The 72,089-nt window shown below is 37.7% G+C and overlaps 1 protein-coding gene across 1 annotated transcript; it reads left to right on the top strand.

Annotated features, from left to right (window-relative positions):
• Positions 1–10,132: 10,132 nt before the first annotated feature.
• On the top strand, positions 10,133–39,795 carry LOC308642429 (steroid transmembrane transporter SLC22A24-like; the record flags this gene model as incomplete). The annotated part of the gene is made up of 10 exons (XM_081281338.1): positions 10,133–10,534; positions 11,356–11,459; positions 17,837–17,991; positions 18,091–18,259; positions 20,477–20,600; positions 27,939–28,054; positions 36,266–36,480; positions 38,086–38,194; positions 38,636–38,839; positions 39,735–39,795. 10 exons carry the CDS (start codon positions 10,133–10,135, stop codon positions 39,793–39,795), a joined length of 1,659 nt encoding a protein of 552 aa, XP_081137464.1.
• Between the last annotated feature and the right edge of the window lie 32,294 nt (positions 39,796–72,089).

Consider the following 72,089-nt stretch of genomic DNA (forward strand, 5'->3'; position numbering starts at 1 on the left):
GGCCAGCTATTTGGGAGGCTGAGGCAGGAGAATTATAAACTTGAGCTCAGCTTGAGCAATTGAGTGATAATACAGTTGAGGAGATACTGGGGATGTAGATTAGTGACAGAGCAACCCTGGGTTCAATCCCTGACATCAGAAAAAACATAATTGCAATGATATATTTACCTTTCCCCATTTAGAATGGCTGTTATTAAAAAAAAAAGGATTACAAGTGTGAATGAGAAGGTGAACAACAGGAAGCCTTGCATGCTGTGGAAATAGAAATTAGTAAAATCATTATGGGAAATAGCATAGAGTTTCTTAAAAAATAGAATTGCTATATTCAGGGTATATGTCCAAAGGAAATGAAATCAGTGTGTCAAGGAGACATCTGCATCTTGTTTTTTCTACCTATATGTACTGATGCCTGGAACATAAATATTTACTATTGATATATATTTATACTGGCTTGTTCCCTTATTTGTCTCTTCTGATTGATTTTATCATTTTTTTACTTTTTATTTACTTATTTATTTTAATTGCTTTTATTTTAAAAATACATGACAGCAGAATGCATCACTATTCTTACAATACATATAGAACACAAGTTTTCATATCGCTGTTTGTATATAAAGTATGTTCACACCAATTCATGTCTTCATACATGTACTTTGGATAATGATGTCCATCACATTCCACTATCATTGCTAACCCCCTGCCCCCTCCTTCCCTCCAACTCCTCTGCCCTATTTAGAATTCATCTATTCCTCTCATGCTCCCTCTTCCTACCCCACTATGAGTCATTCACCTTATATCAGAAAAAATATTTGCCATTTGTTTTTTGGGGATTGACTAAATTCACTTAGTATTATCTTCTCCAACTGCATCCATTTACCTGAAAATGCCATGATTTTATTCTCTTTTATTGCTAAGCAATATTACATTGTGTATGTATGCTACATTTTTCTATCCATTTATCTACTGAAGGGCATTTAGGTTGGTTCCACAGTTTAGCTATTGTGAATTGTGCTGCTATAAACATTCATGTGGCTGTGTCCCTGAAGTATGCTGTTTTAAGTCCTTTGGGTATAGATCAAGGAGAGTTATAGCTGGGTCAAATGGTGATTTCATTCCAAGTTTTCCAAGGAATTTCCATACTGTTTTCCATATTGGCTGCACCAATTTGCAGTCCCACCAGCAATGTATGAGTGTGCCTTTCCCCCCACATCCCCACCAAAATTAATATTATCAAAATGGCCATATTATCCAAAGCACTAAACAGAGTCAGTGTGATTCCAATTAAAATCCCAATGTCATTTCTTATATAAACAGAAAAAAATATGAAACTTATTTGGAAAAACAAGAGACCCACAATAGCCAAAGCAATTCTTAGCAAGAAGTGTGAAGAAGGAGGTGTCACAATACTAGACCTTAAACTATACTGCACAGAAATTCTTTTCATTTGTGTGTTTGTGTGTTTCCTCTTTAATTTCTCCTCCTCCTCCTCCTCCTCCTCCTTTTTCTCTCTCTCTTTACTTTTTCCCACATAAGCATAGGGGATTGATTTACTGTGCATGCTAGACAAGTACTATATAAGTGATATACATTCCCAACCCTTTTATATTTTAAACAGGGTCTTGCTCAAGTGCTGAGACTGGCCTTGAGCTTGAATCTGCCTGCCTTAGACTTCTGAATAGCTGAGAAAGCCAGGTGTGTACCACCACATTTGGCTCATTTCATTTATTCTTTTTTGAATAGTTTTCACTATTCAACTGGTTTATCTCCAGCAACTTGAGAGGCTGAGTCAGGAGGATTACAAGTTCAAAGCCAGCCTTAGCAATTTAGAAATGCCCCAATCAACTTAGTGAAACACTGTCTCATAATAAAAATCTTTAAAACACCAGGCGGTGTATGTAACTTAGTGGTTAAGTGCCCCTGGGTTCCATGACCTGTACCAAAAACTAAACAACCAACCAACCAAACAAAAAACATAACACACAGGTTTTGTTTTTCAGTTCTAAGAATTTTTTTGGTGTAGACTCTTGGTTTTGCTGTATAATTGTTTTATGTCTTCACAAAAAGGCACATTTTGAGTATTAACTTCCCAACATATCCTCATAATTTCTATGAAGATGAATTTGAATACTAGTTAAATAAAAGTGTGGAATTGAAACTTTTTTTTTTTTACTTCAGGTCTTAGAGGAAAAGCTTGCAACATATTCTGATTCAGTGTGATCTGAGTGGTGACTTTTACACCTGGACCTTATAGTATTGGGGTAAGTTCAATCTATACCTAATTTGCTCTGATTGTAATCATAGAGGAATATTTCCATAAAAAATACCAGACATGAAGACCAATTTTTATGGTCTAGATATTATGTGTCCCCCATAAGCTCATTTATGACACTGCAAGAATGTTCTGAGTAGGAATGACTGTGTTATGAGAGTCTTAATCCAATAGGTGAATTCTGCCAAGCAACCAGCGTGGGCTTCATTAAAGAATGTGTGATTCGTGAGTAAAATGCTAGTTTTAAATTAAAGAGACAAGACTCTAATTACCTTTAAAACCAGCTCCAGGATTGCTTCTACTAGCTCTCACCTCCAGCCACCTAATGCAGTATCGACATTTACTGAAGAGGCTAGCAAGAGAGAGAGAACATGCCAAGTCATGGGGTTTTATTGGGTTACAAAAAATTCCAGGAAAAATCCCATCCAATGAAGGTTAAGGGGGGCAGCATACAAGATCAGGGGTGGTGACTGGGTCTTTGGGCCAGTGGCCAGACACGCCTCTGCATGGACAAGCCCTCTGACCTGGAAAAGGGTGGGGAAAACTCTGACACAGCTGTGTCTAAGCGCCTCTCACCCAGCCAGGGACGTAACTCAAATCACATTTGAGGATGGCCTCCCTCATATTCATCCTTTTTTCTTTTAAAAAGCAGGTGATGATTTACTCTCTCGACTCTCTGAACTCTAGCTCTGAAGACTCGCCATCCTATAATTACAACACACACAAAAAATTAACAGCAAAAAGAACAATCCAATAATGTACCAGGCTGAGTGTTTAAGAATATTTTCAGGTTAAATCCATTTAATCCCTTCAATATTTGATTAGCTAAAGAAGAGGGATCTGAAAGAACAGCTCTATTATTTTGAATATCTTGGATATGATGATGGAGTTCCAAAAGATCCAAGATATTATTATTATTTTGCCAAATACCCAACAAATGGTTCTTAACCTTCTCCCAATCCCAGGCAGAAGCTTTGTACTTGGCAGCTGTAACACACACATATTTATAACTTGCATGGCATTTAAGCCTTTCTTTAAACTTTAAAGCTGAAAGTTCATTACCTATGGTTATAACAGTCGCCTCTAAGATGTTTAACTTAGTCTAAACCCTTTCATCAATATTTACTTCATTGCACAGAGCCTTGGAAGTATTTTGGGCTAAATTATTAAGAAATTTTTCATGTTGAATATTTTGAGATAAAGTTATCGAAGCTGTGATTTGTGAATGCAATGAAAGAAACCAAGGCAATAACTCCCACAATTATAATTCCAATGGCACATCTAGGTCTCACTAGCTGGGTATAAATTTGCTGTAAGACTTGAAAACCAGCATCAGCATACCATGGCTTTGAAATATTAGCAGGCAATAAAACAAAATAGGACTGATGAAGTACCAGCACTCCTTTTCCTTTATTACATCTAGTAACACATTTGGTTAGGTTACATTTGCTACATGTTACAACATATCTGTCATCTATCCACTTAACTTTTATATTTCCAATGATTAAAATAAGGAGATTGGACACAGGCTCATAAGCCGTAGCAAGATCCTTCCTTACAGCTCTTGCCAACAAATTTTGGTAAAGGCTTGTCTGTAAAATGTAAGAATTCTGAGGCAACAATTAAGCACCAAACATCTTTTTGAATACCACCCTCACTGTAAGTCAAAATATTGCTAACAAATCCTGCAGGTGTCATAGCAGAACTTTTTTGTAATTGTCTTTTATCAATTTCTGGAGACCAGTCTAAATTATACCCACTATCTTTAAACACCTTATGTTGTACTGGAAAAGTATTTACACAATCTATCCATCTAGGAAAGGTGCCAATCTCAATTGTAGAACTATTAGGACAATGAGGTATTCATGGAGGTTTTGCAGAAATGACTGGTTTGATATGGGAAAGTCCCATTTTGAGCACTGATCTAGTATAAGATATTAAGTCTCCATAAATAATATGATTAATCAGTCTAGGTCTCCCAATCACTGTCTTTTCCTCAAATGATACTCTCAGACAGCCAGCATGTTTATTGTGGGACAAACACAAAGGTAATTGGGCACTGTAGCCAGAATAATTAAATCTAGTCTCATGATTGGGAGTAATATGAGTATCTGTAAATCCTCCCATCATGAATGAGTCATTAGTAAACACTGGAATAGATTCTCCAGTCCACACAGCTGGATGTACCAGGGGTGGATCTGGGAAATATGTCCGGTGTCTTCTCAAATCCCTTTTACCTGACAGCCCAGCAGGGCAATCACTGTAGCTACCATCATCAGTTGGGTCTTATTCCTTCCTAGGAGTTGAATTATTCATGAAGCGTGTGTTGTCAGCTTCTTCACATCTTCCCATGAGATCAGGTTTACAGCTAGGTCATGTTGGTTTCTCTTCATTCTTCTTCAATATCTCTTCCTTTTGAGTGGAGGCTTCTCCGGGTTGATTTTCAGTCACTTGAATCTCGGCTCTATCTCTTCCATGTCTGATTAAGCATTCAGGCACCCAGATAGGATGGAAAGCACCTTCTGGAAAAATACAAGCATGACCTCTGCCCCATATAATCACTGTATCTGGGCCTTTCCATTGTCCATTCTGCCTAAAGAGCCTGTTGTTGTGGAAGATATATGTCTCTCAGCTGCAGTGTGACCTTCTGTGTCACAATTTAAAAATTTTAAAACAATCAAGGCATGGTTGAGGCTATTTTAGGGAGTCATAAACCTATTCCCCCTCTTTAATTTTGTAATTTCAGCTTAATGGATAAATGAGCTCATTCCACAATGGCTTGATCTTGGGGGTTATAAGGAATTCCTGTTTTATTGTCAATTTGAAACTCTTGGCAAAATTGTTGAAAAGAAGAGCTTGCATTTTCTGTTTTAATCTGGAAAGGGCATCCTAACACAACAAAGGCATCTAGGCAATGAGAAATTACGTGTTGAGTATTTTCCTTAGTACATGCTGTGGCAAAAATAAATCTGGAATATGTATTAACTATTACATGTACATAACATTGCTTACCAAATTGAGGAATATGAGTTACATCCATTTGCCATACTTGATTGGGTTTTAATCCATGGGAATTTACTCCTGATGGCAGAGATGGAATGTGAATAACACACTTAGGGCAGTGACTTACAATTTGATGAGTTTGTTCTCTGGTAATATTAAATTTTTTACATAAACTAGAAGCATTTTGATGATGTATAGAATGTGAAGCTTGCGCACCTCATATGGAGACATCTATTGACAAACAGCTACCAATTTATAAATTGTGTCATTACCTGATGTTAAAGATCCTGGAAGATTAGTGTGAGCTCATATGTGTCCTATGAAACATGGGTATTTTCACATTTGCACCACCTTTTGTAGATTATGAAATAATTTAAATACCTCTTGTGATGAGGTATATCCAATAACAGAAGTTTAATTATTTTTGGTAGCTCCAAGTGTATATAAGCTGTCAGAATAAATATTAATAGGTTCACTTGTAAAGTAATTTAAGGCACAAATGAGATACCTCTGTGTGAACATGGCTATAAAAAACTGCTTTACCTGAACTTGAACCATCGGTGAACACTGATAGGAGTCCATCTATGAGCTGGCCATGTATAATCATTGGAAAAATAAGTGGTGTTATTGACGCAAATTAAATAATTTCATCATGAGGGTAATGACTTTTTATCTGAGCAGGAAAATCATCAAAGGCTATTTGCCATAAACTAGAAGCTTGAAAAAGCCAATTATTTTGTTGAATAGAAAATGGAATAATTATAATATCAGGTTCAGATCCAATTAATTGTAAAACTCTCATTCTACCTTTAATTACTAATTGAGCAATAGAGTCATAAAAAGGAATTAATGTCTTTGGGGGAGAGTGGGCTAAATGAATCCACTCAATGACTCCCAAACTTTTCCATATGGCTCTTGAAGGGGCATGAGCAGTTGGAAATATTAATAAATATACCAGCTCCTGAGGATTAATTCTGGTAAGCTGTGCATTTTTAATTACACTTTCAACCTTTTTTAAAGCTGCTCTAGCCTCTATTTTCAGCTGATGAGGAGAGGTTGGAGAAGGATCTCCTTATAATATCTGGAATAAAGGACCTAAATCAGAAGTAGTTAGTTTTAAAGATGGCCTCAGCCAATTGATATCTCCTAATAGTTTTTGAAAATCATTAATGGTATGTAACTTCTTAACTTTTATGTGTAGATTTTGTGGACAGATTGTACATCCTTGAATTATTTGACCCAAATATTGAAAGGGAGGCATCTTTTGTATCTTTTGAGGAGCAATGCACAAACCCATTGCTGTAAGTGAAGCCTCTAACTGAGTAAAATTTTCTGAAAGTACTTCTGGATTAACATGAGCCAATAATATATCATCCACAAAATGAATAATATATGCATCAGGAAAGTTATTTCTTGTAGAGCTATCACTTGACCCACTTTTTTTTACATAAAGTAGGACTATTACGCATCCCTTGAGGCAAAACCTTCCAGCAATATCTTTTAACAGGTTCTTTAAAATTAATTGCTGGGACACTGAAAGCAAATTTTTCACAATCCTCATGATGTAACCTTATTGTGAAAAAAATAATCTTTTAGATGTATTACCATTAACCTATAATTTAAAGGAATTGCTCTGGAGGAAGGAAGTCCAGGCTGCAATGATCCTATAGGCTGAATTGCATGGTTTATTGCTCTTAAATCCTGTAGTAATCTCCAATTACCTGACTTTTTCTTAATAACAAAAATGGGGGTGTTCCACGGATTGATTCTATATGACCAGCCTGAAGTTGTTCCTCATCTAACATGGAATTATCTTAAGTTTTTCCCCTGAGATGGGCCACTGAGAAATCCATATAGGCTGGTAATAAAGATCCAGGTGATCTTTTCTGATGTTTTTTGGATGGGGGAGACACCCAGTGCCCCTAATAAAAATTTTGGTTTGGAGTATTTACTAATCTCTGTCAAGGAGACTGGTTTATAAGCAGGTACTCTCCCTTATAATTTCCCTCATTATCTCCAGGAAGAAGCCCTTGATTAATTTCCTCAAATGATCTCATGGAATTTAGAGTTACTAATAATAATCCTATTTTGCTTAATATGTCTCTTCCCCATAGGTTTACTGTTAAGGACTCTAACACATAAGATTTAAAAACTCCTCTGTTCCTATTAGGATCCACCCAACAGAGATAATTAGCACTTTGAGCAGGCTGTGAGATTTGTCCAGTTCCCTCTAAGTTAGCTGGTGCTATATGTAAGGGCCAATTTTTAGGCCAGAAGTGACTGGACAGGACTGATTTATCTGCTCCAGTGTCCACATGCCTTTGAACTTTTTATGATTAATTTTAATTTCCAGTAGGGGGCACTCATGCTGAACTTATTAGACCAGTACACTCTGTCTAGTAGTTTGGAAACTGAATTTACTTTTGGATGTCCATCCGAATTACAGGGTAATAAAATTAATTGAGCAATAGTATTTTTTGGAGTAAGCCGAAGGGAATAATTTGACTTTACAGTAACATTTAATTCTCCCACAAAACAAGAATCTACCACTCCAGGTATCACCCCGATAGCGTCTTTTAAATTGTTATGTCCCCAAATTAACACTATCCTTTCTCTAGGGAGTGGCCTGAAAATCCCAGTAAGGATTTGTTGTGGCCCTAATTCAGGATTTAATTCAATTATCATTGAGGGTCGTAAAAAAAACTGTGAGATCTGCTCTGGTAGAAATGGTAGCTCCCCATGGTCAGCTCTGATGATGTTAAATTGTGCAACCTTTTTTCTTGTTCCCCTGTTTTTCTGGCCCAGGGATGGGCCAATCAGAAGTTTTTTGACTCCATACTAGGCGGAAGTGAAGGCCAGAATGCGGGTTGATGAGCGCCATCTTGGCCTACCATGTGGTCTTCAACTCTGTAAATCTATTACCAGCAGCAGAGGGAGCCCTGGGCTTAAATTTGTGGGCATTACAATTTCGCACATAATGGCCATTCCTCCCACAATGAAAGCACCTCCCATGGGGTCTACGTACTAATTCTTGGGGCTGGAGAGTTTGGTTTAATGCCACTGCGAGTGTAATTGTTTGTAAATGGGGTGGGTCGATATCAGAACACAAACGAATAAACTCTGAAACCATACCCTTCTTTCTATGGGGGTCTAAGAACATCTTGACAATATTTATTTGCATTTTCAAATGCCAACTGTTTAATAGTAAACTCACAAGCACCTAGATCTCCAGTGGAGCAGTTTGCCATCTGGTAGAGCCACCTACAAAATCAGAATAAAGTTCATTGGCACCTTGCTTAACTTTAGTCAGAACTAAGCTAGATTGGACCCTGGAGGCTATTTGTCTCCAGGCACATTTAGCACATGCTGTAATCTTATGATACACCACAAATTCATAATTTAGTTGCCTTTCCAAATCAATAAATTCACCCATTCCTAAAAACATGTCCATGGGTGTTTGAAGAGCCAGCATCCAATTATTTCTGCCTGCTTGGAACAAAAGTCTGTCCAATATGACCACCAGGGTACAAAATCCCCCCACTCAAGCAAGCTCTAGCGATAGAAATCCAATCACTAGGTGAGAGTGGCTGAGAGCAAATTGTCTCAAGCAAGCTTTGCATGAATGGCGAATTTGGACCGCAGGTGTTGTTTAACTCTTTAAACATTTCATTTAAAATCTCAAAAAGTCTTTTCCTGAAAAAAATTGTGCATCCTGGACAGAAATCTGCATTTTAAGATGTTGCACAGGTGATGGATTTAAAGTTAAAGAACAAAAACCTCTAGTTTGCAGAATTAATTCCAGATATTCTGTTTGGTTGCTTGTTTTGGTTTTGTTCAACCAGTCCAACTTCTTTCATTATTACCCTGCATGTTCTTTAGAATATCCTGCAAATATAGGTATGTCAAACCTTTTTATATAATTAGTTACTTATAATTATGTACTTTCTTGTTCAGAAACTGTCCTTTTAATCATTTATTGACTCAGGAATTCTTCTTCACAAGTTCAAAGTTCTACTTCTAGAGGGATGACTCTCCTGTCCCGTTCTACCAAGGAATAATTAAACATTTTCTGTGAAATAGTTTATGTGTCTATCTCTCACTAACCAGAACATAAGACAATATAACAGCAAACTCATATACTATTTCCAAATTTGTAATTAAGTACACAAATATATTGATATAAAAGGCCAAAATGCTATTTGAATAAATTAATAAATCTGATAAAATAAACTATGGCATAAAAGTTCTGTTTCGTTTCTCCCTGTTCCTAATACTTATTTCCATATTTCAAAAACTTTAAAATCACTGTCACTATTTAAACTGAAACAGAATTTCAGTTACCAACAGTCAGCATTTACATTCAATATCTCATTTTCCTTTATTTTAACCAAGAATATTTATCAGTAACTTCCAGTGAAAATTCAGACCTAACTAAGAAAAGCCATGCTCAGTTCTTTACACAGTAATATCAGAAAGCTTTTTACTTTTGAGGTTCCAACATTCCTTTTCTAAAAAGGACAGATCATTGAAAGGTATATTTCAGGTCATGTGGAGATTACACCCGCTGAAAGTCCACTGTTGACTTCTCATAAAGCTCAGAGGTCAGAATCATTCACAGAGTAATCTTTTAAGCAGTCTCAGTTGTCAGCAAGTAGAAGTCTTTTTGACAAATATTTCTGTAACTTTATTGAAATTATCTGCCTGTCTAAACCCATTATTCTGCAGCAGTGAGTCACAGCCCATCAAGGAGAAAGTTGAATGAGGATCAACACATTACAGGTCTTGGAAAAGAAAGCATTTTCTCTTTCTGAATTTGCCTTCATAAAGTGATTCCTTCAGGTGATCCCCTGTTCAGCCTCAATGTCCTTTGAAGAGATCCTGGATCAAGCTGGAGGCCTGGGGAGATTCCAAATATTTCAGCTAGTTCTCTTTTGTGTCATCAACATTGTAACATACCCACATATTGTACTGGAGAACTTCACTGCTGCAATTCCTGATCATCGCTGCTGGGTCCAGATTCTGGACAATGACACTGTCTCTGGTAATGTCACCAGTACTCTCAGCCAAGATGCCCTCCTGAGGATCTCCATTCCCCTGGACTCAAACCTGAAACCAGAGAAGTGTCGTCGCTTCATCCATCCCCAGTGGCAGCTCCTTCACCTGAATGAAACTGTCACCAACACAGCTGAGGCAGACACAGAGCCCTGTGTGGATGGCTGGGTGTATGACAGAAGCTACTTCCCCTCCACCATCATAACTGAGGTAAGGTGCCTCATCCCAATATACTGTTTGTATGGTCAAAGAGTTTGGAGGTAATACCAAGAAGCTTGCTTTATACATTTAGTCCTTCTGCAGGTAGCAATTGCTTATCTACTTACTCTATGATGCTGTTGAGAATTACAGTATTGGAGTTAATGAACTGAACAAACAAAACATATACCTATAATTATCATTTAATCTAGTGAGAAAGATCTATAATTTTAAAAGTGATCAAATGTTATACTAAGTCAGTGGTTCTCAGTGCTGAAAAACTGACCCTGAGAGCAAATAAATCAGAATCTCTGGGCATAGAATCCAAACACTAGTGTTTTTGATGTCCTTTAAGTGATTCAATGTGTGGCCAAGGATGAGAGATATTGTAGTAGTTGAAGTATGGACTGCTAAGAAAAGTCAAAGGCAGGGTCCTTATACCACTTACATGATGAGAAAAAAAGTTATATAAAAACACAGTTACCAAAAATTTTAAAACTATGTTTTAATTATAGTAGCTAAAGAATCTGTATAAGTTAATGGAATAAAGAGAGTTGGTGACCTGAAGGTAAAAATGAATAAAGTCATGCAGAAAAAAGTGCAGAATATTGGAAGGTTATGAGGCAAGAGAGAGGCAAGTGCACTTGAAGGGCTAAAATAAGTGGAGAAAGGACGACCAGAGGAGAGTGACTATAGGTGAAGCTGGAGATTGGGGCAGGATCCACAAAGCAGAGATCATATGTGGGAGTTTGCACTCTGTTTTCACTTACTGAAAAGATTTTAAAGGCTCAAAACCTTCTAAAACTCCACTGTGCTTTTTTATTTTCCTCCAGTGGGACCTGGTTTGTGAATCCCAGTCATTAAAATCAGTGGTTCAAACTCTGTTTATGACTGGGTCACTGTTGGGAAGTCTGATATATAGCCTTCTTTCAGACAGGTGAGTGTCACCTCACTTTCTTTTGGACTGTTGGTAAAATTAAGTATTCAGCACATACTTATTTCTTTATTTAAGAAATCTTGAAAAAGTCTCTGTGCTTTGGAATGAACTGTGTACTGGACTCACTTTCTGACTCCAGGAAACTAAGTATTAGCACTTAATACATACACTGGAAGTTAAAACTTGTGAAAAATTCATTGTTCTGCATTAAGGAGGACAGAAAAGGGTATGTCGATCATTAGTTTCAGGGAGCAATTTGCAGAGCATATCCAGAATGTGAGGTGTATGAGTAACAGTTAGTTCAACAAAGGGAAAGAAAGGAGAGTTCAGGGAGAAGGCACTTCCATGATTAAAAGTATGTTCCTGGTCTTGGCAATATTCTTAACCACCTAGACCCTGTAAGATAAATGAGCATAGATATTTTATACTGGCCATCATTTCACACATGCAGTGTAGGCACACATGCAGAGGTAATCATCATTATAAAATCCGAATCTGAGGATTGAGTAGCACTGTGGGCCTGATGGGATGGTAAGTCACTGAACCTGTAACCTGGAACCTGGTCCTTGTGAAATGACTTTAATAGGTAACACTTGTAACCAGAAAAGGTAATTATTAAGAAGCTAGAAGGATGAAACTTGGAGGTGAGAAGTTTGTGGCTTCTAGCACCCTGCCAGAGCTACAGAAGGCAGTCAACCATGGCTCTCATCCACGCATTTCTTCCACAAGAACACTGATGGGAGTGCTGATTCTGAAAGCCACCTAGTATTCTCAGTTCAAAATTGTGACTTTGAGCATACAACAGATAATTGGTGCCTGTATGGATTTCTAGATCAGAGAGTTCATTTCCCTCTAGTTTTCAGGTCTCTATACTACCAATTTGTACTGGAGAATGAATTATCAAAACAGTTAAATGAAAAATATGAATAAGTAAGTTTTCTTTGAGCATAGATTCAGGTTACTATCCATAAACAGTAGAATAAAAATGTATTATATTAATATGAATTTCTATTGAGCCACAAGAAAGAACAAACTACTGCCACATGCAATAACAGGGGCAATATTACATTACCCAGGACTATATAACACATGATTTCAAGTTCCATGAAGATCAAAGCATACAGAATAATATATGGTGTTAAAGTTCATGATCCTAGATATCTTTGGTGAGAATGGTGTCCAGGAGAATGTCCGAGAACAACTTCTTCATGAGACTGATGTTCTATTGATTTAGAACTGGTTAAATAGAGTGGTCTTGTGAAAATAATTAAACTTGTAAATGAAATGCTTAATAAGGGATGTAACAATGGAAGGGATGTGACTATTGGATTAGGAGTATAATTTGATAGAAGGCAATAGTAGCAGCTAGGAGATCAGTCGTAAAAAGATTAACTACAATGCTCATGACAGAGATTTGTAAGATGGCCCTATCAGATCTAAAGTAGTAAATGATGGAAAGCAGTAAAGAAACTTACTTTAGTAATTATTTTATTTCACATATTTATGGAGTACATTAATTTGGTGTATTTATATACATTAAATACATACAAACAGTGTGTAATTACCAAGACAATGTGGTTAATATTTCCATCACCTTAAACATTTAAAAATGTCTATAAACACATAATAATTGTATTATGAAATACTATGTGATATTTCATTTTATGTATACCTTTATACCAATAAAATCTGGGTAATAAGCATTTCTGTCTCCTTATGATTATTTTGGTTTGCAGCTTTGAAGCTCCTCTCTTCTAGTGATTCATAAAATATACTATAGGTTATGTGAACTATAGTCACCCAGCTTTGCTGTAGAACTTAGAATTTATTACTGCCATCCACTTGTGCTTTGGTGCCAATAATTCAACTTCCTTCTACTCCCCCTCACCTCCCCCTGCTTCTAGTACCAGAAGTTATGGAGTTCAACCCCCCTATCAAATGAAGGGACCTCTGCATTCCTGACAAATATCCACCCAGTTTCTTAGAACACTTTAGAGTATGTGTAGCTCACATTTGCAGCTAGCATTTGACATGCATTAATAATCCATATTTCATCCACACACTATGTTGACCTGTGTCTTCTCAAGCTTGAAAATTTTCTGCCTTTCTTACCCAGGTAATAGCCAGCGATTTTCTGTCATACATAGAATAAAACTCTGAGTTTCTTATCAAGTCTTGCCATTCTGTCATATGGCCCCAGCCTCCCTTCCTCACCTCGTCTACCCACTTCTCCATTCTCTGCTAGTCTTCAGAACATCTAGCTGGATTCTACCACATGGCATTTGCATTTTCTATTTATTCTGCCTATAATGCTTTTCCCTGTACACAGTTCAGCCCAACTTCTAGGTTCTCAGATTCAAACCTTACCTTCTGAAATGTCTCTTCCCTGATTCCCTATTTAGTGGTACCTCTATCCCAGTTATTCTTGTGGCAATTCCCAGCCTTTAAATTTAATGGGTGTGTGGGCTTTCTCTTGTCCAGCAAAGAGGTCCACAAAACAGGGTAGAGGAGTGTGTGGCTGTGGAGTCCCTAAACAAAATCTCCAGAGACCAAGCAGGAAGCAGGTCTGATTTTATTGCACAGTTACCATGTATTTATACTCGGGCAATAGCTAAGCAGATCAGAGGTAGCCATCAATGCAATTTCTGATAACTTTCCTTACAGCAACCAATTGAGGAGTGGGCCGTGGAGCAAGCACAGGCCTCACAACCATGGCCTCACACCCAGAGCTGTGCTTACAGGGTAAGCAGTCTGCCACTCACATGCCTAGCATGAGGGGAGTGGACTGCCACTCAGATGCCCTTAATTTATGCCATATATTGCAGTACTCCATGCACTTGTCCCCACAAATGGGAATTTTATAACTTTGCCTTTTAAATGCCTTATTTCTGCACTGAGTGGTAACAAAGACCATCTGTCAGCCTATTGAAGTAGCCCAGAGTAAAGATGATAGGAGTCTAAAGGAAGTAGATATCATGGAGATGGAAATATGGAGCTAGATTTGGGGAATGTTTTAGAAGTAGAGACATCAAGACCTTCTGGAGATTAAGATTATTTTCCACTATTGTAGAGCTTCTAGTAAGAGAAATGGAAGTATCAAAGAGGATATAAGCTTCTGGCCTGAAAAAATGACTAGACTCTAGACTTAATGCCACTATAGAAGATGGAAGAGAATTAGAGAAGTGGAGAAATGTTGGTGGAGAAAATCAAGACATCTGTTTTGGACTTGCTGAGTGGGAGCTATTTGGCATTGTTTCAGTCCACTTTTTTGGTACTGTGACTAAAAGAGCCAACAAAAGCAAGTTTAGAGGATAAATGTTTATCTTGGGTCTCACAATTTCAGAAGTCTCAGTGCATAGGTGGCTGACTCTATTCCTTGAAGTATCATGGTCAAAAAATATGGTGGAGGAAAGTATTAGCCAGGAACATGGCACAAAAGTGTTAGAGAGAGAAAGACACACACACACACACACACACACACACACACACATACACACACACACACACACACACACACACACACAGAGAGAGAGAGAGAGAGAGAGAGAGAGAGAGAGAGAGAGAGAGAGATCTCCTTATCAAGACAAAATATAAAAAGGCATACCACCAGTGACCTACCTCTTCTAGCTACATGCTACTCAACTATAGTTACCACTCAGTTAATCCATTCAACTGGATTTATGCACCAATTGGTTAGTACTCTCATAATCCAATCACTTCACCTCTGAACTTTCTTGAATTGTCTCACACAAATCAACTTTTTGGGAACAGCTCACATCTGTTCACATCTAAACCATAATGGACATATATATGGAGATTCAGGTATCTAGTTGGACACGTACATTTGGGCCATAGAAAAGTTCAAGGCTGTGAATATCTTGAAATTTGCTATCATACAAATATTTGTATAGTTAGAGGAGTGAGGATAGGAAAAAAACACCAGTAAGCACAGTGATACAAAGTAGTTTAAACCTGCCTAAAGCAATAACTCACCATGTGCACCATTCTACTTCACTGTAACTGAACAGGTCTCACGTGATCAGGAGAGTTTTCCAGTCATGACACCTTTCTTCTTCAGATTTCAAATGCACACAAATTTATTTATTATGTACAATTCAGTATCCATTTATACCTTTCTTCCTTGTACTTAAGGATAATGTCATTATTCTCATCTACAATGTTCTTATTGGTTTCGGCAAAGATCCCTTTCCTTGTGTATTCCCATTCATGTCCATGAATTCCCATTAATCTCCATTCCCATCTGTCATGGCAGAGAAATGTCCCATGTGTTTACTATTTCTCTTTCTACATGCTATGAAATATGTGATGTTTTTTAATATGATAGATTTCAAATCTATATAAGATGTATCTTTTTGTCTAATCTCTTTATTACATTTATCATTCAACACTAAGTTCTTTTAGGTCTACTTATATTTTCATGTATGTAGTCTTTTGTTTCAAAGTAACCCAGAGCTCTCATGATAAGCCCCCAACACTTTCCCTATTATATTTTCCAGTGTTGGTTTCTTTGATTCCCACAGCATCCCTAAAACCACACCTATCTATTGAAACAGGGTTTTCCTCAGGTGAGGCTGACCTTAAACTTGTGATTCTACCTCAGCCTCCTGAGTCACCTCCATGCCTGGCAATAAGTTTTAAAATTTTGCATCAGTTTTAGGTTTACAGAAATATTGTGTCCAAAGTACAGAGAGTTCCCAATACCCCCTTCCACAAACAACCTCACATATTCTTAGCAACCTACTTTAGTGTAATGAGTTTATTATATGTGATAGACCAATATTTATATGGTATTGACTAAAGCCCATGGTTTACAACAGGACACAATCTTGGTGTTGCATAGTTTTAGGGGTTTTGGCAAAAGTATAAAGCCATGTAGCCACCAACAGAGTATCTCTTTTAAAATATCCTGTCCTCTACCCATTCATCCCTTCCACTCAAACTCTGTATCCATTATCACAAGAATTTATTTGTTGTACTGATTTTATTTTCATTTCTCAATTTTCCAGGGATTGTTTAATCCTCAATCGTGGCTCATAAAAAGACAGTTCTATCTTGAATTCTCTCATTCAAGTTTAGTAACACAATGTATGTGGCAAGAACCTACATTTTGTTACAGAAGGTAGCATAATTCATAACACTTTCAATGACTTAGTCTGCTAAAGTAACAAAAGTTACAGGGAAAATGTTCAAAACTAAAATTTTGTCCAGACAGTAATGTCCTAGTCAGCTTTTTCACTGCTGGGAGTAAAGGACCCAATCAGAACAACTGTAGAGGAAGAAAAGTTTATTTGAGAGCTCACCATTTTAGAGGTCCTTAGACCATAGAAAGACAGCTCCATTCCTTGAAGCTGGAGACAAGGCAGAATATGATGGTGGAAGAGTGTGGCAGAGGGAAGCATCTCTCATGGTAACCAGGAAGCAGAGAGAGACGGCTGTCACCAGATGCAAATATATTCATCATAACTGTGACTCCAATAAACCACTTCCTCCAGCCACACTCCACCTGCCTCCATTTACCACTCAGTTAATCCCACCATGGATTAACTCACTGATTAGTTTAATTAGGTCATTTCTTCTCCAAACCTTCTTGCATTGTCTCCCATATGAGCTTTTGGAAGACACCACATCTAAACCATAAAAATTAACATTTCTGAAAACTTTGTATCAGCTCATGGAACTTTGTCCAAGTTAACTCCAGAATGAGACCCTTCCCTGGAGCTCCATGACACAAATATTTCCCTGTTCTTTTTGTGTGATATGCCCTTCTGTTTCTTATTCTCTGTCTCTCCTCTGTGGACCTCCTATCGGTTCCTGTGCTAAAGGGAACAGTTGCCAGGTCGTCTTCTGAAACACATTTCCCGAGGCCTTTGAACACTGACATGGCCCAGAGTAGTGGTTATGCCATCTATCTGCAACTTTGATGTATTGTCTTCCCACACTTCCTTTCGAATCCTTCAGCATTTACCTAAAGATTACACAGATCCAAGTATGGATCTCTTGATTTCACTCCTCAGCACTCTGAACATGACACACAAATCCACTTTCCTAAATGAACATTTTTAAAACAAACATTTGTTATGACCTCCCCTATTTCCTCCTCTTGATATGGCTCCACATGGCATCAAGGTCCTCTTATGCCATGTGCTTTGCTGTGCATTCTGGCATCACTCTCAGATTAGCAGGGATGCTTACATCTGTGATTTTCATTGTTGACTAGTATAATGATTCCACTAGACCACAGTACAATGTCCTACTTGTTAAACATTTTACCCTAAATCTCAAGTTATTTTATCTTTTCTTGTTTTCCACATATTATTTTTTTCTGAAATAAGCTTACCTGTTCCAATCTTTCTTAGGTTTGGGCGGAAGGTGGTCTACCTGTGGTGCTTACTCCAGCTGGGCATCGTTGACACAGCAGCAGCCTTTGCCCCCACCTTCCTCATTTACTGCATATTACGCTTCTGGGCTGGATTGAGTGTCATGACTATTATGATAAATGCTTTTTGTCTCAGTAAGTCAATCATTTGAGACTTTCATTTTCTCCATGCCTGAATTGACTGTGAAATTACCCTTTGCCTGGAATGACAATTATATACATATTTTATTCCAGTGTCAGAATGGACAACAACCAAAAGGAAGTCTGTAGGAATAGTCCTGATGATGTCTTCCTACAGTATTGGGCAGATGTTCCTTGGAGGACTGGCTTTTGCCATTAGAAGCTGGCACACACTGCATCTGGCTATGTCTGTACCCTTGCTTGTCCTCCTCTTGCCTTCCAGGTATGAAAAATCTCCATGTTATTTACAAGAGAGGACTAGGTGATAACAGAAGAGCTATGTCACTGGGTATGTTTTTGGTTCCAATATTGGTCCCAATTAACACTCTTTGTGCCATCCAAGGTGCAAGAGAGGAAATAGGATGGAATTTGAATGGTGGTTGGCATTATGCATCACCATTTTTGTATAATAGGCAGAAAATTGTCATTAAATAATTGTAATACAAAAAAATAAAACATTTTATTATACTTTTATGAGTGCAGTATAATAATACATAATAGTGGAGTTCATTGTGACATACTCATAAATGCACATAATATAATTTCCTATATCTCATTTTTCCTTACCTCCCTTTTCATTGCCCTCTCACTCCCTCTGATTGTCTTCCTTATGGTCTCTCTTCTACATGTTTATTTTTTTAATTGGTTCATTATGATCATATATAAACATGGAGCTCATTGTGATTTGTTTATACATGAACATAGCACACTTTGATTGATTTCAATGTCCAGCATCTCTCCTTGGCATCCCTCATCCTTGCCTGTCTTACTCTGCTATACTGTTCTCCCTTCCATTCTCATGAGCTCCTTTTATTTTTCCCTTTTTTTCTCTTTACCTTTCACCTATGAAAGAAAACATTCAATCTTTGGCTTTCTGAGTCTGGCTTATTTCACTTAGCATTATTCTTTTCAGTTCCATTTATTTACCAGCAAATAACATAATTTCATTCTTCTTTATGGCTGAATAAAACTCTATGTGTGTATATACCATATTTTCTTTATCTGTTCATCTGTTGATTGCCGCAGTCTTGGCTGGGCACAGAATCACGAGCCACCACACAGCTTTGTAGATTCAAACAGCAATTCTTTATTCCCGAACTCACACCGGCCTCCACACACGTTCTGGGGCAATCCCAGTTCTGCTGCCACCCAATTCACCTACTCCACGAGGCTTTCTTCCCAAAATGCTCTCTGAATCTCACGAGAGTTCAACAGGAGCTTAGGCAGCAGGAACGCCCTAATTCCAGCAGCAATAATCCTCAACATCGAACTTCCCTAAAATCCAAGGTCTTAAACTGGGAACGCCTTAAACTTGTCTTAAACCGGGAACGCCCTAAACCCAAGGATTGGGATACTTCCTCAAACTGCAGGATACACCCTAATCCTGGATCCACCCTCGTCCTTGGGCAGGGTCACCTAACATGCAATGTCAACAGCGAAATTAACATGGGGTACGCTGGCAAGGAAATTTCCTACTTGGTAATGGCCCTCAGCAGTTGATGGACATTAACAATGGTTTTATAACTTGGCTATTGTGAATTGCACTCCTACAAACATTGAAATTCATGTATCACTAGAGTATAGTGACTTAGGGGTTTTGGCATAAATTTCCTAAGTCTGGAACCGGTGAGTCATGTGGTGGTCCCATTCCTAGTCTTTTGAGAAATCTCCAAACTGGTTTCTAAAGTAATTTTACCAATTTGCAGTCCTACCAATGATAAATGTTATTTTATTCAGTTTTTTTTTTGCCACTATGATTTCAAGACCAACCAACAATTGTAATTATCTTTTCACATTGTTCATTATTAGTGTATATGAATACAACTGACCTTCTATGTTGAATTTGTATTATGCTATTTGGCTGCATTTTCTATTCATTAGCTAAAATATCTTTTTTTCTGGAATCTTCAGGAGTTTTTACATGGAAGACCATATCATCTGCAAATAGATAATTTTAATTTCTCCTTTTTCATATAGATGCCTTTTATTTCTTTTTCTTGCCTAATTAATCCATCTATAATTTTTAGTTATGTTGAAAATAAGTGGTGAAAGTGGGCATGCTTGCCTTATTTCTGATCTCTGAGAAAAATATTTTACTCTTTCACCATTGAGTATGATGTTCACTGACTTGGGTCCTACAAAAACATTATGATATGTGAATTATAGATAAAAATTATATATCAAAAATTGGAATGCAAATGGATGATGTATACCATTTGATCCTTGTTTACTGATCTCTATAATTATTTTCACACATTAATGGACAGATATGTTCCTCATCTTAGTGAAAGACAAGTCCAGTGGAAAAGGAAGATTTGGTTAGAAATTACACAGCCACAATAATAAAGTATGTATAAATGGAAAGGCAAATGAATCTCAAGGTTGTATGGAAATTAAATAGTTGAATATTTACTGTACATTTCTTGTCTTCTTTAATCAGGAAGCTGGTGGAGTCCTTCCGGTGGCTGATTGTCACAAATCAGCTAGAAAAGGGTGTAAAGGAACTTAGAAGAGTTGCACACATAAATGGAAAAAAGAATGCTGAAGAGACCCTGACCATAGAGGTGATCTGGAAGGGGGACTGGGATGAAATGACATGACCTCATAATCACACTAGGCTATGTTCCTGGGTCTCTGGGGGTGACTAAAGGGTCTGAATGAGAATGATGAATGAGCTCTTACATCTCGTCCTGGTTCTCCATGGATTCATTGTAGAGGCGGGACCTTGAAAAAATGTGTCAGGTATTTGGACATAGATGTTGCAATTCATTCATGGAAGTACACAAATTGTACCCTAATTAATTTCTCATTAGTTAAATAAATCATAGTCCCTTATGAAGAAAATCAGAAAGCTAGTAAGACAAAGAGTAATTGACCACGAAAAAGATAGCATTAAAATTATTTTTAAATTCTATCCATTTATTTATCAATTCAACAAATATTTATTGTGCAACAAATGAATCACATACTCTTCTACACAATATAAACATGACAGTAAAATATATAAAAGTCCTTTCCTACTTCTTTTGACATTTAACATTGTTCTCACTAGAGAGTAATAAAATTGCACCTCTGTGAAAAATCTTTGGACAAATCTTTTTTTCTTTTTTTCTCCCTGAAGATCCCTCCTCATGGGAGCCAGATTCTGATGTGGCTTATTCAAAAAATACTCTCATTAACACATTTAAAAATACTTATGCATCTACTGTGTGCCAGCAGGTTAATATATATTAATAAGCAAATAAATCAGATTCTATGCCTTTAAGGAACTTAGATTTTAATTTGGGACAAAAATTAAGAGACAATTACAAAAAGAGTGATATGACAAGTCACGTGAAAAGAATTTTTGAGAGAACACAGCTTTAATGGACCAAAAAGTATTGGGGGTTAAGTGATGAAAAGTAAGCTAAAAAGCACTTCAGGCATCACGCAAAGTGCTTGGTGGAGGGACAAATAATAGACTTCCCCACATTAACCCTGAAAGAGAGCAAATGCCCTAGACTAGAAATTGTTAATAAAGGAAAACACAAAGGATAGATTCTATGGCTACAAAATTATTCTATCCTTCTGACTCATTAAATAAATTGACACATTCTCAATTTCCCCAAAAGCCTTATTTTTATAGCATGTTCTTGAAGTCCAGAATATTTTTTAATTGCCATCATTTGAACTAAAGACTTCACTCTTGATAGGAGAGCACTCTAACATTGAGCTACACCCTGACCCCCAGAACCAAAACACTTCAATGAGATCCAAATGTGGATAAGACTACTTATGTGTTGTTCTCTAATCATAGAACCTGTATTTGTAAATCCACAAAACTAAAGAGACAAAACACATGTCTGAAATATATCCAACATATACTGATGATATAAGTTTAGAATAACTACTGGAGACATTCCCATTCAAAAAGGAGATTTGAGATACAGAGTCTATAGCAATTATGAAATCAAGAAAGGCAAAGTTTAGAAATTTTGCGAGTAGGTTTAAAGGTTTGGAAAATTGAAGCAATTTGGCTCTCACAACCTCTTGTCCCTTGGCTCCAACTTCCGAATTTTTTCCCTCTCATAAAATGCGTAAACATATTTTCATCTAAAAGGTGTTTTAAGTTAGCTTATCATTGTAGCATTTTTGGGAGCCTTTCTCATTTGATACTATTTCTGTTCCCTTCAGTCAAGTTGGAAATGTTTATTGTGACAAATATTTCTCAAAAACATTGTGGAGCTCCTATGAACTTTCTTGGGGTTTACAAAAAATTGTAACACTCTAACAAATATCTTTGATATAAAACCTTCTCAGCTTTGGGTGCCTGAAATGGCTGAAAGAAAACACATCTAATTATCTCAAAAGTTCTATTGTTTGTTTTGAGATCTGATCCCCCTGAGATCTTGAGAAACATTGTACAGGAGGTGATGTATATGCTAATTGCGTATTGATTCGTGAATGTTAAGACGTCCTTGCAAGATTGACATAAAAATCAACTTGGTATTGGTGTGTAATCTTCTCAATATATGATTGAATATGATTAGCTAATATTTTATTTAGAATTTTTTTATCTTAGTTCATCAGGGTAATTGGCCTGTAGTTTTCTTTCCTTGATGTGTCTTTATCTGGTTGTAGTATGAGGATGATAGTGGCTTTATAGAATAAATTTGGAAGTGTTCCATCCCTTTTTATTTTGTGGAATAATTTGAGGACCATTAACATTATTTCTTCTTTGAAATTCTGGTAGAATTCAGATAAGAATCCGTCTGACTCTGGGCTATTCTTTGTTTGAAGACTTTTCATTACTTCTTCTATCTCATTGGTAGTTATTATTCTGTTCAGGCTGTCATTCAAAGCTGTGAACAACAATTATTTCCATATGAAAAACAAACTCCCCCTTTATTCAAGTTTATACTCTGACCATCTTGATCATTTTTCTTTTTCTTTTATTGGTTCTGTTTTAGTTATGCAAGACAGTAGAATTTACTTTGGTATATTTATACAAGCATGGTTTTTTATCTCTTTCTAATTAGGATCTCAGTCTTGCAGATGTACACAATTGTGAGTTTCACTGTGTTCTATACATATGTGAACATATGAAATAATGCCAGATTCATTCCACTGTCTTTTCTATTTCTATCCCCCTCCAATCCCTTCATTCCTCTTTGTCTAATGCACTGAACTTCTATTCTTCTCCTCCTCCCACCTTTTTTTGTGTTAACATTCATGTAACAGATAAAAATCTAACCTTTCATCTTTTGGGATTGGTTTATTTCCCTTATCATGATAGTCTCCATATCCATTCACTTTCTGGAAAATATCATAAATTCATTCGTTTTATAGCTGATTCATATTCCATTGGGTATAGTATATATGCCACAGTTTCTTTATCCATTCATCTGTTGATAGGCATCTAGTTTGGCTCCATAGTTCTGCTATTGTGAATTGTTCTGTTGTAAACATTGATGTGGCTGCATCACTATAGTATGCTGATTTTAAATCCTTTGAATATATACTTAGGAGTGGAATAACTGGTGTTTCCATTCCAATTTTTGAGGAATCTTCATACCACTTTCCAGAGTGGTTGCACTATTTTTCAGTCCCACCAGCAATGTATGAGTGTTTCCTTTTCCCTACATCCTCATTAACAATTATTGTTCCTTGTATCATTGATAATTGCTATTCAGACTGAAATCAGATGAAATCCCATTGTAGTTTTAACATGCATTTCTCTAATTTCTATAGATATTGAACCTTTTTTCATATATTTGTTGGCCATTCCTATTTCTGTTTTTTTTTAATTTGTGTCTTTTTAGTTTCTTGTTCCATTTATTGACTGGTTTTGGGTGAAGGTGATTATGGTAGTGGTGGTGGTTGTGGTATTGTTGTTAAGCTTTTTGAGTTCTTTTTATATCTTGGAAATTAATCACCTATCTGAAGTGTGGGTAGCAAAGATCTTCTCCCATTCTGAAAGCTCTCTCTTCACACTCTTGATTGTTTCCTCTTCTGGAAATAAGCTTTTTAGTTTTATACCAACCAGTCTGTTGTTTTTTTATTTTACTTCTTGTACTTTAGGAATTTTGTTAAAGAAGTCTGTTCCTAAGCCAACATGGAGTGTTGTGCCTACATTTTTTTTTCTATCAGGTGCAGTGTTTCTATCTAATATCTATCTGACCACCTTAATCTTAGAATCTTTTCTTTCATAGGGAGAGTTAATATTGATAAAATCACCATATGACTCAACATGATCTACACATTCAATGCAATACCCATAAACATATCAATGACACTCTTCACAGATCTAAAAAAAAAAAGAAAAGAAAAGAAAAGGAGTCCTAGATTTCAAATGGAAAAACAGAAGACCCATAATAGCCAAAACAATTTTTAACAAAGAAAATATATCACTGGATATATCACAATATCTGATATAGAATTATACAACAGAGTTGTATTAAGAAAACTTACAATAAATGCTGGTGAAAATGCTGGGGGATTGGAACTCTGATATTTGAACACTGTAAGAATGTAAATTACTACAGTCACTATGGAAATCAGAATAGAGATTCCTTAAAACTAGAAATAGAACCACCATATGACCAGGTATAAGAGTGAGTAATTCAGTATTTATCCAAAAGACTTGATATCATCATACTCTAGAGATCCATTCACACAAATGTCTATGGCAGCACAAATCACAAAAGACAACTTATGGAGCAGGTATTCATCAACATATTAAGGGATAAAGACAGTGCTATATTTATACACAACCGTGTTGTATTCAGCCATAAAGAAGAATGAAATTTTGTCATTTGCCAAAAAATAGATGGAATGTGAGATCATTATGTTAAGTAAAATAATCCAGACTCATAAATTCAAGGTCATATGTTTTCTCTCATATGTGGAAGCTGGATAGAAAAAAGGAAAAAATGAGAATCTCATGAAAATTGAATAATACCGTCAGCGTAAAGAAAATTATCAGGGGGACAAAATAGAGTTTAATGGAGTGTTACTTGGAAAAGAAATTAACCAAATTATGTTATGTGCATATAGGAATCAGCCACAATGAAACCCACTATTTTATATAATTGATACTTGCACCAATAAAATTTTGAAATCAAAAAATTATTCCCCATATGTGCTCTCAAGCTGATGGTTTTAGCTTGCTACTTGAGCACTTTGAGCATACAGGCACATCTCCCAAACAGAGTATATTTTTCTTTTCATCGTCTGGTAGGAGGAAAATAGTAATAAATTATGACAGGGAAATTATGCATTTTCTTGCAATCATAAACCTCTGCACTATCTTTAAACAAGACAGTAGCACTAGATTTTAGCAGGGAGGAGGGGTCAATATTTTTTCATGCCATGTAGTAGGAGGGAATGTAAGGATTCAAAAGGATCAAATGCCTCAACTCAGGTATAACCATCCCCAAATAAGTCCTATTTCTCAATTAAGGCCAGGTCCTTTCACAAAGAAACAATAAAAGGTTCATATCCTCAAGTTTTATTGACATTATTTTTAAAATTGAGTCCTGGGACTTGGACTTCAGATTTTTCTGCCCTCTACCTGTGGAAGATGAGGGTATCCTTATACTCTGATCTTTATATACATCTTCTGATTTTCACATTCCACTTTGGATTGGTAGCCAATCACTACTAGTCTTCCATTGTCTTTTAAAAAGCATTTGTAGTACTTTACAAGAGTTATAAATATCAGCATACTCTAGAGATACATTCTAAAGTCCTAACAATTATTCCTTTTTTTAAAACTTTTGAAATTCTGGGATCATAACCAACCCATCCCAGTTTACTATCAGTGAAAATTTTAATACCTGAATTACAACTGTATGCACCAGCTAACACCACTATGGGATATTCATTGGATAATCTAGTTCTCGATTCTTATTATAGCATTAATTTATTTGACTACTACCATACAAGTATTATAGGTCTACTTTCCTAGAAACTGGAAAATCTGAGATTTGTGTGCAGAAGGTTTATTGAAGTGTTCTTTCAAAACATTATCTGTGAGGAAAAAATGGAATTAGGCAGAAATAAGTGTCAGAGTATAATGCAGTTCTAACAGAGGACACAGGAGATCTTGCAAGAAACACTGGACCTAGGATTGCCCACGAGAATTCCTCTGCCTTGAAGCAAGGAAGCATGATTCTAATATGCTTGAATTCTTCAGTTATTGGATAAGGACAAGGGTCTGGCATTGGTTGAGGAGATTTTCTTTATCTAAGTACAATACCCAGTGGGGGAGACAACAACCAGCCATCAACACTCCCAGAAGCTGGAGAAGTGAATAAAACGTGAGTAGGATACAACAGCATCCACTAACCAGAGATTAGCAAACTCTTTCCAGAATAACACCTGTTTTTGTAAATAAAATATTATGGAACATAGCCAAACCCAGTTGATTTTGTATTATGAATGACTGTTTCGTGCTACAGCATCATAATTAAGCAGTTGCAATAAAAATCATTGCCTGTATGGCCTAAAATATTTATTTACTGGAGCTCAGGGAAAAAAAATTGTCTGTGGCGTCCTGTGCTAAGTCACTATAGGTTTTTGTTGTTGTTGTTGTTGTTGGGTGGTGATTGTTTGTTTTGTTTTGTTTGTTTGATTGTTTTTGTTTTGTTTTGTTTTGGTCTGCTTTGGGAGAGTTGATTTGTTTGTTCTGCACCAGGGATTGAAGCCAGGGTGCTTAACCACTGAACCACATTCCAGGCCCTTTATATATTTTATTTTGAGAAAGAGTCTAGATAAGTTGCTTATTGTCTCACTAAGTTGCTGAGGCTGGCATTGAACTTGCAATTCTCCTGCCACACCCTCTTGATCTGCTGGGATTATAGGCATGTGCCACCATGCACAGCTCACTGTATTTTTATTATCAGAAATAACTTATTACTATTTTGAAAATTATTAAGTGCCTTCTCTTGTGCTGAATACATATGATATTTATATCATGATACTGAGTATCTTGAAAGAGTTATCTTTAATAACTCCAGTAAGAATGTGAGGGGCTACGTTCACTTTTTAACTGATGCATGATAAATTTACATACTTGGTGATATTATGTGACATTCTGATGCATGGATACATTGTGTAATGTTCAAATTGGAGTAAGGATATCTATCATCTCGAATATTTATTATTTGTACTGATAACATTCAAAATTCTTTATTCTAGCATTTCTGGAAATGCAGAATATGTTATCATTATCAATAGACACCCTGTTGTACCATAGAACACCAGAACAGAACACTTATGTACCTATTGACCAACCTTCTCCAAAATATAAAGTAACAGTAGTGTCAGGACTAAAAGTTCTAACCCTGAAACCAAATGTTTTTGCAACTATTATGTTTCACTTGGAATTTCACAAAATTTCATCTGCTATAACATCTGGCCTGAGTGCAAATCATACTCTAACAATAGATACCCTAATTTTTACACTCCTTTAACTCTGTACACTCCAATCATGAGTGGAGGCAGCATGCCTACAATACCTAGCAATGGTCTACTTGGAATAAAATAATAAAGTGGTCCTAGATTTTATAAAATCCATTGATTTACAGAGATAAACTCTAATTCTAACAATGAGGGGAAATTCTCATTTCCAGTGAATAGGAAAGAAAGTTCAAATCCTTCAACAAGTACCTTTTCATTGTTTTCAATTTACAGTGCAAATCTTTTGGTTAATCCTTTTTTCCTCTCATAAACTAAGTACTGGCTTTATTCATAGATAGTTTTCATTCTCCCCAATCCCTTTGTACATGAAGTAGATCATTTAGCATCCATATTCCCTAAGAGTCAGAGGTTTCAAAGATAGTGAGCATATCCTCTAGTACTTACCACTATACATGTCCATTACTGACATACTATAAATGCCTGTTGTTTTGTTGTTTAAGTTTGTGAAATCCACCATACAGAAGGAGTTGGATACAATCCAGGTCAAACCATCTATTTTTCAATTGTTCCATGCACCCAAAGTGATTATGAGAACATGCTGCTTGTGCCTTTTCAGGTAAGTTACATCTGATGTTTAGTAACTTCAAAATGTTTAAGATGCAACCACATTCCTCCTTTCAAAAAATATTAGCCATGAGGGTCAAATATGGTAGAGTAGAGAAAGGTTGCACCTCCCAGTTTCTCTATGGCTTTGAATTGAATCAATGGGAATACTGTTTCTCAGTGAGGTAGATGTTTAAGGGAATTCACTAAAATTCAATACTGGACAGTCAGAGATTTGGAGAGGCCCAGAAGTACTGATATTTCAAATGGAGGATATGAAAGAGTATATCAGTGCCAAGACATTTTGGCTACACCACACAGGGGAGGTGTGTGACAAAAAGATTTTTAAAAAGCAGAAAAAATTGGCATGGAGATACCCAGAGGACAGAAAGACAGCCTGAAATTAGCTCACTCTGAGTCTACACTAGGAGTTGGTGATTCAAAATTGCTCGGTATTTCGCAAGTTGGGAGGAGAGAGCCAAAGTGGGAAGCCAACTCATGGAAGTCATACTAGATGTGGGAAACACCTTTGATACAGGAACCAATAGAAAAGATTGGATAATATCTACCATAAGGTCTAGAATACATGCTGTTGAAACAGGCACATAGAAGAATTCAGTTCAGGGATATAGAGAGGAGTGCAACTTACTTTCCCATGGAGTCTGGCGACTCATTTAATCAGCTGAAGATATTTAGGAAGCCAAACAGGCAGGCATGATTACATTCAAGGATTGTAAACCTTGGAAGGTCATAGTCCTGGGTGGTGAAGTGTGACCTGCTATGCCCACTCCACCCAGGAAACTTGGTTACCTACTGAGTGAAATTTATCAAGAAGTGTCTGGGATTGGGACAACCAGAATAGATTGCCATCTACCTGATCTTATTGGTTTCTTTTACTAATATCTCCAGAATATGACAAAGAATATGACAAATAATGGATAGATCCCAACTGTGGGAACTTTCCATTTAGATCTTTGCCTCATCTCTGCCTTAAGCATACATTGACCTAGTCTTTCTAGACAATATTCCAAGAGATGGTATTTCTCATACATACTACCTTGTGCTGATGAACTTAAAACCTAAGAGTCATTTCAATGAGCATTGAGTCCAACCACTCCATATTTGGTTCTAAGCATATCAATTAAAAAAAGGAAAAAGGGCTAATAATCCCCAAATATTTGCTATAAGATGCACATATGCCAGGAAGAAATGGAAGGAAGAGCAGTCTGGCATTTGTAGTAAATATGCATCCTTGGTCAGTTTCAACTACCACAATGAAGACAATTCTTTCATCCATTATTGACAATTTTTTTGTTCTTCCAGTTGTATTTGTAGTTTGGTTTATATGTATACATAAATATGTGTGAATGTATGTATGTATATACATTTTCTTTTTCATATTTTACCAGATTTTTATTTTATTATTTTTTTAGGGTTAGTGAGGTTTTTTCTTATTTTTCTTTTCTCCTCCTCCTCCTCCTCCTCCTCCTCCTCCTCCTCCTCTTCTTCTTCTTCTTCTTCTTTTTCTTTTTGCTATTGTGACTCTCTGTCCTATATTCTCCTTCAAATACTAATTTTTTTTTGTTCTCTCCTCTCTCTCTTTTTCTCTGTCTCTCTCACTCTCCACCTCTCTCTCTCCACTTTATTTCATTTTTTAAAAAAAATTTCTTTCTTTTTGGGCTTTATGCCTCTCTTCTGTTTTATTTCTGTTCTTTATCATATTCCAATCTTTATTTTCACTTTTTCCATATTTTCTCTTAATGAACCAAAAATTTCCCATATTTTAACACTATTTTATGTAATTTATGGCCACACCATTCATATTGTTACAGTTATTATCATTTTGGAAGTCATAGTTGAAACCTGGTATTTCCTTTAGTGAAAAATCTAGTTGCTAGATTGTAATTTTTGCTATTGCTAACTTTTGACCCCACCATTCCTGTTTTGTGGCTATTAGTGCTGAAAATGTCATAGTTGGCATCTGGTATTCATTTTAATGCTATATATTGTTTGCTACTATTGTTGCTGTTATTTATTTTTCTTTTTCTGTGAGATGCTAGAGATCTGGTATAACACTTTAACTTCATTGGGTAGATATTATGCTTCTGAGCCACACACTCTACCCATTTAGGATACAGCACATTTTCCTCCATATATTACCTAACTCACTCAAACTTCAGCAACACAATATCACAAAGAGTAGGAGAGAACCCCCAAACTGACAACCAAGAAAGACTATGGGGACTGGGACTCAGTGCTCACTCATAAACATATTTTCTCATAGAAAAAGCAAAGAGAAATAACACAAAGACTGTGAATACCACATCTATGAAGCGTTTCAAAATAGATTTCTCCTATACCCCTTCAATATATACAGAATTATCAAGTCTAGAAAAGCAATCACAGAGGGTATACTCCTTATGCCCTTGTATATATAACACAATTTCCTGACTTACCAGAAGGACCTCCCTCTTTGGGGATCTCATAGAATGTGGAATTATCCAGCTCCAATGCAATAAACACTATTGGAGTATACTAAGCTTGATATATGTTGTTCCCCAAATCTTCTAGCTTTCAAGGTCTGTGTTGAAAAATCTGCCATTATCCTAATTGGTTTCCCCCTATATGTAATCTAATTCCTTCCTCTTGTGGATTTTAAAATTCTCTTCTTATTCTGTATGTTGGGCATTTTCATTATAATGTGACTTATTGTGGATCTGTTGTGATTTTGTACATTCAGCATCCTGTAGGCTTTTTGAATTTGGACTTCCAATTCATTCTACATGTTTGGAAAGTTTTCTAATATTATTTCACTGAATAGATTGTTCATTCCTTTGGTTTGTACTTGTATGCCTTCCTGTATCCTAATAACTCTTAAATTTGGTCTTTTTATGCTATCCCATATTTCTTGAATTTCTGTTCACGGTTTCTTACCATTATCACTGTGTGGTCTATGTTCTTTTCAACTTTATATATTTTATCCTCATTATCTAATGTCCTATCTTCCAAGTGGTCTACTCTGCTGGTGATGCTTTCATTTGAGCTTTTAATTTGGTTTATTGTTTCTTTCATTTCAAGGATTTCTGTTCTTTTTTTATTTTTCGAACCTCTGTTACCTATTGAGGTAATTTTTGCTTCCTGTATTTGTCAAAGTGATCTTTCACTGCCTGTATTTGATCTCTTATAACTTACTTGAGTTCACAGAACATTTTAATCATGCCAATCCTAAACTCCTTCTCTGTAATTTCTTCTGCTGTGGCTGCCAATGATTCTAATGATATGGTGTGTTCATTTGTTTGGGGGCACTTTCTTTCCTTGTCTTTTCATGTTGCTCATGTGTCTTCCTTTCCAGCTCTGAGGGTCTGATGTATTGTTGTTTTTACCCTATAGGTTTATACTGCTCTTGTAGGGTTCCAAGACCTCTCCTTTGTGGGAAAGAACAATGTTAACAGATCCCAAAATCAACTATATAACACTTTTGAACAATTTGTTGCTATTAAGACATTTAAAGTTTAGTCTTGATGTCTGGAATTGTTGCATTAAATTATTATATAAAATATAATCAGTAGTTTTGTAAAAAGATTTCCAGTTTCTGATGGTGGACAATGAACTGGGGGTGGGGCATAGGACAACATGCTGAGGAGGTAGGATGTGAGGATAAAGAGCTAGTATCTTAGGAAGTGCAAAAGAGAAATCTAAGAAGAGGGTTAGTATCAAGGGAATAGACAGGAAGTAATTTAGGGTAGACAAATACGTGGGAAGACAGTGGAGTACATAAAATGCACACATATGTATTCAGAAAAATACAGATGTTAAAATAATAAAATTTGAAGGGGGAAAGAAGAAAAAGAAAAAGGAAAAAGGGAGCATATTCAACACCTCTATATTATATTATTCAGATGACTCAGTCCTCAAATCCTATTTCATGCAAAGTTCTTGGTTTCACATATGTTGGGGATGTGAGCACCAGAGAATAGAGGGGTAGAAGAAAAAAAAACTTGAAGGAATAAACCAGGTTTGTTGCTAGCTTTAGAGATCTGTATCTTTCCTGCTTCTCTTCTCATCCAATAGATGAGGTTGTCTGTTGTAAGCTGGTGTCTCTGCCCTCAGAATGGTGGAGGTAACCTAGGTGGGAAGACTGGGGAGTGGCATCCACCAGTCCCTGCAGGGAGACTGCACCTCACCTTTTGGGACTCCTTGTATGACCTGAGTGCCCAGTCCTATCTTCCTATCTTGCCTGGAGATTTACCAGTTCCTGGTCTCTCTATTAGGCTCCAAACTTTAGCCCCACATTCCTCTCCCTTATCAGTTCACAATTGAGGAAACTTTCACCCCAGAGCTCCCATATGTGGGCCCTGGTCACACTGCACACCTGTGTTTGGTAGCTACTGTGTTGGGTTACCTCCACTGGGGAAGAGGGGAAGTACTAAAATACATTGCAAAACAAGTACCAGGAAACCTATATATTAAACACACCTGGAAATATATTCAACAATTTACAACACCCTGATATCCAAAAACACTTCACCAAGAAAAGATTGTACCCTACAAAGTTCTTCACATAAAATTGGAAGATAAATCCATCTCAACAGATGCACTAACCTCAAAACTGAAAATATGAAAAATTGTGGTAAAATGAAATCTCCAAAGGTAAAACTCACAAGCAATGACTCCAAAGATATGGCATCATATAAAATTCTGGATAAATAATTCAAAATAATAACTATTTAAAAAGAGGATTGAATACCAAGAAAATTCAGGAAAACTGAATAAACTAAGGAAGGAATTACAAAATATGAATGAGAAATTCAACCAAAAAAGATAGAGATCTTGAAAAAACTGAGAAGAAATCTTGAAAATAAAAGGCAAGTAAATCAAATAAAAAATACAGCTGAAATTAAAGTGTTTTTAATATGTTAGAGCAGGTAGAAAATAAAATCTCAAACCTTAGAGGTAATGTCATCATTCAGACAGTATTTAAGAAAAAATGAAACTACAATAACAATATACAATATCTCTACGACATTATGAGAGTGAATTGAAGGTCAATAGATATTGAGTAATGAGAAAAGATAGGGTCTAATAGCATTAATAACCTACTCAGTGACATAATAAAAGAAAATGTTTGAAACTTTGGGTATGAGATGAATATCCAGATATTGGAGGCATGTAGAGACCAAAATAGACAAGACCAGAAAACAATCTCTCTATGACATATTATAAATTAAATACTAAAAAATAGAGACAAAAGAAAGAATTTAAAAGCTGCCAGAAAATAATGTTGAGTCGCATTTAGAGGTAAACCAATAAGGATAATTATGATTTAGCTCAGACCCTATAATCCAGGAGGGCTTGGCATTAAATTATACAAACTCTGAAATAAAATATTGCCAATTAAGATTGCTATAGCCAACAAAGCAATCAGTCACAATGGAAGGAAAAGTAAAAACTTCCCAAGATAATGATAAAATAAAAGAATTCATTATCTGTAACCCAGCACTATAGGAAATACTTAAAGAAGTACTACACAAGGGATACAAGATGGCAGGCCAGACAGAGGAAGCTTTCTATGTTGTTCCATGACCTGTGATTCAAGAAATGAGCAATATTCCTGCTTTTGCACAGGAATCATGGTACTGTGTCATGCAGGGCTTTCAGGCCTCTACATCAGAGTAGGTTTCCCAAATACTCACCCATGCAGGACTACCAGGTGTCTGAGAGTGACCATAGGCATCAGCACCCACATAAAATTTCATTCACCCACCTGAGCAGAAATCCCAGATGCAGCTCCCACACAGGACACCTGACAGCTACCCAAACACTGTCTCTTGCCTCAGCCTCTCAAGCAGCTGTGATTATAGGCATGTGCCACCACCCCATCTGGGTAATAATTTGAATGGACTAACTAGGTGGTTCTTACAGGCAGATGGGATATGGCTGGAGAAAATAGGTCTCTTGAGGGTGTGACCATGGAAACTATATCTGGCTTTCCTGACCCCTCTTTGTCTCTCTGTTTCCTGACTACCACAATATGAACAATATTCCTCTTTCATAATGTTCTTTCTGCCTTATCTTGGGCCCAGAGCAATGGAGACAGCTGACCATGGACTGAACCTCTGAAACTATGAGACTAAGTAAACTTTTATTCCTCTAAATTTTTCTACTCAAGTATTTTGCTTACAGCAACAAAAACAACAAACACAACACTTCTGATCTAAATAATACCATAAGTCAAATGTACACAACAGAAAATTATAGGCTATTTCATCCAATAACAAGCAAATTCAATTTCTTCTCAATAGCTCATAGAACATTCTCCAAAATAGATCATATTTTAAGTCACAAAACAAGTGTTTGAAAATACAAAATAATCAATATTATTATTTTTACCTTATCCGATCATAATGAAATTAAATTAGAAATAAACACAAAATTATATAAGCACATGGGGAATAAAAATTCTCTTTTGAAAAGAAATAGGTCTTAGATGAAATGATAAGAGAAAGTTTAAAAATTTCTATATGGGGTAGAGAGAGAAGATGGGAGGGGAGGGGTGGGGAGCGGGGATAGTAGAGGATAGGAAAGACAGCAGAGTACATACAACATACACTAGTATGGCAGTATGTAAAAACGTGGATGTGTAACCGATGTGATTCTGCGATCTGTATACGGGGTAAAAATGGGAGTTCATAATCCACTCGAATCAAATGTATGAAATATGATATGTCAAGAGCTTTGTAAAGTTTTGAACAACAAATAATAAAAAAAATTTCTAGAATCAAACAAAAATAGTGATACAACATTAAAAAGTTCTGGGTCGTTATGCAGAGTTATTGCTAAGAGGAATTTTATAGAAGTAGATGATTATATTAAAAAAAGAGAAACAAATCCTAAATAAACAATCTAATGTTATATCTCAATGTGCCATAAAAGCAGGAACAAACTAACCCCAAAATGAGAAAAAGAAGTTCAGAGCCAAAACAAATGAAATAGTGTGGGGTGGGGGGAGTATCAATGTAATAAATAGTTCATTCCTTGAAAAGTTCAAAGATTGATAAAACCTTAGCCAAACTAGCCAAAAGAAAGAGTTTAGAGACCCAAATCAATAAAACTAGTGTTGAGAAAGGCAATATCACTACAAACATTTTTGAAATCAAGAGGATCATTAGGGACTACTTTAAAAATGTATATTCCAATAAACTGGAAAATCTAGAATATAATGACAATTACTAGACATCTATGACTTATCCATACTGAGAAAAGAGCATATAGAAAACCTGAACAGAACATTATCAGGGAATGAGATTGAAAACATAAAAGAAGCTTTCAACAAAGACAACTAATGTCAATCATCATCAAATTATATCATAAAATAGAAAGGGAGGTAACACTTCCAAATTAATTCCTTGAAACCAGTATCAGTATTATCCTGAGGAAAATATATGGACCAACATCTCTGATGAATATAAACACAAAAATCTTTACTAAAAATATTAGGACAACGAATTTGAAAACACATTAAGGGATTATACACTGTGATCAAGTTGAATTAATCCCAGGGATGCAAGTTAGTTTCAGCATATACAAATCAATAAATGTAATTCTCTCACTAAGTTGGCCAAGGTGGCCTTGAACTTACAATGCTCCTGATTTTGTCTCCTGAGTCACTGGGATTGCTAGGTTGACACCACTGCACCTGACTAGGTCATTATACTCTTAAAACCAGGAAATGCATGGAAAATTCTCCCTAGTGCCCTGCACCCTTACTTACTAGGATTAAGGTGAAAAAGGACTCCACACCAGGGATCAAAGAAAAGAGACTCACTGTTGCAAAGAAACAATTTACCTAATTTCCAATATCTAACCCTATCTATGTTCATTCCTTTATCCCCTTAAATTGAACCATGAGCTGAGATTTCAAATTACCTTTTTTGCATAGAATTAAGGAGTTAAAAATTAACTTTTACTGAAATATGTGTATATCTGCTATATATTTTTTGTGGCCTCAGTAAAAATTATAGCAATAAAGAGCTCATGGTAATTTTATGGTAATTTAAGATCACTGCCTTAAAAACAATTGTTCTATTATTCCATTCTATAATTATCATTGACCACACACCATCTTGGGCCAATATAATCATCATGTAGGAGTCTCCTTCAGAATCTTAGGGAATGTTCCTTAGGCTCTAAATGTTATTAGATGTCTCTTCTCCTTTCACTTCAGATTTTCACATGGTGTATCCTTTTATGGCCTCATCCTCAACCTGCAGCACCTGGGGAGCAATATCTTCCTATTCCAGGTTCTCTTTGGAGCCATCACGCTCACAGCCAGATTAGTTTCCCTTTGGACTCTGAATTACATGGGTCGCCGGACAAACCAGATATTGTTCTCATTCTTGGCCGGAGTCTCCATTCTGGTCAACACATTTTTGCCTCAAGGTGAGAGAGACAAAGGTTTGGGGGAAAAAAAAAGTGTTTTCCTCATTCCTTAGGAATTACATCATCTTACCTGTCTGATGCCACAAAAATGTCATTAAAAGCCAAAGGATTTTTTGCAGTTAATATAAAGGGTTGAAACAGATTATGGCAAGCACTTGGCAGGACTTAGGCTCCAACTGTGCCTATGTCCTTAAAGTATGGTTCAGAAACAAAGCTGTCCTGACCACATCCAAGATGAACCTGAATAGCAGTTGCAATGGTTCAAACAGTGTCTTTAGAAGAGGAGCTAACAACATGCCTCTGGCTAATGACACTTTTCATAACAATCCTGGAGGGGGTAGGCCATGCAATTGCATCTCCAAATGGGAATGTGATACTCTCCCTGGGACTCTCCCTGATTTTTAAGTCCTCCCTAACTCAATACATTTTTAGGAAAGGATTCTTGAATTTATTTCACTAAATTCAAGACAGAAAGCAAGAGCACAGCAGGAGTAAGAGAATAATTTAATCTTAATATGTCTTCTAATCGGCTTTGTAATTTGGCCGTAGAGAAGAAAGGAATAATGACTTCTAATATTATGTGTAATTATAATGCACCAATTAAAAACAATAAATAAATGAAAGGAAGATCAGAAGAATAGAGGAAGGAGATCAGGGAGATGGAGGAAGAGAGTGAAAGGGGTTGAAATGGAACAAATTATGTCATATGCACTTATGAATGTATCAAAATGAACCCCACTATTATATATAGCAATAATGCACTAGGAAAAACACTAGAAACAAATTAAGAATATAACCCAACCTATTTTACTAACTTACCCAAATGATCTCATTAATGATTTGGGAATTTCAGTGGTCACTATACTCCACCATGTTCCCAGAGCAGGAAAATATTTTGTAGGATTTCAGATTGGAAGTCTCCATTCTTCTCTCCAACAGAAGTTTCCTGCCTTTCGGGAGAATTGTCTGTATTCTTTTACAGTCCTATTTTTGTTATTTTAGTGAATTTAAAATAATCTGTTTAACCTCTGTAAATTCAGTAATTCAAAAGTATGTGATTAATACCCAGTATGACATTATTCACTTCTGAATAGATTTTCTAATGTCAGGCTTTTAAAATCTTGAATTATTGCCTAGAACTTGCCTCTCTTCAGATTGTTCAATCCCTTTGTCACTATGTGGAGGAGGACTTTCCCCACATCACACATTGTTCCCATACTCTTAGTTCTAAGCTGTTCAAGACACGGGTCATAAAATCCTCAGTTTTTTGTTCACATATAGTTCTAGGCCCTTCAGAAAATGCCCTGAAAAAAATTGACAGAATTAATAAAACAAATATTTCCTGATTTCTCTATTCCCACCATTATAAGCAATACTCAAATGTGCAGAGAAAATTGAAGCAAGAGATTTAGATCCTTTTGTTCAGTGTTTCAGCCCAGCATTCAGCAGCTCATCAACCTCTCCATCATCTCTGAGGGGTTGCATTTTGTCTGTCATTTGTTTCTCACCTGCAAACCCTACAACAGAATCACCTCACAATTAGTTAGGGAAAGACAGATTTCTTCAGCCAAGAATTTTTTATTCTCCCTGGTCTCTTCTCTCCAGAAATGCAGATTCTGCGTGTGTCTTTAGCAACCTTGGGAGTTGGATCTGTTTCTGCTGCCATCACTGTTTGTACTCTCCACCAAATTGAGCTCCTCCCCACTGTATTCAGGTACAAGAGCTAAATGACCTTCTATCTGCTTTCCAAAAAGGACTTTCTGAACTAATTAACACTTACTGCAGGGATAAAATTGAGGTTTTTTTTATGTTTCCAAGACATGAATTGTAATACAAATTTTAAAAGCAACTAATAATCCACAATTATTTAAAACAGACTTTATGCCTCACAATGTGCCAAGTCTTTTACTGCAGTTTTTCACTTAATCTGAAGAGCCACTCTACAGGATTGGTGCTATGAATATTCTTATTTTAATTATGATGAAACTGATTAATTAGAAATCAATAGTGGTCAACATCACAATTAAGAGCTGGTTGTCAAAGCCCATGTGTTCAATAACTCTGCTGTATTGTCTCCCAAAATGAAATGGAGTTGACAAGTGACATATATACAGATTTGTACAAGATTTTCTCTTTTTTAAATTTTCATCCTAAGATCAACACTTGGAGGCATTGTTTCAGGATTCCAGAGAACAGGGGCAATGCTGGCTCCTCTCCTGATGACCTTCCTGGGGTATTCTCTCCATCTGCCCTGGATCATCTATGGAGTCATCACCCTCCTTTCTGGCCTTGTTATCTTGCCCCTTCCAGAAACCACGAATCAGCCTCTTGTTAACACCCTCCAGGATGTGGAAAATAAGTAAGCAGCTGCCCTGGTCTTCATCTAAATAGGAAGTGGCTTTGTTCTATAGCTCAGTGATAAGAAAACAAATGACCATTTGCAGCCATCTGTCCTACACATAGACTCAGATCTGAGCTATTTCTGCTTGACCCATGTCTTTTATTCAGTAGAAGCTCTCCTCTACCCACAAAACTGTATCACTCCTCTTGAGACTAGATCACACAGACCATCTTGCACCAGTCTTTTAGCAGTGAAAATGTCAAAATTAGTCCTACTGTGAATGGCACACACTCTCTGCCCTTAAGGAAAGCACACTGATGATGTTTTCTTATAAGTATGTGAAGACTCGAATACTTAATTCTCATACTTGTGATATTATCAGGCATAAGTCCAAAGAGTGCTCAATATATTATGGGGAGGAAATGAGCATGCCTCAAAGATACAAACTTGATTACTGCATCATTCCGGAAGGATTGTGGGACTAAAACAGAGCAACCTTACTTGTAAAGATAAAACTATATCTAAAGGAAGTGGATTCTATAAGATTTAATCCAATTTAATGCCATATATAGTGAAAATTTTAAGGAGAGAAACTCAAGATATTGGCTGACAGAATTTGAAATGAGGAAAAATGAAAAAGTGCCCTCAGAAATTTTTAATTTCCCTTTGATATTTTTCCCCAAAAGATGTCATTGACCAAATGTCTAAATTTGAAAAGGGTAATAATAGCAATACTCAACTCTGTCTTCCCAGGCATTCCCAGATATCAAGGCCTTTCCCAGCACAATGGTGTCTAGGGAGTTTTGAGATAGAACAATATCATGTAGAACTTGATACAAAGCTCATCATCTAGCATGGAGGATATTTGCACTTATTCTACATCTTTGCTTCTTTTTTTTCTTCTTCTTCACAGCACAAAATATTCAAGAAAAGTAAAGCAGGAAGATACTTCAACAAAAGTAACACAGTTTTAACAACTTTCCAAGAGTTGATCCGGGGAAGAAAAAAATAAGGAATTAAAAAGTCAAGATTCTTCTTTAGGCCAATAAAACTAGTCAAAAATTTAATGGACAAATGGATGATACCTAAAATCACTCAATATATAAATTTTCTCAAAATAATTTATGAGTTTATGTAATTTCACCAAACAATTGTTGGTTTGAAGGAAGACATTGCGAAAATAGTTTGAAGTTCATCTTGAAATTAATAATAGAAAAAGAAGCCTTGTTTCCATGATCCAGCAATCCCATTACTTGGCATACATCCAAAAGAGAGTTTATATGCCAAAGAGATACCTGCACTTCCATGTTAATTGTAGCACACCTCAGTGTCCTTCAAAGGATGAATAGTTTAAGAAAGTGTATTATATTACATGAAATGGAACACTACTCAACCACATATATGAAGAACATTCTGACATTTGCAATAACACAATTGGACTGGGAGGAGATTATGTTAAGGGATGTAGGAAGTACAAACAGAGAATGACAAATACCACATAATTCACTCAAGTGTGAAACCTGAAAATGTTGATCTCAAAATACAGTAGGATTGTGATTTCTAGAGACTGGGGCACTGGGGTAGGGGGAGTGTTCAAAAGATACAAAATTACAATTAGGTAGGAGAAGTAAGTAAAAGAGATCTATTGCGCAAAATATTGACTATAGATAATGACAGCATATTGTATTCTTGAAAAAAGCTGAAAGGATGGCTGAGTGCTATCACCACAAAGAAATGAGGTAATGCATGGTTAATAAGTTACATTTCATCATTACACAATGCACATGTACTGCAAAAATCATGTTGCAAAAATAAATACATATAATTTTGTATGTCATTTTGAATAGATAAAATTTGAAAGCAAGAAAAGGAAAAGGAGTAACAAAGAGACTGGCTCATTTATCATGAAACATGTGCTACATTTTATCAAATTACAGGAATCCAAACAGTAATATAAAATGCCACCACAAATCATAATAATTCCAAAAAACATACTCGTGTATAAATAAACACTTAATATATGAAAGTTTTGGCACAAAAAAACACTTAGCAATTGAAATATTCTGTAGTAAATAATATTAATTAGCTATCTGGGAATAAATTTACAAAAATATTTGCAGTGATTCTATTTTTGACAATATTTTATTGTTTTTCCCCTGGATTCTTTCTGGCTTCACACTTTAAACAAATAATATGAATCACTTTAAAATATTATACATATTATCAGATACTAAATGACTATTGATATAATTGATGACTTCAACATATACATATGTATATTTATTTAATATATAATTAGGAATAATATACTTCAATGCAAAAGTGGCAAAACAAGAGCAAATAATTCTCAGAGGGAAAAAGCCACTTGAAAATAAGTATAAGAAAGATTTCTAAATTTGTGATCAAATAAATACACACTAAAATGAAATACCAACTTTGACTTGCCAAAATAACAAAAAATTCTTATACCTATTCTTTTTTCTGCTAGTAATTTTGGAATAGTAAAATAAAAATTCATAATACACATTATCTCAAAACAAATTGCAAAGCCATAGTGATCAAAAGAATAAGGTACTGGTATAAAAACAGACACACACAGAAGTGGAACAGAAGAGAAAATCCAGAAATTAATTCTCATATTTATAGACATCTGATGTTTTACAAGGGCACCAAGAACATACCTTGAAGAAAAGATCATCACTTTAACAAATCATATAACTATTTCACACACTAATGTGTATGTATTGTGTATACACCTCAAATTCAAGTTAATGGCTTTGATTTATGTTCTAAAGAAAAGTAGATAACAAAAAAATTAATAACTTTCTTAGTTATAACCCTAAAAAGATAGGTACTGGCATTGGTGGGAAGTGCCATTTTGTACTTTTCCTCAGGCTTTCCATAATATACCAATCAAAACCCAATATCACTTAGTGACTCTTAAAATAGAAGAAAACAAAAAGAAAAACTTGAGAAAAAGATGCACATACACACAATGGAATATAATTAAGCCACGAAAAGAATAAACTCCTGTCATTTGAAGCAACTAGAGAAAATGATATTATATGAAATATAATGAGTTGACTTTTGTGCATGGCGAGAGGAGGGGATTCAGTTTCATTTTGTTGCATATGGATTTCCAATTTTACCAGCACCATTTGTTGAAGATGCTATCCTTCCTCCATTGCATGCTTTTATCCCCTTTATCAAATATAAGATAATTATAATTTTGTGGATTGGTCTCTGTGTCCTCTATACTGTACCATTGGTCCACCCACCTGTTTTGGTACCAGTACCATGCTGTTTTTGTTACTATTGCTCTGTAGTATAGTTTGAAGTCTGGTATCGCTATACCGCCTGATTCACACTTCCTGCTTAGAATTGTTTTTGCTATTCTGGGTCTTTTATTTTTCCATATGAATTTCATGATTGCTTTCTCTATTTCTACAAGAAATGCCATTGGGATTTTGATTGGCATTGCATTAAACCTATAGAGAATTTTGGTAATATGGCCATTTTGATGATGTTATTTTTGCCTATCCATGAACAGAGTATATTTTTTCCATCTTCTAAGATCTTCTTCTATTTCTCTCTTTAGGGTTCTGTAGTTTTCATTGTATGAGTCTTTCACCTCTTGTTAGGTTGATTCCCAAGTATTTTATTTTTTTTGAGGATATTGTGAATGGAGTGGTTGTCCTCATTTCCATTTCAGAAGATTTGTAGATGATATACAGGAATGCCTGTAATTTATGCCTGTTGATTTTATATCATGCCACTTCGCTGAATTCATTTATTAGCTCTAATAGTTTCTTTGTAGACCCTGTTGTGTCTGCTAGGTACAGGATCATGTCACCCACAAATAGTGATAATTTAAGTTCTTCTTTTCCTATTTTTATGCCTTTAATTTCTTTTGTCTAATTGCTCTGGCCAGTGTTTTGAGAACTATGTTGAACAGAAGTGGTGAGAGAGAGCATCCCTTTCTTGTTCCAGATTTTAGAGGGAATGCCTTCAGTTTTTCTCCATTCAGAATGATGCTAGCCTGAGGCTTAGCATAAATAGCTTTTACAATATTGAGATATGTTCCTATTATCCTCGTTTTTCTAGAGTTTTGAACATAAAGGGATGCTGTACTTTGTCAAATGCTTTTTCTGCATCTATCGAGATGATCATATGGTTCTTATCTTTAAGTCTTTTGATGTGATGAATAACATTTATTGATTTCCGTATATTCAACCAGCCTTGCATCCCAGGGATGAATCCTACTGGATCATGATGCACAATCTTTTTGATATGTTTCTGCATCCAATTTGCCAGAATTTTATTGAGGATTTTTGCATCTATGCTCATTAGAGATATTGGTCTGTAGTTTTCTTTCTTTGAAGTGTCTTTGGTTTAGGAATCAGGGTGATGTTGGCCTCGTAGAATGAATTTGGAAGTTATCCCTCTTTTTCTATTTCCTGAAATAGCTTGAAAAGTATTGGTATTGATTCTTTTTAAGGTTTTGTAAAACTCAACTGTATACCCATCCAGTCCTTGGCTTTTCTTAGTTGGTAGTCTTTTGATGGCTTCTTCTATTTTGTCAATTGATATTGGTCTGTTTAGGTTGTCTATATCCTCCTGACTCAATCTGGGCAGATCATATGACTTAAGATATTTATCGATGCCTTCACTATCTTCTATTTTATTGGAGTATAAGGATTCAAAATAATTTCTAATTATCTCTACCACGCGGCCTGCGCAGTGGTTTCATTAATGAGGTTCTGGCATTCAGTTAGTTAGAAGAGATCAAAATAAAACACACAGACAGTACCTTATTTTAATGCTAGGTCCAAGACGGCTCGCTTCTCTGTTTCCCTCCTCAAGCCGCCCAGCAGGGCAGCGAGGATTACTCTGGGCTAGCAGGAGAGAGAGAGAGAGAGCGAACACGCCGGGGAGTAGCCTTTTATTTGGGGGGACAAGAGATTCAGGGGAGAATTCCATCCAATGAAGGTTGAGGGGGGGGCTGCACTCCAAGGTCAGGGTCAGTGATTGGGTCTCCAGGGTCAGTGGTTACGCACACCCCCACATGGATGGGCTCTCTCATCAGGAAAGGGTCGGGATAACTCCGACACAGCCAGAGTGCCTCAGGCCCTTAACGGGAGTCACCCAATCACGTGTCAGAATGGCTCCCCACATATTCCCCCTTTCTATTCTTAACAATGAGGCGGCGGTTCACTCTCTGGAGTCCCCGGATTCTTGATTGGAAGACTCGCCATCCTATAGTTACAATACAAAAGAGAATTAACAGCAAAGAGAATAATCCAATAAGGTACCAAGCGGAGTGTTTAAGAATATTTTCAGGGTTGAATCCATTTAACTCCTTCAATATTTGGTTAGCCAAAGAAGAAGGATCTGAAAAATCAGCTCTATTATTCTGAATGTCTTGGATATGGTGATGAAGTTCCAGAATATCCAAGCTATTATTACTATTTTGCCAAATACCTAATAAATGGTTTTTAACTTTCTCCCAATCCCAGAGAGAAGCATTGTACTTGGCAGCTGTAACACATACATACTTATAATTAGCATGGCATTTAAGCCTTTCCTTAAATTTTAAGGCTGAAAGTTCATTACCAATGTTAATAACAGTCGCCTCTAAGGCGTTTAATTTAGTTTCAATCCTTTCATCAATATTTACTTGATTACGCAGAGCCTTGGAAGTATTTTGAGCTAAATTATTAAGAAATTTTGCATGCTGAATATTCTGAGACAATGTCAGAGATGCAGAGACGGCTGAGGCAATAAATGAGACCAGTGCTAAGACACCAACAATTATGACTCCAATAGCACGTTTAGGTCTGGTTAGCTGGGCATGAATTTGCTGCAAAACTTGTAAGCCAGCATCAGTATACCATGGCTCTGAAATATTAGCAGGTAATAAACAAAAGAGGGCTGATGAAGTATCAGCACTCCTTTTCCTCCATTATACCTAGAAATACAATTGGTTAGGTTGCACTTATTACAAGTAACAAAATATCTATCATCTATCCATCTAACTTTTACATTTCCAATAATTAAAACATAAGGAGATTGGACACAGGCTCTTAGGCCATAGCAAGATCCCTCTTTACAGTTCTTGCCGACAAATTTTGGTAAAGGTTTATCTGTAAAATGTAAATATTTTGAGGCAGCAATTAAACGCCAAATATCTCTTTGAATGCCTCCTTCACTATAAGTCAAAATATTACTAACAAATCCTGCAGGTGTCATAGCAGAATTTCTTCGTAATTGTCTCTTATCAATTTTTGGAGACCAGTCTAAAATATACCCACTAGCTTTAGACACCTTATGTTGTACAGGAAAGGTATTTACATAATCCATCCATTTAGGAAAGGTGCCAATTTCAATTATAGAACTATTTGGACAGTGGGGTACCGGTGGAGGTTTTGCAGAAATGACTGGCTTGTTATGGGAAAGTCCCATCTTAATTATTGATCTAGTATTAGGTTTTAAGTCTCCATAAATAGAATTATATGTCAGTCTAGGCTTACCAATCGCTGTCTTTTTTTCAAATGATACTTTCAGACAGCCAGCATGTTTATCATGTGACCAACATAAAGGTAATTGGGCACTGTAGCCAGAATAATTAAATCTAGTCACATGACTGGGAGTAATATGAGTATCTGTAAATCTTCCCATCATGAATGAGTCATTAGTAAATACTGGAATAGATTCTCCAGTCCACACAGCTGGGTGTACCAGGGGTGGATCTGGGAAATATGTCCAATAAGTGTCTATTTGATTCCCTTTTACCTGACAGCCCAGTAGGGCAATTACTGTCGCTACCATCAAGACTGGAGTCCTGTTCTTTCCTAGGCGTCAAAGTATTTGGGAAGCCTGGGTTGTCAGCTTCTTCACATCTTTCCACGAAATTAGCTTCTCGGCTGGTTCAATCTGGTTTTTCTTCATCCTTTTCCGATATCTCTTCCTTCTGGGTTCTATCTCCTCCATGTCTGATAGCACGTTCAGGCACCCAGATAGGACGAAAAGCACCTTCTGGAAAAATACAAGCATGCCCTCGGCCCCATGATATTACCGGATCTGGGCCCTTCCACTGACCAGTCTGTAAATCTTTCCACAGAACTCTGCCTAATGGGCCTGTCACCGAGGGAGACATTTGCCTCTCAGCAGCAGTGTGACCTTCTGTGTCACAGTTTAAAAAATTTAAAACAAATAAGGCATGATTAAGGCTATTTTGGGGAGTCATTATCTTATTCCCCCTTTTTAATTTTTGTAATTGAAGTTTAATAGATAAATGAGCTCGTTCTACAATGGCTTGACCTTGGGGGTTATAAGGAATTCCTGTTTTATGATTAATTTGAAACTCTTGGCAAAATTGTTGAAAAGCAGAGCTTACATAAGCTGGAGCATTATCTGTTTTAATCTGCATAGGACACCCTAAAACGGAAAAAGCTGCTAAGCAATGAGAAATTACATGTTGAGTATTTTCCTTAGTACGTGCTGTTGCAAAAATAAATCTAGAATAAGTGTCCACTATGACATGCACATAACATTGCTTACCAAATTGAGGAATATGAGTTACATCCATTTGCCATATCTGATTTGGTTTTAATCCACGGGGATTTACCCTTGATGGCAGAGATGGAGTGTAAATAACACACTTAGGGCATTGGCTTACAATCTGTCGAGCCTGTTCTCTGGTAATACTGAATTTTTTACGTAAGCTAGAAGCATTTTGATGATGCAAGGAATGGGAGGCTAGGGCACAGTCATATGAAGACATCTGTTGACAAAAAGCTACTAATTTATCAATATTATCATTACCTGCAACCAAAGGTCCAGGGAGGTCAGCATGTGCACGGATGTGTGTAATAAAACATGGGTACTTCCTCATTAGCACTGTCTTTTGTAAATTATGAAATAATTCAAATAACTCCTGTGATGAAGTAAACCCAATAACTGAGGTTTCAATATTTTTGGTAACTCTGACTGCATATAAGCTGTCAGAATAGATATTAATAGGCTCATTTGAAAAATAATCTAAGGCCAAAATCAGGGCTTGAAGTTCTGCCCTTTGAGCTGAAGTATAAGAAGTTTGTATTACCTCTGTGTGAACACGGCTGAAGAAACCTGCCTTACCAGAGCTGGAACCATCTGTGAACACCGATAAAGCTCCCTCTATTGGATGGGAAAGTACAATCTTTGGAAAAATAAGTGATGTTAATGATGCAAATTGTACAATCTTATCACAAGGATAATGGCTATCCATCTGGCCAGGGAAATCTGCAAAAGCTATCTGCCATGAGGTAGAAGTTTGAAAAAGCCAATTAGTCTGTTGAACAGAAAATGGAATAATTATGATATCAGGCTCAGATCCAATTAATTGTAAAATCCTAGTTCTACCCTTAATTACTAATTGAGCTATAGAATCATGAAAAGGAGTTAATGTTTTTTTGAGGGGAATGAGATAAGTAAATCCATTCAATAACTCCTAATTTTTGCCATATGGCTCCTGTTGGGGTATGCTCAGTTGGAAATATTAATAAATACAGTATTTCTTTAGGATCTATTCTAGTAAGCTGTGCATTTTTAATTGCAATTTCCACTTTCCTTAAGGCTGCTTTGGCCTCCAAAGTTAGTTGACGTGGAGAGGTTGGAGAAGGATTTCCTTGTAATATCTGAAATAAAGGACTTAACTCAGAAGTAGTTAACTTTAAGGATGGTCTTAGCCAGTTAATATCTTCTAATAATTTTTGAAAATCATTAAGGGTATGTAACTCCTTAACTCTTATCTGAAGATTTTGAGGACGGATTGTACTCCCTTGAATTATCTGACCTAGATATTGAAAAGGAGATACCTTTTGAATTTTTTGAGGAGCTAGACATAAACCCATAGTTGTAAGTGAAGTCTCTAACTGAGTAAAAATTTCTGAAAGTACTTCTGAATTAATATGAGCCAATAGTATATCATCCATAAAATGAATAATATAGGCATCAGGGAAGCTATTTTTAATGGGATCTATTGACTGGTCAACATATTTTTGGCATAGTGTAGGGCTATTACGCATTCCCTGAGGAAGAACTTTCCAGCAGTATCTTTTAACAGGTTCCTTAAAATTAACTGCTGGGACAGTGAAAGCAAATTTTTTACAATCTTCAGGATGTAACCTTATAGAGAAAAAACAGTCCTTTAAATCTATTACCATCAAGCTATAATCTAAAGGAATGGCTGTGGGGGAGGGAAGTCCTGGCTGTAATGATCCCATAGGCTGAATTATCTCTCTTAAAAGCCTTGAAAATCATTAGGGGTTTGTACGGAAACTGTGGTTCCGCTCCGGTAAAATTAAAGATGGCGGCCCCCATGGTCGGCATGGAAACTGTTTGTTTTGCTCCGGTAAATCTAAAGATGGCGGCCCCCATGGCCGGCGCGATGACGTCACACTGTGCGACCGTTCTTGGAATTCCCGGGCTCTCGCTAGGAGGAAATGCCGGCGGCGGCGGCGGCGGTGAGAAAGCGGGCTGATCCGCGCCATCTGAACTCTCCGCAATGGGTCGGAGTACATCTTGACGGATTTTATTTGCGTTCTCAAAAGCCAATTGCCTAACGATAAATTCACTAGCTCCTGGGTCCCCGATGGACCTGTTCGCAGCCTGATACAGTCGGGCTACGAAATCTGAATAAGTCTCATTGGCACCTTGTCTGATTTTGGTAAGAACTAAATTGGACTGGTCCTTGGGGACAATTTGCCTCCAGGCACGTTTTGCACAATCAGTTATTTGATTGTACACTACAAAATCATAATTTAACTGTCTTTCTAAATCAGCAAAATCTTCAGTCCCTAAAAACATCGTTACTGGCGTTTCTATGCCCTGTCTCCTGTTCCTTTCTGCTTGTTTATTACAAAAATTAGTCCAGTAAGTTTTCCAAAGCAAGTAATCTCCCCCGCTCAGACAAGATCTGGCTAAAAAAATCCAATCACTAGGAGGAAGGGGTTGTGAGCAAATATTTTCTATTAGACTCTGAACAAAAGGCGAATTTGGGCCGTACGTTTCACATGCATTTTTCAATTCCTTGATAGTTTTAAAAGGGATTACAGCATGAACTCTAACTCTCTGATCTTGTTCATTAGTTTGCTCAAAAACTGGAAAGAGGTGAAAACCAGTAGTATCCTCTCCCATTTCTTGAGCCTTCTTAATACCTTGCTGAACTGGGGTAAGAAAAGTCATCTTTAATTCAGCACACCTGTTAAATTTGGTCCTTCTAGCAGGTATCGGCCGAATTTTAAAAGCTTGGGCAGGTGGTGCTAAATGCAATCTATTAAAATTTCTCTCTAAGTCCTGAGTTTTTATGTCTAATTCTTCTTCCTCAGACTGTGAGCTGCTATCAGACTCTGTACTATCGCCATTTGGAATTTGGGTTTCTAACTCACGTGGTTGAGAAGAAACCTGAGCCCCACTAGGAGTTTCCTTTGTATTCTCCTCTCCAGGAAGATTGTTTACCACTTCTGGAGGGCTCTCCAAGATTAGAGATGTTTCTTCTTTATCATGCTGTTCTGTACAATCTGTCTGCGGGCTAGCTTGCACAATTCTAACCTTTGTTTTAGCTCCTAGCGCTTTTGTTTTAAAACGGCTCAAAGGAAAGGAAATTAATTTAGCTTCAGGCTGATTTTCCATTTGAATAGACCTAATGGCTCTTTGAATACCTCTCAGAAGGTCTTCTGGTGGCCACGGACTCTGGTCCATGTATTCAGAGACAAACTTCTAGGGCTGTCCAAGTTTTCTGTATATTCTCTATGCCTCCAGGTATTTCAGTAGAAAGACAAACTCTCTGTAACTTTTTTCCTAATTTCTCCCAAGTAAGTAAATTTGGAGACTCTTGGTCACAAAACCAAGGACAATATTCACCTACAATCTTTAAGAATTGCAATAACTGAGTTTTCTTTATCTGTTTTCCTTTCTGATTAATTATACTGTCTAAAATAGTCAGATATATTTCCTTATCCGAAGAAGTAGAATTTCCCATTTTAAGTAAATTAACGTCTCTTTCCTTCAATATCTCCCGGTACTTTTGTGACCCAAATGTCACTTCTTCCTTTCTCTTATCTTATTTCTTATTTTCTTTATCCTCTTTATTACTTTTGTGACCCAAATGTCACCTCTTCCTTATTTTTCTCTTTATTCTTTATCTTCCTTATTTCCTCTTTATTTCTTTATTTCTATTTCCTTATCTTCCTTTCTCTTTATTTCTTTCCCTTAATCTTTTTAGCGCGCGCTCCCACTCAATCTAACTAATTCAGAATGCCCCCCTCTTGGGCGCCAATTCTACCACGCGGCCTGCGCAGTGGTTTCATTAATGAGGTTCTGGCATTCAGTTAGTTAGAAGAGATCAAAATAAAACACACAGACAGTACCTTATTTTAATGCTAGGTCCAAGACGGCTCGCTTCTCTGTTTCCCTCCTCAAGCCGCCCAGCAGGGCAGCGAGGATTACTCTGGGCTAGCAGGAGAGAGAGAGAGAGAGCGAACACGCCGGGGAGTAGCCTTTTATTTGGGGGGACAAGAGATTCAGGGGAGAATTCCATCCAATGAAGGTTGAGGGGGGGGCTGCACTCCAAGGTCAGGGTCAGTGATTGGGTCTCCAGGGTCAGTGGTTACGCACACCCCCACATGGATGGGCTCTCTCATCAGGAAAGGGTCGGGATAACTCCGACACAGCCAGAGTGCCTCAGGCCCTTAACGGGTGTCACCCAATCACGTGTCAGAATGGCTCCCCACAATTATCTTCTGTATTTCTGAAGTGTCTATTGTGATATTGCCTTTTTCATCCCGTATGCTAGTAATTTGAGTTCTCTCTCTTCTTCTCTTCATTAGCATGGCTAAGGGTCTGTCAATCTTATTTATTTTTTCAAAGAACCAACTTTTAGTTTTGTCAATTTTTTTCAATTGTTTCTTTTGTTTTAATTTCACTGATTTCAGCTCTGATTTTAATTATTTCTTGCCTTCTACTACTTTTGCTGTTGTTTTGCTCTTCTTTTTCTAGGGTTTTGAGATGAAGTGTGAGATCATTTATTTGTTGATTTTTTTCTTTTTTTAAGGAATCAACTCCATGCAATGAATTTTCCTCTTAGAACTGCTTTCAATGTGTCCCATAGATTCCGATATGTTGTGTCTGTTTTCATTTATCTCTAAGAATTTTTAAATTTCCTCCTTGATGTCTTCTATAACCCTTTGATCATTCAGTAACCTATTGTTCATTCTCCAAGTGATGCATGATTTTTCCTTCCTTCTTTTATTGTTGATTTCCAGTTTCATTCCATTATGATCAGATAGGAAGCATGGTATTATCTCTACTCCTTTACAATTTCTAAGTGTTGCCCTGTGACATAATATATGATCTATTTTTGAGAAGGATCCATGTGTTGCTGAGAAAAAAGTATAACTGCTTGATGTTGGGTGGTATATTCTATATATGTCAATTAAGTCTAGGTTATTAATTGTATTATTGAGTTCTATAGTTTCTTTATTCAACTTTTGTTTGGAAATTCTGTCCAGTGGTGAAAGAGGCGTGTTGAAGTCTCCCATAATTATTGTATGGTGGTCTATTATACTCTTGAACTTGAGAAGAGTTTGTTTGATGAACATCGCTGCACCATTGTTTGGGGCATATATATTTATGATTGTTATGTCTTATTGGTGTATGGTTTCCTTGAGCAGTATGTAGTGTCCCTCTTTATCCCTATTGATTAACTTTGGCTTGAAATCTATTTTATTTGATATGAGTATGCTTGTTTCCGAGGTCCATATGAGTGATATGATTTTCCCAACCTTTCACCTTCAGTCTATGTATGTCTTTTCCTTTCAAATGCATCTCCTGTAGGCAGCATATTGTTGGATCTTTTTTTTTTTGATCCATTCTACTAGCCTGTGTCTCTTAATTGGTGAGTTTAAGCCATTAATATTTAGGGTTATTATTGAGATATGGATTGTTCTTCCAGCCATATTTATTTATGTTACTTAACATGGTTTGTTTTTCCTCTTTGATTGTTTTTTCCCTTTACTGTACTACCTCCCACTGTTGGTTTTCATTGTTATTTTCCATTTCCTCTTCCTGTAATGTTTTGCCACGGATGTTTTGAAGAGCTGGTTTTCTAGCTATAAATTCTTTTAACTTTTGTTTATCATGGAAGGTTTTAATTTCATCTTCCATCCTGAAGCTTAATTTCGCTGGATACACAATTCTTGGTTGGAACCCATTTTCTTGCAGCGTTTGAAATATGTTGTTCCAGGATCTTCTAGCTTTCAGAGTCTGTGTTGAAAGATCAGCTGTTATCCTGATTGGTTTACCCCTAAATGTAATCTGCTTCCTTTCTCTTGTAGCTTTTAAAATTCTCTCCTTATTCTGTATGTTGGGCATCTTCATTATAATGTGTCTAGGTATGGATCTCTTATGATTTTGCACATTTGGCGTCCTGTAGGCTTCTAGGTTGTGAGGACCAGAGGGGGAAGGGTAGAGGAGACTGAGTGAATGGCTGAAGAGAGAGAAGAGAGAGAAAAAGAAAGAAAAAAAAATGTCTCTCAGAACTCTGTTTTCATTTCTTCCAGTTGGTGGCATTGTCTATTCCTAGCTTGAGCCTCTGGGTTCAGGATGGTGGTGGTAGTCAGTGTGAGAGGACTTGAGCTTCCACCTGTGGCCTCTCTACTCTTATTCTCTGAGATGTAAACCAGGTGCCTGATCCACTGCAGAACTGCACTGGTAGCCACGCCAACCGGTAGGTGGGTTTTAAGGGTTGGTGGGATTTTCCAAGATGAGTTCCATTAGTTTTTCTCATAAGGTGTTTGATGAGGTGGGGGTGTTGGGGAAACCTTATGTTTGTCAAGGGCTCGGTCAGGTGACCGCACGGCAGGGCCCCTCCTCCAGTTGGAGCTGTCTGTCTACCGCACCACTGGGAGGCTGGGCTCCTCCAACTGGGGAGGTCTGTCTACCACACAGGCAGGCCGCTGAGCCCCTTCTCCATGTCGCGCGGTCTGCCTACCATGCAGGCGCAGGTGGCGGCTGGGCCCCTCCTCCAATTGGGGTGGTCTGACTACCAAAAGTGCCTAAGTCCCCTCTCCTTGGCAACTGCTAATCTGGCACAGTGCTTGCAGCTATGAGGCTGATCTGTCCTCGGTCCTGAAATGCCCAGTATAAAACATCTCTCCTTAACATGTATGCAGCCCCCAGAACACAGACCTATGGAGAGAAATGTTCATGATTAGGAAGTAGAAAGGGCAAGGGTGAGAGAGAGACAGTTTAGAGACATAATTAGACACCAGGAATTGTGAAGTCTACAGGCAATATAAGGAGATAAGACCAGATGCCTACATCACAGGAGTGGTCCTAAAGGAGATCCTTGGGATGCAGTCTTCTATCGGGGATGGGCAAGTGCTATATCCTACCTCCAGGAACCATGTCCCCCAAAGCAATCTTCACACCCTAATAACCTTCATGATCCTGAGGGTTGAGAAACCAGCAAGCAACAGACAACTCCACCTATTGGATGAGAAGGGAAGCTGGAAAGATACTGGTCTTCAACAGAAACAATCTTTGCATCTTCTTTTGAGATTTTTTTCTCTTTTCTCCTGCCCTCATATCCTCAAAATTTCTAAAACCAAATACTTTTCATGAATTAGGCTACTGAGAACTGGGATATCCAAATAGTATATTGCAATGGTGTTGTATATTCTTTTATCTCCTCCTATTTTTACATTTTTAAATGTTTCATAATATTTATGTTTTTTTAGTTTTAGTACTCTACTGTCTTCCCACTTATTTCCCCAAAATTAATTTTTCTATCTTCTCCTGCTACTATCCAACATCTTTTGTGCTAGAAAGGAAGACACAAGAACAATACAAAAAAAAAAAAACAAGGGAAGATAGTGCTCCCTAAAAACAAAGATATCCAAGGCCAGCACAATAGAAGAAATGACAGAGAAGAAGAGTACTTCAATAGAAGATAGAGGTTCTGAAAATAAAATCAAACAGAAATTCATGAAATGAAAAAAAAAACAATAAACCAAATTAAAAGCTCAACAGAAAGCATCACCAACACATTAGATTATTTGGAAGGCAGGACCTAAGACAATGAAGACAAAATACATAATCTTTCATGCTTTCTAAGATCTAATAATTCTATATCCTTACCTCCTACCTCCTCAACATCTCATCCTACACCTCAACCATGATTCTTTGTCCACCATCAGAATCTGTAGGTCCTTTTGCCAACCTACTGTTTTTATTATAGATAATAATTGAACTTATCATTTCTGTTTATTGTGACAAAACTGTAAATGTCTTAATAGCAGCTATCTGCTTTAAGGCTGTGTATAGTTTGTATTGGGGTCTGTTTACATTGTTTCCTCATCAAACTTCAGTGTCCCCTGAAGAGACACTATAAGCCTATTAACTCTTCAGATCCACAGTGTCACAAGGGAAGACAAATAACATTATGAATAAACAAGGGAAGATAGTGCCCTAAACAAACAAAGATATTACATTATTAGAATCCAAGAGCAGCACAACAGAAAAAAAAATGACAGAGAAGGAGTTCAGGATATACATAATTAAAATGTTCTCTGAATTAAATGTGATGTAAGAGAATAAATACAGAAAAAAAATTATTTCAATAAACATCTACATAAGCCAAGACAGGAAGCAAAAGATTTCTTCAATAAGAGATAGAGGTTCTGAAAATAAAACCAAACAGAAATTTTTGAAATGAAAGAAACAATAAACCAAATTAAAATCTCAACAGAAAACACCACCAACACATTAGATCACTTGGAAGACAGGATCTTAGACAATAATGACAAAATATATAATCTTGAAAAGAATGTTGACCACACAGTGAAAATAGTAAGACACAATGAGCAGAACATTCAAGAATTATGGGATGACATAAAAAGACCAAATTCAGGAATTATTCGGATAGGGAAGGCATAGATTTCCAAACTAAAGGAATCAACAATCTGTTCAATAAAATAATATCAGAAAAATTTCCAAAATTGGAGAATGAATTGGAAAATCAAATACAAGAGGATTACAGGACACCAAATGTACAAAACCACAACAGATCCACACCAAGGCACATTATAATGAAAATGAGTAGCATACAGAAAAAGAAGAGAATTTTAAAAGGCACAAGAAAAATAAATCAGATTACATAGAGGGGAAAACCAATTAGGATATCTGCAGATTTGTCAATCCAGATTCGAAAAGCTAGAAGATCCTGGAACAACACATACCAAGCTCTGAAAGAAAATGAATGCCAACCAAGAATCTACTATCTAGCAAAATGAAGATTTAGATTTGATGATGAGATAAAAACTTTTTGTGATAAACAAAAGTTAAAAGAATTTACAACTAGAAAGCATACACCACAGAACATTCTTCACAAAATATTCCATAAGGAGGAAATGAAAAACAACAATGAAAATCAGCAAAGGTATGTATTACACCAAAGGAAATACTAATCAAAGGAGAAACTAAGTCAAATTAAATACCCACAATGAACAAATATGTCCAGAAATACAAATCATGTCTCAATAATAACCCTGAATGTTAATAGCCTAAATTCAATAATCAAAAGACATAGACTGGCAGGCTGGATTTTTATTTTATTTTATTTTTTTTTAATTTTTTTGATTATTTAAAGCATTACATAGCTCATGATATATCATCTTTCATACATTAGACTCAAATTGTGTTTTGAACTCCCATTTTCACCCCAAATATAGATTGCAGAATCACATCTGTTACATATTCACATTTTTACATAATGCCATATTAGTGTCTGTTGTATTCTGCTACCTTTCCTATCCCCTACTATCCCCCCTCCCCTCCCCTCCCCTCCCATCTTCCCTCTCTATCTCCCCTGCTGTTGTTCAATTCTCTCCCTTTTTTTCCCTCCCCCTTGCCCCTCATAGCCTCTTATAATTTTATGTATCCTTGAAGGTCTCCTACCATTTCCATATGCTTTCCCTTCTCTCTCCGTTTCTCTCCCCCCATTCGTCTTTGTTTACTGTAGTCTTTTCCACATGCTCTTCCTTCCTGTTCTGTTCTTAGTTGTTCTCTTTATATCAAAGCAGACATTTGGCATTTGTTTTTTAGGGCTTGGCTAGCTTCACTTAGCATAATCTGCTCTAATGCCATCCATTTCCCTGCAAATTCTATGATTTTGTCATTTCTTAGTGCTGCATAATATTCCATTGTGTATAGATGCCACATTTTTTTTATCCATTCATCTATTGAAGGGCATCTAGGTTGGTTCCACAGTCTAGCTATTGTGAATTGTGCCGCTATAATCATTGATGCAGCCGTATCCCTATAGTGCGGTCTTTTAAGGTCCTCAGGGAATAGTCCGAGAAGTGCAATAGCTGGGTCAAATGGTGGTTCCATTCCCAGCTTTCCCAGGAATCTCCATACTGCTTTCCAAATTGGCCTCACCATTTTGCAGCCCCACCAGCAGTGTACAAGTGTACCTTTTTCCCCACATCCCCGCCAACACTTGTTGTTGTTTGACTTCATAATGGCTGCCAATCTTACTGGAGTGAGATGGTATCTTAGGGTGGTTTTGATTTGCATTTCTCTGATTGCTAGAGATGGTGAGCATTTTTTCATGAACTTGTTGATTGATTGTATGTCCTCCTCTGAGAAGTGTCTGTTGAGGTCCTTGGCCCATTTGTTAATTGGGTTATTTGTTATCTTATTGTTTAATTTTTTGAGTTCTTTGTACATTCTGGATATTAGGGCTCTATCGGAGGTGTGGGGGGTAAAGATTTGTTCCCAGGATGTAGGCTCTCTATTTACCTCTTTTATTGTTTCTCTTGCTGAGAAAAAACTTTTTAGTTTAAGTAAGTCCCATTTGTTTATTCTGGTTGTTAACTCTTGGGCTATGGGTGTCCTATTAAGGAATTTGGAGCCCGACCCCACAATTTGTAGATCGTAGCCAACTTTTTCTTCTATCAGACGCAGTGTCTCTGATTTGATATCTAGCTCCCTGATCCATTTTGAGTTAATTTTTGTGGATGGCGAGAGAAAGGGATTCAATTTCATTTTGTTGCATATGGATTTCCAATTTTCCCAGCACCATTTGTTGAAGATGCTATCCTTCCTCCATTGCATGCTTTTAGCCCCTTTATCAAATATAAGATAGTTGTAACATTGTGGATTAGTCTCTGTGTCTTCTATTCTGTACCATTGGTCCACCTGCCTGTTTTGGTACCAGTACCATGCTGTTTTTGTTACTATTGCTTTGTAGTACAGTTTGACCTCTGGTATCGCTATACCTCCAGATTCACACTTCCTGCTTAGAATTGCTTTTGCTATTCTGGGTCTTTTGTTTTTCCATATGAATTTCATGATTGCTTTGTCTATTTCTACAAGAAATGCCTTTGGTATTTTGATTGGCATTGCATTAAACCTATAGAGAACTTTGGGTAATATCGCCATTTTGATGATGTTAGTTCTGCCTATCCATGAACAGAGTACATTTTTCCATCTTCTGAGATCTTCTTCTATCTCTCTCTTTAGGGTTCTGTAGTTTTCATTGTATAAATCTTTCACCTCTTTTGTTAGGTTGATACCCAAGTATCTTATTTTCTTTGAGGATATTGTGAATGGAGTGGTTTTCCTTATTTCCATTTCAGAAGTTTTGTTGCTGATATATAGGAATGCCTTTGATTTATGCGTGTTGATTTTATAACCTGCCACTTTGCTGAATTCATTTATTAACTCTAGCAGCTTCTTTGTAGACTCTTTTGGGTCTGTTAAGTATATTATCATGTCATCCGCAAATAGCGATAGTTTAATTTCTTCTTTTCCTATTTTTATGCCTTTAATTTCTTTTGTCTGTCTAATTGCTCTGGCTAGTACTTCGAGAACTAAATTGAATAGAAGTGGTGATAGAGGGCATCCCTGTCTTGTTCCAGATTTTAGAGGGAATGCCTTCAATTTTTCTCCATTCAGAATGATGCTAGCCTGAGGCTTAGCATAGATAGCTTTTACAATGTTGAGGTAAGTTCCTGTTATCCCTAGTTTTTCTAGGGTTTTGAACATAAAGGGATGCTGTACTTTGTCAAATGCTTTTTCTGCATCCATCGAGATGATCATGTGGTTCTTGTCTTTAAGTCTATTGATGTGGTGGATAGCATTTATTGATTTCCGTATATTGAACCATCCTTGCATCCCAGGAATGAATCCTACTTGATCATGGTGCACAAGTTTTCTGATATGTTTTTGTATTCGATTCGCCAGAATTTTATTGAGAATTTTTGCATCCAAGTTCATTAGAGATATTGGTCTGTAGTTTTCTTTCTTTGAAGTATCTTTGTCTGGTTTTGGGATCAAAGTGATGTTGGCCTCATAGAATGAATTTGGAAGAGCTCCTTCTTTTTCTATTTCTTGAAATAGCTTGAAAAGTATTGGTATTAATTCTTCTTTGAAGGTTTTGTAGAACTCCGCTGTATACCCATCTGGTCCAGGGCTTTTCTTAGTTGGTAGTCTTTTGATGGCTTCTTCTATTTCTTCTTTTGTTATTGGTCTGTTTAAATTGTGTGTGTCTTCCTGTCTCAATCTGGGCAATTCATATGCCTTAAGAAATTTATCGATATCTTCGTTATCTTCTATTTTATTGGAATATAGGGTTTCAAAATACTTTCTAATTATCTTCTGTATTTCTGTAGTGTCTGTTGTGATATTGCCTTTTTCATCCCGTATGTTAGTAATTTGAGTTCTCTCTCTTCTTCTTTTCGTTAGCGTGGCTAAGGGCTTGTCTATCTTATTTATTTTTTCAAAGAACCAACTTTTAGTTTTATCTATTTTTTCAATGGTTTCTTTTGTTTCAATTTCATTGATTTCTGCTCTAATTTTAATTATTTCTTGTCTTCTACTACATTTGCTGTTGTTTTGCTCTTCCTTTTCTAGATTTTTGAGGTGTTGTGTGAGTTCATTTATTTGTTGGTTTTTTCTTTTTTTGAGGTAAGAACTCGAAGAAATGAATTTCCCTCTTAAAACTGCTTTCATTGTGTCCCATAAATTCCGGTATGTTGTGTCTGTGTTATCATTTGACTCTAAGAATTTTTTCATCTCCTCCTTTATGTCTTCTATAACCCATTGATCATTCAATAACATATTGTTCATTTTCCATGTGATGTAGGATTTTTCCTTCCTTCTTTTATCATTGATTTCCAATTTCATTCCATTATGGTCAGATATGGTGCATGGTATTATCTCCACGCCTTTATATTTACTAAGAGTTGTCTTATGGCATAATATATGGTCTATCTTTGAGTAGGATCCATGTGCTGCTGAGAAGAACGTGTATCCACTTGATGATGGTTGATATATTCTATATATGTCGGTTAAGTCTAGATTATTGATTGTGCTGTTGAGTTTTATAGTTTCTTTATTCAGTTTTTGTCTAGAGGATCTGTCTAATGGCGAGAGCGGTGTGTTGAAGTCACCCATAATTATTGTGTTGTGGTCTATTTGACTCTTGAACTTGAGGAGAGTTTGTTTTATGAACGTTGCAGCTCCATTGTTGGGTGCATACAAATTGATGATTGTTATGTCTTGTTGGTAAATGGTTCCTTTTAACAGTATATAGTGACCTTCTTTGTCCTTGATTAACTTAGGTTTGAAGTTGATTTTATTCGATATGAGTATGGCCACTCCTGCTTGCTTCCAAGGGCCATGTGAGTGGTATGATTTTTCCCAACCTTTTACCTTCAGCCTGTGTATGTCTTTTCCTATCATATGAGTCTCCTGAAGGCAGCATATTGTTGGATTTGTTTTTTTGATCCAGTTTACTAGCCTATGTCTCTTGATTGGTGAGTTTAGGCCATTAACATTTAAGGTTACAATTGAGATATGATTTGTATTTCCAGTCATGCTTCTTTATTTATTTATTTTAGTTTGGTTAGTTTTGCTTTTTGGTTATTTTCCTCCCCCTTTACTGAGATACTTCCTGCTGTTAGTTTTGGGCACTATTTTTCACATCCTCTTCTTGTAGTGTTTTGTTCAAAATGCTTTGCAGAGCTGGTTTTCTTGCTGCAAATTCTTTTAGCTTTTGTTTATCGTGAAAGATTTTAATTTCATTGTCAAATTTGAAGCTCAATTTTGCTGGATATAGTATTCTTGGTTGGAATCCATTATTTTTCAGCGTTTGAAATACGTTATTCCAGGATCTTCTCGCTTTCAAAGTTTGTGATGAGAAATCTGTTGTTAACCTAATTGGTTTACCCCTGAAAGTAATCTGCCTCTTTTCTCTCGTAGCTTTTAATATTCTCTCCTTGTTCTGTACGTTGGCTATCTTCATAATTATATGTCTTGGGGTTGGTCTATTATGGTTTTGAATGTTTGGGGTCTTGTAGGCTTCCAGGATTTGGCAATCCATTCCATCTTTCATCTCTGGGAAGTTTTCTAGAATTATTTCATTTAATATGCTGTCCATTCCTTTGGTTTGAATCTCTGTGCCTTCTTCTATCCCTATGACTCTCAGATTTGGTTTTTTTATGACATCCCATATCTCTTGAATAGATTGCTCATGGGAATTAAGCATCTTTTCTGTGTTGACTATATTCTTTTCAAGTTGATAAACCTTGTCTTCATTATCTGATGTTCTGACTTCTACTTGATCAAGTCTATTTGTAATATTCTCGTTTGAGTTTTTAATTTGGTTTATAGTTTCCTGTAATTCTAGGATTATTGTTTGATTTTTTTTTAATATCTCTATCTCCTGGTAGAGCTCTTTCTTTGCCATTTGAATTTGTTTGTTTAATTCATTTTCAAAATATATTTTTATTTCTTGGACTTGCTGTCTCATGTCTTCTCTAATATTCCTTTCCATTCGAGTTAGGTATGCCTTGAGTTCTTTCCCTATACCTGTTTCTGAAGTTTCTATGTCCTCCTGTAGAATTGAGTAGTCTTGCATTGTTTGTAATCCTTTTTTCCCTTGTTTTCTCATGTTGTCCACGTTACTTTCCAGCTCTTTTTGATTGTCGTGTTTCTGCTCTCCTCTATAGATTTGTTTTGTTTCTGTATTACTCTGATGTCTCTCCTTTGTGTTGTTGAAGTATGACTGCTAACGTGGATTCCACTGGGAAGGAATTCCGACGTTCGAGCTCCAGTGACGACACTACTCTGCTATGACGGGCCCCAGTCTCCTTGCCGGGGTGCCCTAATGGGGGGGTGTGACTGGACTGTCTCTGTGTGGTTTCAGCTCCCGGTCGTGGCAGGCGGGTAGACTCCAGCCGCCCAGTATCACAGGCCGCGGGCAGGTGATCCGTCACCAACGGGAGGGCGTTCTCCTACCGCCCAGTTACGCGGGCAGTGGGTGAACTGTCGCCGGTGGGCCTGCAGTTTACAGCTGCCCAGTCGCGAGGGCCTTGCCTCTAGGCTCCTGGTTTCTCCTGCTAGCCTTGGTTTCTCCTGCTAGACCAGATTTCCCCTCAGTGATGATTCTCGGCAGTTCAAACTGTACTCTGTGCCTGTTTTGTTGTTGCAATCTGTCGGACAGTGGCGGTGGATACTTCAGCTGTCCAAGATGGTGGCCGCTGGTTACCTTAGTGGAGTGTCCCTTGTGGGGGGTGGGGCTGTACCGCTTCCGTCCCCGTCAGCAATCCCGAACTCAGCCCGGGGGTCAGTGCGGGCTTGGGCTTGGCTGGTGGGATACCACCGTGTCGCAGCCACTTAATTCCCTGCTGACTAGTTAACCCCTTCTCTGGGGCGCCACGCCTTCTGTAGCCTCGGGGCAGGCCGCGCGAATCAGACAGCCTGGATCTCCGGGGTCACACCGTTGGCTTTTGGGATCCCCGGCACTCTATGGTTTTGATTTTTTCTGCTTGCTCCTCCCCCAGCGCTGGCTAGACAGGTTTTGTTTTGGCCACTGATGTGAGGGGGGGTTGGGGGTCAGGTGCCTCTAGCTCTCCTTTAGTCTTTATGCAGGCTCACTCTGATAGTCCCTCCTCCTGAATGTCTAGGAGAGATTTTATGCGAAATCCCCCTATGTATGGGGGCTGAGCTGGGTGACACACACCTGTTTGTTGTTGCAATCTGTCGGAGAGTGGGGGTGGATAATTCAGCTCTCCAAGATGGTGGCCGCTGGTTACCTTAGTGGAGTGTCCCTTGTGGGGGGTGGGGCTGTACCGCTTCCGTCCCCGTCAGCAATCCCGAACTCAGCCCGGGGGTCAGTGCGGGCTTGGGCTTGGCTGGTGGGATACCACCGTGTCGCAGCCACTTAATTCCCTACTGACTAGTTAACCCCTTCTCTGGGGCGCCACGCCTTCTGTAGCCTCGGGGCAGGCCGCGCGAATCAGACAGCCTGGATCTCCGGGGTCACACCGTTGGCTTTTGGGATCCCCGGCACTCTATGGTTTTGATTTTTTCTGCTTGCCCCTCCCCCAGCGCTGGCTAGACAGGTTTTGTTTTGGCCGCTGATGGGAGGGGGGGGTTGGGGGTCAGGTGCCTCTAGCTCTCCTTTAGTCTTAATGCAGGCTCACTCTGATAGTCCCTCCCCCTGAAAGTCTAGGAGAGATTTTAAGCAAAATCCCCCTATGTATGGGGGCTGAGCTGGGTGACACACACCTGTTTGTTGTTGCAATCTGTCGGAGAGTGGGGGTGGATAATTCAGCTGTCCAAGATGGTGGCCGCTGGTTACCTTAGTGGAGTGTCCCTTGTGGGGGGAGGGGCTGTACCGCTTCCGTCCCCGTCAGCAATCCCGAACTCAGCCCGGGGGTCAGTGCGGGCTTGGGCTTGGCTGGTGGGATACCACCGTGTCGCAGCCACTTAATTCCCTGCTGACTAGTTAACCCCTTCTCTGGGGCGCCACGCCTTCTGTAGCCTCGGGGCAGGCCGCGCGAATCAGACAGCCTGGATCTCCGGGGTCACACCGTTGGTTTTTGGGATCCCCGGCACTCTATGGTTTTGATTTTTTCTGCTTGCCCCTCCCCCAGCGCTGGCTAGACAGGTTTTGTTTTGGCCACTGATGGGAGGGGGGGTTGGGGGTCAGGTGCCTCTAGCTCTCCTTTAGTCTTTATGCAGGCTCACTCTGATAGTCTCTCCCCCTGAAAGTCTAGGAGAGATTTTAAGCGAAATCCCCCTATGTATGGGGGCTGAGCTGGGTGACACACACCTGTTTGTTGTTGCAATCTGTCGGAGAGTGGTGGTGGTTACTTCAGCTGTCCAAGATGGTGGCCGCTGGTTACCTTAGTCAGGCTGGATTTTTAAAAAGACCCAACCATATGCTGCCTTCAAGAGACTGATTTCATAGGAAAAAATTTCCACAAACTGAAGGTGAAAGGTTGGGAAAAAATCATCCCACTCATGTAGACTGTGGAAACAAGCAGGGTTTTCCATCCTCATATTAAATAAAGTAGACTTCAAGCCAAAGTTAATCAAAAGGGATAAAGAAGGACATTCACACTGCTTAAGGGAACCATTCATCAACAAGACAGAACAATTATAAATATATATGCCCCAAACAATGGAGCATCTATATTAATCAAACAAACTCTTCTCAAGTCCAAGAGTCAGATAGACAACAACACAATAATTCTGGGTGATTTTAACACACATCTTACACTACTGGATTGATCTTTCAAACAAAAGCTAAACAAATAAATGATAAAAATCAATAATACAATCAATAATTTAGACTTAAGAGACATATATAGAAAACTTCATTCATCCACAAATGAATACTTGTCGCGACCCCCTTGCCCGCAAGGAAGACGCAACACCGGGAATCTTCTTACAGCTGTTTATTCAGGCTCTGCAGAGTTCTTCCTCCCCCGGAAGCCCCTCCCAGCCTTAATAAAGTATCCGAACACCCAATGTGAAGCTGCCACGTGGAGCTTTCTCATAGGGTGTCAAAGAACCAAGTGCCAACTCTCCCAAAGAAGGAGTTGTTTGTCACAGACCACAACGAGGCCGGCGCCATCTTGTAATGGCGACCGGTCTGAAGAAACGGCTCACCACAGTTCCCCCTTTTGTTTTCTAAAAACAACACAGGCGAGAGTAGAGGTCCTATCCCACTGTGCAGAAGTGGCTGCATAGTATGGCTCAGCACATACTTATATATTTCTTGCAGATAGAATGGAAAGTTACCAGTAGGCGGGAGCAAGGGCGGGGGGAGACAGAAAGTTCTTGTTAACTCATACCAAGCCTTCAACCAGGAACCTTATCGGACCCAAGCAGGTCAAGACGTTCCCACATGACCGTTATAGGCTGAATAATATGAAAACAGACACCACAAGTCCTTCAAGGCCTGGTGAGCTGCCTCAAGGCCTTGTGAGCTGGCCTCTTTGACGTGCACAACAAGAAACCAGGGCTGGATCCAAGCCCTGGGGGCCGGGGGGAGTCCGTGCCAGCAGTTCCCCCTCTTTTGTTTGTGGCACGTCAAAGGGAATCAAGTAGCCCCTGTCTTAGGTCGTTCACTGTCCTTACATTGCTTACCCGTCTTTGGGGAGGCCCCATTCCCCTGTCTTAGGTTGCAGTGCAAGCGTGAAAGTTGCCCGTCTCTGGGTACTACAAGATCAGCTCGTTGTTGCCAAGGCGTTTAGTGGTATCTATTCAGCCAGTCATTATTAGGTCTTTAATTGGTTCCGGTTCAACAGGGCATAGAGTCAGAGGAGAGGAATAATAAAAATAAGGAAGAAAAGGGGGCAAAAGGAGAAAGGCATGAAGCAGGAATCATTGTAGAAAAATCATCTTCGAATTGGTCGGAGACAAACTTCAGTAAGATCATCTTTGGTTTGTAGGCGTTGATAATGGACCTGTATTGGCTTAGAAGTCAGAATGTTAATTTGGTCTTTAATAAATTGTGTCATTCTCTTGACAAGGCAGGGGCCTACAGCAGCTACAAGAAGGAGACCGAAAAGCGGTCCCATTACAGTGGACATCAAAGGAGTCAGCCATGGGGTATTTTTAAACCATTGTTCAAACCATCCTTGTTGTGCTTCAAACTCCTTTTGTCTTTTAGCCAATCTTTCCGTGACCTTTTCTATAGTTTTAGGATTACCCCAGTGTGATCTGCATAAGCATAACACTGTTCCTATAAAGCTATACATAGTTCTCCTTCCCTTACGAACAATAAATCTAGTCCCCTCCTATTTTGTAACACAATTTTTGAGAGGGAGGTGAGGGACTTTTCCAAGGCGGTAATTGATTTGGCCATGGCTGTTAAATCCTCATTCATAGCCATTTGTAGATTTAGTAATTGACCTCCCTGGACATAGGTGGCTGTCCCTGTTCCTATTCCGGTTGCTATTCTGCCTATGCCCAGTAGGAGGGCAATAGTCATAGTTATGGGTTCTCTGGGGAGCCGAGTATGTCCCTCAAGGTGTCCCAGGGTGTAGTCTGACCCATGATAAGATATCCTCGGCCATAGTTGTACCAACAGACAGAAATCAGTAGTTGTATTTAAGACTGCCATGGAAACACAGGGAGTTAACCCAGTATTGCAAGCAAAATAGGACCCTTTGGGACCCCACAAATAATCAGATTGAGATTGATTTATTGGTCGGGTGATGTTGCAGAAATGTTGGCGTGAAAGCGGCACCTTTCCCAAGCAAACCCCTTGCCCCATGACCTCCGTGATAGTCAACTTATAGCTGGGCAGAGAATAACATTTAGGATCTGCAGTGGTATTAGAGGATAAATTAGACAGTATCGTTACCCCCTCATAATAGGGCGGCCTGGAGGTCAAGCATAGCCAGCAATCTTGGGTCCTGTTAGGATTAGTGGCATTGAGAGCGAAGAAGGCTCCTTGGACCAAATTAAGAAGGCGATCTCCAGTTCCAGGGTATATGGGCTCAGGGGCATAATCAAAGGTTTGATAGCCCATAGTTTTTGTTTGACCGCTGGGGGAAGGTTTTACTGTTGGGGCTATGGGCTGCTTGGGTCCAGATGGGGCCTTTTGGTCTCCGAGCACCTGATTAGGTCCTATTAGACTTCCAGTAGGCTGTTCTGTGGTCAATTTGAGCCGAAAAAGCAGGCCAGGATTGTACTGTCCGGGGGTGTAAATACTCAGCCCCCAGAGATATCCTTAAGTCCAATCTGGTTGTTGTCTTCCATTGGAAGTAAACTGAATAGTAATATTTGTTTGCCAGAAATGGGCATAGTCATTCCTAGGTGAATTCTTAAGTCAATACCCATTACTAGAGGTTTCACATCCCCAGGAGGCACAATAATAGGCCTTAGGTCCCTGGCAGCATCTATATATTTTCCCCTCCTTTATTTTTTGTAGATAAATTTTTAAATGTTGATGGGCTCGTTCCACAATAGCTTGTCCCTGGGGGTTATAAGGAATACCTGTTTTGTGTTCAATCTCCCATTGGGTGCAGAACCGTTGAATTGTTTGGCTTATATATGTGGGTCCATTGTCTGTTTTGAGACAACGTGGACTGCCCATGCAAGAGAAAGCTGTTAAGAGATGTCCAATAACATCTTTGGCCTTTTCTCCAGTGTGTAATGTAACAAAGATATAGCCAAAGTATGTATCAATAGAAACATGTACAAAAGACAGCTTACCAAAACTAGGGAAGTGGGTAACATCAGTTTGTCAGATATCATTGGGGTGTAAGCCTCTAGGATTAACACCCAAACTGGGGAAATGAAGAAATGGAGCACATACTGGGCACAGGGAGACAATTTGTAAAGCTTGATCACGCGAGCATCCTGTGCGGAAGCGTAAAGATTGTGAATTCAGATGGAATTTAGCATGGAGTTGTGAGGCCTCATCATACTTGGTTATAGTGTATACTAGGCCCATATTATGAGTGGCAGCATCTGCTTTAGCATTACCTTCCGCCAGAGGCCCAGGAAGCTCCGAGTGTCCTCGGATATGTCCAATGAATAAAGGATCTCGTCTAGCCCAAACAAGGAGCTGAACCGTTTGTAATTGTTCCATGATAGTGGATTGCCTGCCAATATAAGGGGCTGTTTTAATAACTGAGGCTAACTTAGCAACATAGAGACTATCAGTATACACATTAAGTGGGATGGAATTGTATAGTTTAAGGGCCATAATTAGAGCCTCAACTTCTGATCTTTGGGCAGACAGTTTAGGAACAGGGTGTCAAATTACTTGAGATCCATCAAAAACAACAGCAAACCCCCCTTTTTGCTCCGTCTGTATAAACAGTTTGAGCTCCCGAAATAGGCTCTCTTTTAATAATTTTAGGAAAAATGATAGGACATCTCTTAAGGCCTTCTAGAAGTTTATGTCGGGGAAAGTGATTATCAATTTTACCTTTGAAAGTACAAAGAAAAAGACACCAAAGATCATGTGTTTGTTGTAATTTTAAAATCATATCTTGGGTATAAGGTTGAATGAGAATGTCAAGAGTCTTTTTAAATAGTGCATCACCCAAATATTTGGCTTTCCAGAGCAGATTTATCACCAGTTCATAAAAGGGAGTTATCACCCGAGAGTTAGAAGCAGGTAAATGGACCCAATAGATGGGACTAGTCTGTCAAAACACTCCAGTAGGAGTTAATTTTGATGGCAGGATTATAAATGATAGGGGTATAGAATAATCTATCTGGGTAACCTGCATCTCTTGTAAGGCTGTTTCTATTAACCTGAGTGCCTTCAAGGCTTTTGGAGTAGGTTTTCGCAGGGAGGTGGGTGAGGGGCCTCCTCTCAAAAGGTCATACAGGGGTTTAAGTTAGTAGTTTAATATACTTAATGTTTAATCAACAATGTGAATTTATTTACCAAAATTAATCCCTATCTTAAACAGTAAGAATTGTTAGGCAACAAGGATCTTTCTGTAAAGAAATAAACTCACATTCCAATAGGTGTTTGTCATGTCAAAATATGGACAAAATTTTAGCTCACATTAGTATGGTTAAATTAGGAAAATAAACTGAAATATCTTTAAGTTAATTATAGTCAGTTTAGTATATGAAATTTTTTCTCTCTTTTTTGTTTAGATAACAATATAAAAATCTTTTTACTTAGGGAAATGAATAGAAAGACCTTATTTTACCCAAAGATGATTTCTTTCTTCTTCTTAGGATCCATGTGTGCTTTGTCTTTGTTGGAACATCTTGTTCTTTAAAAAAAAAATACACTTTGGAACAATTTCTGAAAACCTTAGGATCCATAAACAAATTATTATACTTTGATAAGAAATATCAATGAAAATATAGTTAAAACCCTTAGATATTTTGTAGAAATAATTATAATAATTTATCATCTTATGAGTTTAAACAGTAACTTTGAGAAGGAGAAACTACGTGATTGCATTTTCACTTAAAAGCAAATTTACAGTAAACACATTTATCTCAAATATCTGTAACTGAAAAGGCAGAGTATCTGATAAATGTAAATATAAAACATAAATTATGGGTTTTCTGTTGAAGAAAAACAATTAGGCAAATATATATTAATTAATCAATTAGGCATGTGCTAATTAATTTATAGATTAACAAATATAGGTTATTTAAATATCTAAAAAATATATATTAAGAATAAGAACTTAACTTATAATTGTATTAACTTTATGTAACCACGTGGTCTTAAAATATTTGGATCCATGTTAATTTATTTTTAACTAGGAGTGCACTCTTCTATGTGACGTCACTTGATGTACTGAAATAAGATCCTTGAGTATACATTTTTATTTTTATAGTTAGCAATTAGAATAAGGATTTTTTGGTCATCACAGGAACCTTGCCGGCTTGTTCCTGTGGCAAGCAAATGCATCCTCATAACTTCCAAAATTAAAAGTAAAATATAAAGAAGCATATTTGATATCTCTCATCAATAGAACATTATTTAGTAACACAACTACAGAGAAAAGTCAGGTTATTTAACTTGGAACTAGCTTAAATTTAGGACTGTAACATAGAAAGCTGTGGAATTAAATTTTGTCTGAAAAAGATATCTTTTGTTAGCATTGATAGGCAGGCATGTTTCAAAAATATAGGCTCTGAGTAGCTCCGGTAGAAATCTGAAACACAGCAAAACAGGTCAGTGGCTGGAAGGCGGGACTAGAAGTCCTGTCTGAGTGACTGTGGAAGAACCAATCGGCAGCCCCCAAAAGTGTGGGAGGTGGGACCAGGAAGCCGCTCTTCTGGCTAGGCACCCCATGGTTACCATGGTGATGCAAGCAACATGGAGTCCGCTGCTCATTTTGGAGGCAAAAGTTCCCCAAGGTTTCCTAGCCGATTGCATTTTGTTTGATTTTGTCTGCATTTTTCCCCGCCTGGCCAAGATCTTACTGCGGTAGCAGCTTGTTCTGTCTCTGGACCGCCCCGTACACTCTGGCTTCCGGGGCCCGGGGTGGGCCCCTGTTCCCGTTTCCCGGCTGCAGTGGGCGTCCCTGAGCATCAAACTTGGAATTACGCTCGCTGCTGTAGCTATCTGAGCATAGACCCCAGGACCATAATTAATTTGCTGATTTATGATAGCATATTGTCCTGAGCCTGTTAAAATTTCAAGGTTACACTGTGGGAAGCCGGCGTCCTGATTGACTCAGGCTAGCTCACGACACCTCTCTTGATTTTCACTTGTCCACAACAACAACAACAACAACAACAAAAAAAAATCCCTCCGGACAATACAGCCCTGCAAAGTTGTTGCCAGTCACTAGGTGTCAGCTGATTGGCAGAGAAAAACTCGAAGAGAGTCAATGTAAAGGGGGCGTGGGGTCTGTAATTAGTAATTGCCTCCTTTAGTTGTTTAATGTCCTTAAAGGCTAAAGAAACATACACTCTGGCCGGCTGTCCATCGGCATCCAGGTTTTCAATTACTGGAAAAGTTTGGGATATCTTAGGCTGCCACTGAACACCCCCCCTGCCTTCTGGGGTTGTCCTCGTTCCAATCGGGGTTATAAGGAGGGAGCGCAACAGGGATCGGGGCCGTAGATGCTTTAAATCTTGACTTCTTCATTCGACCCTCCAGTTCCTCTATCTCCCTTTCCAGTTCCTCCTCCTGCCAGCTGTTACCATGGAGCCCAGTTAGTAACTCCCTTATCTTAGAAATGTACTCAGCACTGTGAAGCCCAGCTCAAGGCCAGAGGCCTTGTTACATATTTGTGTGAAAAACTAGTAAGGGAGTGTCTAGCGCCTGGAGTGCTGATCTTTTCAGACAGTAGCCAAATAAAACAGGACACAGCAACAAAAGAAACACAGAAAACAAAAGTGAAAGTACACAGTGCAGCTGCAATAAAATATGAGGCTCTCTCTTTCTTAGTAGAGGAGCTGATTCCGCTTTGGTCGCGGGTCCCACTAACCGGGACTATCAGGTCCCGCCCACCGGGACTATCGGGTCCCACTCACCGGGACTGTGGGGTCCCACTTACCGGGACTGTTCAGTGCACCACCTCTGACGACTTGCAAGTTTTGATTTTCCCGGGTCTCGGCACCACTTGTCGCGACCCCCTTGCCCGCAAGGAAGACGCAACACCGGGAATCTTCTTACAGCTGTTTATTCAGGCTCTGCAGAGTTCTTCCTCCCCCGGAAGCCCCTCCCAGCCTTAATAAAGTATCCGAACACCCAATGTGAAGCTGCCACGTGGAGCTTTCTCATAGGGTGTCAAAGAACCAAGTGCCAACTCTCCCAAAGAAGGAGTTGTTTGTCACAGACCACAACGAGGCCGGCGCCATCTTGTAATGGCGACCGGTCTGAAGAAACGGCTCACCACAAATACTCTTTTTTCTCAGCAGCACATGAATTTATGTCTAAAATAGACCATATTTTATGCCACAAATTTACTCCTAGCAAATACAAGAAAATAGAGTTACTATACAATTATTTCTGTATGATCATCTCAATAGTTGCAGAAAAGCATTTGACAAAATACAGCACCCCTTCATGTTCAAAACACTAGAAAAACTAGAGATAACAGGAATATATCTCAATGCTATAAAAGCTATCTATGATAAGGCCAAGGCCATCATCATTCTAAATGGAAAAAAAAATTGCAATTGTTCCCTCTAAAAACTGGAACAAGACAAATAGAACAATGTGTTGCAAAAGACATCAAAGAGGAGATTAAAAATTCTTAAAGGTAAATGAGGACACTGAGACTCTAGCCAGAGCATTAGACAGATTAAAAAATAAAAAACTTAAATGGACACAGATCAGAAAAGAAGAATTCAAACTATCACTATTTTCTAACAATATAATTCTATACCTAGAAGATCCAAAAAGTTCCACCAGAAAACCTCTAGAACTGTTAATTGAATGCAGCAAAGTATCAGGATATAATATCAACACCCATAAATCAAAGGGATTTCTGTACATCAATAACAAACCCTCTTAAAAGGGAACTCAAAAAAACCACCCTATTTCCAATAGCCTCAACAAACAAACAAACAAACAAACCTTGGGAATCAACTTAATGAGAGAGGTTAAAGACCTCTAAAATGAACACTACAGAATGGTAAATAAAGAAATTAAAGAAGTTCATATAATATGAAAAGATCTCCCTTGTTCTTGGAAAAGCAGAATTACTATTGTCAAAATGACCATACTACCAAGACCACTATACAGATTTAATGAATTTCCAATTGAAATCCCAAAGACATTCCTCATAGAAATAGAAAAAAGTGGTCATAAAATTCATCTGGAAAAACAAGAGACCCAGAATAACTAAAGCAATTCATAGCAAGAAGAGTGAAGCCAGTGACATCATTGTTCCAGACCTAAATTATACTACAGAGAAATAGTAACAAAAATGGCACAGTATTGGCACCAAAATAGGTTTGTAGACCCATGATGCAGAATAGATGACACAGAGACAAACACACATAAATGCAGTTATCTCATATTAGACAAAGCGACCAAAAACATATATTGGAGAAAGAACAGCCTCTTCAACAAATAGTGCTGGAAAAACTGGAAATCCACATGCAACAAAATGAAATTAAGCCCCTATCTCTCACCATGCACAAAACTCAACTCAATGTGTTTCAAGGACCACGACCCTGTGCCTAATAGAAAAAAAAAAGTAGGGCCAAATCTTCATCATTTCTAATTAGTCCCTGACTTCCTTAATAAGAGTCCAATAGTGCAAGAAATAAAATCAAGAATCAATAAATGGGATGGATTTAAACTAAAAAGCTTCTTCTCAGCAAAAGAAACAATCAATGAGGTAAATAGAAAGCCTAGAGAATGGGAGCAAATTTTTATCACATACACATCAGACAAAGCACTAATCTCTAGGATATATAAAGAACCCCAAAATCTTAACACTCAAAAAGCAAATAACCAAATCAATAA

The sequence above is a fragment of the Spermophilus citellus genome (genome assembly GCF_964194105.1).
Source record: "Spermophilus citellus genome assembly, chromosome: 2".
Lineage (NCBI taxonomy): Eukaryota > Metazoa > Chordata > Mammalia > Rodentia > Sciuridae > Spermophilus > Spermophilus citellus.